The sequence below is a fragment of the Liolophura sinensis genome, chromosome 3 (assembly GCF_032854445.1).
Source record: "Liolophura sinensis isolate JHLJ2023 chromosome 3, CUHK_Ljap_v2, whole genome shotgun sequence".
Lineage (NCBI taxonomy): Eukaryota > Metazoa > Mollusca > Polyplacophora > Chitonida > Chitonidae > Liolophura > Liolophura sinensis.
In genome coordinates, this window is record NC_088297.1 from 5,304,905 (window position 1) to 5,369,066 (window position 64,162).

Consider the following 64,162-nt stretch of genomic DNA (forward strand, 5'->3'; position numbering starts at 1 on the left):
GTAAAGGCAATTCAGGTGGTCTTGCATATAGATTGTGGGATTCCTGCCTCCCACAAGTAGCAATATGCTAAAGGCAATTCAGGTGATCTTACATACAGATTGTGAGAGTACCCACCTCCCACAAGTAGCAATATGGTGAAGGCAATTCAAATGGTCTTGCATATAGATCGTGAAAGATACTCACATTCCACAAGTAGCAATATGGTAACGCACTTGAAATTTCGTCCATGATTTTAAAGTTACTTATTTTGTCAGATTCTGGAATTTGATTGCTCTTATGAGGTTTGTATGGAATGAATGAATGAAGATGACCATACACAACATATGATTTATTTATTTATTTATTCGATTGGTGTTTTACGTTGCACTCAAGAATATTTCACTTATACGATGGTGGCCAGCATTATGGTGGGAGAATACCTGGCACAGCCTGGGGGAAACCCACAATGATCCACAGGTTGCTGGCAGACCTTCCCACGTACGGTCAGAGAGGAAGCCAGCATGAGCTGGACTTGAACTCACAGCACCCGCATTGGTGAGAAGCTTCTGGGTCATTACGCTGCGCTAGAGCGCTAACCAACTGAGCCCACCACCTCATTTGAAGGTAAGATGATATCCTGCTGGAAAAAAAATGCAAGTTTAGGCACCAAAAAACAATATTTAATAACCTCTATTTGCATCTAAAAATTAACTTTTCAGACGAAATTTCAGGTCATTTGCCATACTATTTTAACAGACATACCTTTAGCTTTCAAAGGCAGGTGGTTTTACCTTAACTTGGGAAGACCTGTCTCCTCCACTCTTAACAATGACCTACATCATACAAGTGAAATAGGTCTTCCAGCAACCTGCGGATGGTCATGGGTTTCCCCCGGGCTGTGCCTGGTTTCCTCCCACCATAATGCTGGCCGCCTTCGTATAAGTGAAATATTCTTGAGTACGGCGTAAAACACCAATCAAATAAATAAATAAATACAAGTGAAATATGTCCGAATATAGCAGTAAACGACAATCTATGATTCAATTTACGCACCAAAAAAACAAAACAAGAACAAAAAACCCCAACAATGTATGTGTTATATAATGTCTGATTTTTACTTTACACAATGAAACAATTACAAATCTTACAAATGATGGGTAAGACATTTGTCTCTGGTTTAAATACCAAATATACATACAACACATTACATTAATTAGTCCTATACCACTAATGAACAAATAATTGAATGAAAATCAGCTGGTATTGTGTAATGACAGACCCAAGCTGAGAATCTATCGAATTGTTTCTGTTTTTTGTTTTTATTCAAAAATATTTGGCTTAATTATACAAGGGAAACCATAAATTTTGCGATGACAAACTTGACCATTTTGAGAGTCTGAGAGTTCTATTGATTTTAGAAAGGTGTTTTCAGGCTTGCTTCGAACATGGGATGGTATTCTACTGGAAAGTTTCGGCACCCAAAAACAATACTTTGTGACATTTATTTGTCTCTAAAAATGAACTTTTGTGGGCAAAATTTTAGGGTCATTAAAGGTATATCTAACGGCAAACTAGAACCAACTCGCAGGAGTGAGTGAGTGCTTGGGGTTTAACGTCGTACTCAACAATTTTTCAGTCATATGACGATGAAACTCGCAGGGGTGAGAGATGGATTCGCGCCAAGACATCATTAGTCAAGGGCTAGCTGGCCACTCAGCCCACTCGTAACTCTAGGCAACCAAGTTGCTGTTCTATCATCTGCTCCCTCCTCCCCCCACTCTCCAGCAGAACTTCACATCATCCTCAGCTAATTAGGCTGACCAGTCTCATCGTCGAACCACCCACCCTAGCCATGTGTTCCCCCAGGGAGGCATTAGCTTGACCAGAGCTACCTGTTGGACATGTTATATGCAATAATTTGCCAAAAAGTTTATGGAAGTGGAAATGCAAATGTTTCCAGGTACCGGTAATAGTGGAAATGCAAATGTCTCCAGATACCAGTAATAGTGGAAATGCAAATGTCCCAAGCCCACTGTAGAAATGCAAATGTCCCAAGCCCACAGTAGAAAGGCAAATGTCCCAAAAGCACAGTAGAAATGCAAATGTCCCAAGCCCACAGTAGAAATGCAAATGTCTCAAGAGCACAGTAGAAATGCAAATGTCCCAAGCCCACTGTAGAAATGCAAATGTCCCAAGCCCACAGTAGAAATGCAAATGTCCCAAAAGCACAGTAGAAATGCAAATGTTTTCGGATAGCTATGGAAATGCAAATCTAGCGCTCTTCGTGGGCATACCTGTCTAAATGCAGCCATATTTATACTGTTGCTCTTGCACCAATTGTAAGTTCTTTTGTGTTTATCCTGTTGTGGGAACATCTACATTGACTGGGCTCAAAATAAAACTTTCTGTGGCCAATTTTGACACATCTCTGCTGTGTGTTATTCTATACATTTCGTCATTTAAATGTCCAACCCATGTGTATTGCCCCAGGAAAGACACATTTTGACAGCAATTCTTCTCCCCTATCTGTTAATATTCCTGCCATATGGGAGTATAATAGTTGTAGCAGACCGCTAAGCTTGAGATTCTGGTCTAGCTTTAAGACGGAAAACATCCTATTTTAACTGTGAGAAAAAAAAAGTTTGGTTAGTCTGGCGAAAGTCATGTTCAATACATAAACTTCTCCACAATCAGTAATTTAAAAATTATAAGATGCGTAACCATGACAACACTGTAATGTCACAGAAAACATCCTATTTTAGCTGTGAGGAGAAAAAAAAGTTTGGTGTAGTCTGGCGAAAGTCATGTTCAATACATAAACTTCTCCACAATCAGTAATTTAAAAATTATAAGATGCGTAACCATGACAACACTGTATAGTCACAGAAAACATCCTATTTTAGCTGTGAAGAAAAAAAAAGTTTGGTGTAGTCTGGCAACAGTTCAATACATAAACTTCTCCACAATCAGTAATTAATAATTATTACAGGCGTAACCATGACAACACTGTAAAATCTACAGCTTATTAAACCCGTCACTACTAAAAGCACCATTATGTTTACATGCGTCTGTTACCATGGTTACTGGCTTATGTTTGGTGTAGTGTAGTCTTGCAAAAGTGAAGTTCAATACATAAAAATCTCAACAATCAGTAATTAATAATTACTACAAGGGTAACCATGACAACACTGTAAAATCTACAGCTAATTAAACCTGTCACTACTAAAAGCACCATTATGTTTAAATGCGTCTGTTACCTTGGTTACTGGCTTATTACATGTAAAAAAAAAAAAAACATCTTGCAGGCTTTAATTAACAACGTGGGGCGTACATAACCCTCTACAAAGGGAAGTAAACCTTGTTAACCATGGATATAGCAGTGCCTTTTTGCCTACTTGAATGCACATCTAAACTGCAATCGACCCATACCAACTGGAAAGAGACTGGTTACCAATTGGTAAAAGGCTGATTACCAATTGGTAAAAGAATGGTCACCAATTGGTAAGAGGCTGGCTACCAATTGGCAAGAGGCTGGTAACCAATTGGCAAGAGGCTGGTTACCAATTGGTAAGAGGTTGATTACCAATTGGTAAGAGGTTGGCTACCAATTGGTAAGATGCTGGTTACCAATTGGTAAGAGGCTGGTTACCAATTGGTATGAGGCTGGTTACCAATTGGTAAGAGAATGGTTACCAATTGGTAAAAGAATGGTTACCAATTGGTAAGAGGCTGGTTACCAATTGGTAAAAGGCTGATTACCAATTGGTAAAAGAATGGTTACCAATTGATAAGAGGCTGGCTACCAATTGGTAAAAGAATGGTTACCAATTGGTAAGAGGCTGGTTACCAATTGGTAAAAGAAGGGTTACCAATTGGTAAGAGGCTGGCTACCAATTGGTAAGACTGGTTACCAATTGGTAAGAGGCTGGTAACCAATTGGTAAGAGACTGGTTACCAATTGGTAAGAGGCTGGTAACCAATTGGCAAGAGGCTGGTTACCAATTGGTAAGAGGCTGGTAACCAAATGGCAAGAGGCTGGTTACCAATTGGTAAGAGGTGTATTAAACACCATCAGTTATGGTGATTCAAGTCAGTGTTCTTATTGAAATCAATATTAGTGCTATACAAGTAACAAGTAGGCAGAGGGAATATTTGTTCCATGGGTTCATTCGTTTTTCTGCAGAGGGCCAGTACGCCTCAGTTCATCAAATGCGGTCATCTACTCTACTGTAGTATTTCCATATGTTCACATATATACATGTATGTCATCTGATGCGGATGTAAACACAAATTTGAAAATAATGCCCCAAAAGCACCACAAGTATAACAACAATAAATGAATTTGAATAGTTCACCTAAAGTTTAGCATTTTTCAAAAAGCACATCTTGTTTAATTTAGACTGATTCATCCATCTTATAGTAAATGTCAAGAGCGTTTAATTTCATATTAGAAAAAAGTTTAGTTTTCTTACCAAAATAACATTTTCGCTTGCTTCTGAAAGTGCATTTTTATCGGCCAAACTTTAGGTGAAGTGCAGCAATTAATTTATATCATCAGCGTTCGTTACGCCCTTGCCGAAGCCTAACGCTGGGTTTTTCACAAATGCTGGAATAACAGTCAAAAAGTCCTAACTACAAAAAAACATTATATATGCCAAAAGCTACATCAGCTTATCAGGGAGACATAATAAAAGTTTAAATTAATATTCATTTCTCTGCTGATATCAACCCTCCCAATAATTATTTGAACCTACCCTAAAATAAAGTAAGAACTTGCTCCAAAACTTAATATCAATCTACCTCAAAAATAATTGATTTCCTGCTCGTGATCAAACAGTTTTAGGAGTTGAATGAAATTTGGTCTGAAAATATTTTTTTAGAGTGGTTAGAAATTCTACAACATCCAAAAAAAAAAAAAGAAAAAAAAGATATGATAAAAACAAAATCTACATCTCCCTATAAAAGAGTCTTTCATGACTGGCATGTATGAATTTTAATAACTTTAATAAAACTTAATTTTACTGTTAAGACCCCAAAAAAAACTACAGTATCAAGTATTACAAACACTGCACATTGCAAATTGAAGTTAGCCAATGCTGATATCGCAAATCTTTCACGTTTACACGAATAAGTGTATACATTACTTAGGTATGGAATGAATACTACAGACAGTACAGGTATGTCATTTACAGGTATGTCATTTACAGGTATGTCATTTACAGCATGTGGCAGATGTGAACTGGTTTCAATTGGCACTGTACTAATAATTTAAAATTTTCATGTCCCGTGAAAGCCATGGTAAGAATTAGCTGCTAGTAATGACTGAATATGGTTGGCCCATGGTAGGCCTATTCACTCCATTGTAGACAATGAATGTACATGTGATGACTTCTGCTTGCTGCCATGTTGGATCAAGAATTTCATGGTCTGCTGCACACAGCTGAAGGTTCGCTCCAGAAAAGACCATGACATTCCTTTTTCTCAAAGATCCAACATGGCAGAGAGTGGAAGTCATCATACACCATGAGTTGTATTGCACAATCTTTCCTCTAACAATTTATCTTCTTTGCTGTCTTTCAAAAGGCATATTCTAACAATCTCAAACATATCTTTCCCCAGTGTCCACTACATTTTTATCTCAAATCCTTACACAGCATGGTAGATTTTACCTGTCTTTTGTTAAAACAAGTTATGTCCCTTGCAGGACTGAGTTATCTCCCTTTATGATTTGCTGCTACCAGGGTTGAGATTCTCTAAGATCTTCTCAATGGTCTCTAAAGATTTTGTCTCTGTAATCTGCTCTCGGGACTGCTGAGTCTGAAAATGACAAACAAGTTTTTGCACATAAAATTCTGTTCAAAGTTTGGGATTTCTAAAGTACTATTTGATTATACTGAATGTTAATAAATCACTTCATTCTTCCTACAAACACAAACAACTTCCCTTACCTGACAAAATGAGCCATAACAACCAATGCTTCCCTTACCTGACAAAATAATCCATAACAACCAATGCTCCCTTACCTGACAAAATGAGACATAACAACCAATGCTCCCTTACCTGACAAAATAAGCCATAAAAATCAATGCTTCCCTTACCTGACAAAATGAGCCATAACAACCAATCCTTCCTTTACCTGACAAAAGGAGCCATAACAACCAATGCTCCCCTTACCTGACAAATAAGCCATAACAACCAATGCTTCCCTTACCTGACAAAAGGAGCCATAACAACCAATGCTTCCCTTACCTGACAAAATAAGCCATAACAACCAATACTTCCCTCACCAGACAAAATGAGACATAACAACCAATGCTTCCCTTACCTGACAAAATAATCCATAACAACCAATGCTCCCCTCACCTGACAAATAAGCCATAACAACCAATGCTTCCCTTACCTGATAAAATGAGCCATAACAACCAATGCTTCTCTTACCTGACAAAATGAGCCATAACAACCAATCCTTCCCTTACCTGACAAAATGAGCCATAACAGCCACTGCTTCCTTTACCTAACAAAATGAGACATAACAACCAATGCTTCCCTTACCAGACAAAATGAGACATAACAACCAATGCTTCCCTTACCTGACAAAAGGAGCCATAACAACCAATGCTCCCCTTACCTGACAAATAAGCCATAACAACCAATACTTCCCTCACCAGACAAAATGAGACATAACAACCAATGCTTCCCTTACCTGACAAAAGGAGCCATAACAACCAATGCTCCCCTTACCTGACAAATAAGCCATAACAACCAATGCTTCCCTTACCTGATAAAATGAGCCATAACAACCAATGCTTCTCTTACCGTACAAAATGAGCCATAACAACCAATCCTTCCCTTAGCTGACAAAATGAGCTATAACAACCACTGCTTCCCTTACCTGACAAAATGAGACATAACAACCAATGCTTCGCTTACCTGACAAAAGGAGCCATAACAACCAATGCTTCCCTTACCTGACAAAATGAGCCATAACAAGCAATGCTTCCCTTACCTGACAAAATAAGACATAACAACTAATGCTCTCTTTACCTGACAAAATAAGCCATAACAACCAATGCTTCGCTTACCTGACAAAAGGAGCCATAACAACCAATGCTTCCCTTACCTGACAAAATGAGCCATAACAAGCAATGCTTCCCTTACCTGACAAAATAAGACATAACAACTAATGCTCTCTTTACCTGACAAAATAAGCCATAACAACCAATGCTTCCCTTACCTGATATTTTTCTTTCAGTTGTTTTGCTGCCCAGGCAGCATACTTCGTGTTTGACTGTCTTTCTGAGGCATTTTTGGAATTCATGGAAGCTAGAGTACTGGCAGACTGAAATGAAAAAGATCTATGTATTTATCAGATTGATATCTATTTATTTGATTGGTGTTTTACGTTGCACTCAAGAATATTTCACTTATATGATGACCAGCATTATGGAGGGAAAAAAATGGGCAGAGAATAAAGCCTGAGAATAAGTTGGACTTGAACTCACAGCAACCGCACTGATGACCCCCCCCACCATCCCCAGCCCCACCCCCCAAATGGTATATGGTATACCAGCTCGAACATCACACATGAAAAAACTCTAGTAACTTGCCAAAGGTTAGTGGTTTACCCCGCAGTTCACCCCAGCCATAAAACTGACCCTTTTTAGAGGACATTTATCTCTCACCAATACGGTATACCAGCTCGAACATCACACATGAAAAAACTCCAATAACTTGCCAAAGGTTAGTGGGTTACCCCGCAGTTCACCCTTGCCATAAAACTGACCGTCATTCTCTAAATACTACCACTACTGCTCCACTGAACAAGAATCAGTGCCCTTCACATCACTTACCAATAACAGACCATACAGAGCTCTCATGTTGTTGGGGTTCAGTTTGATAGACTGAGAGTAATATGCCCGAGCTATCTCCAGGTTTTCTGTTCCCCCTTGCGTGTAACGGATCTGAAAAGCAAGAAACAAGACACTATTCGTTTAAACAGAGTCTTGTGAAAGCAATCCATCAAACTTCCTTTTATATATGACCAGGAGAATATCTAAGAGACAACCACAGCACCAAGAGAAAGTAAACGATCTACACCAAAGCTGCTGACAAAGTTGCCACGGAAACAGCCAGAGAATGATTCCAGCACATGACCTGATTGGGTAAGTGTCTGATAAATTGCAGTGAGGAAGCACTTCAACCTTGGGAGCCAACGAGGGGTCCCCCTCCCCTTGTTCAATTCCTCAGTTTACCATTCACAGATTAGTTAAAAAAAAAGTTCGAAATAAATAAGGTTAAATAAGATCACTAAAACAGTAAGAGCTAGATACTAGCGCATGACCTGAATTGCAAAGAAGCACTTTAGTCTTGTGAGCTGGTAAGGGCCCCACTAGTTCAATTCCTCGGTTTACCAATCAAAGATTAGTTGAAAGGAAAGAAGACACCAGACGAAATGATTATACTCATATATAAAATATCCCACTTAGAATTTGAAAAGCAAATCTCTTTCCTGTTGCAATGGTGCGTATCTGAAATATCCAACTTCAAAGTGTTAAGCAAAATCGAAAGCGCTGTCATGTTATTACTTTGAATCTGTTAGGCGCAAGTTACTTCTATAACCTGAGTACGCACCAGTTTCCGCTGATGTCACCCAAACCGTTTTTTTTCCTTTCAGCCATATCAGCGTGGGGTAGGGGTGACCCAACACTGTATTTCCAGATAAAATTTATTTATTTTATTTATTTGATTGGTGTTTTGCGCCGTACTCAAGAATATTTCACTCATACAACGGCGGCCAGCATTATGGTCGGAGGAAACCAAGCAGGGCCCGGGGGAACCCACGACCATCCGCAGGTTGCTGGCAGACCTTCCCACTTACGGCCGGAGAGGAAGCCAGCATGAGCTGGACTTGAACTCACAGCGACCACACTGGTGAGAGGCTTCTGGGTCAATACGCTGCGCTAGCGCGTTAACCAACTGAGCCACAAGGCCCCTCCAGATTAAAAGGTGAGTTACTACCTTCCTAGCTGTTTATGTCTATCTCCTCATCTGTTCTGAAATAACTACGTAAAGTTAAATCTTTTCTGTTGTCTTTACTCTGAAGCGAGTCATCTACTCACGTCAGCGTATCTCTGCTGGTACAGGTGATTGTTTGGGCTGGACATGATTAGCTCCTCCACACAGAATGCTGCTTTCTCATAATCCTGCTCCTGAGTGTACATGTCACACAGCTCTAACCACGCGTCAAAGTCAGCCACAAACCTAAAGCAGAAGAGATGAACAGATACAGTCAAGACTGAGGCATTTAAAACTGGGCTTAGATCAGTCTTGCGACCGGGAGCTGGGGCTAGTAGATCGAAAAAAAGGCTTGCAATCACCAACATGTTCTACTTTTCTGTAACTCGAAGCATCCAGTTCAACTACTCTATGTTTGCTTGAGTCCAATTGGTCACCATTGGTCACAATCACAAGGTTTTTTCAAACTTAAGGTTGACTTTGTGAAGTTGGACACAATTGCTTAGAACTGCTGGCTTTAAGGTGAGCTGCTAAAGTTTTTGATCCTAAACTAAAAGTTATCAGAGAGCACACATGTGTATATTACATGTCTGTAAAATGCTAAAAGAGGCAATTTTTTTTATTTTTGTTGAAGTGAAAGTACTCACTCCTCTAAATACTCATTTAGCTTTTTGATGGCTTCTGGCATCTTGTGTTCAGCTCTCAATATGGCCACTTCTCGTTTCTTGGCAAACTGAAAGGAAAAGAAAAGGAAAAAGAATTTGTTTCATGCAAAACCATTTTTTTTCTTTTTTTTTTTTTTATCGGAAATGCCAACTTAAAGTGAAAGCAATGAAATTTATGACTGTTGAAACATACATTAGCTAAGTCACAGGATTTACATCAGAAAAGGTTAGCTGATGACAGACAGATAGCCACATCACATGATTTACATCACAGAAGACTAGCTGATGACAGACAGATAGCTAAGTCACACGATTTACATCACAGAAGGTTAGCTGATGACAGACACACAGCTACATCACAGGATTTACATCACAGAAGGTTAGCTGATGACAGACAGATAGCTAAGTCACAGGATTTACATCACAGAAGGTTAGCTGATGACAGACAGAGAGCTAAGTCACAGGATTTACATCACAGAAAACTGACGACAGAAAGATAGCTAAGTCACAGGATTTACATCACAGAAGATTAGCTGATGAAAGACAAATAGCTAAGTCACATTATTCACATACCAACACACGAACAATCGCAAGAGGCCTCAAGAAGAATTACTGATGTGATAGATAAAGGATTTACTCTCAACAAGATTTGAACATGGATCTTCACATCCACAGTCCAGCACTGCCAATGGAGCTAAAGGGAAATTCACACTACCCACTGGTTGTGTACACACTGGAAAGCTGCTCCAAGTATACCTATGTAGAACATTTTAACCCTTGCAAAGAGAATATTTATGACGCTGACAACAATTGTTCTTATAGGAGAAGAAAATCTCAATATCAATCAAATACCACTGAAAAAAGTATGCATTTCCTCGCAGGTGCATGCAATAAAAAAATTCTAATATGTAACTGAAGTTGATAAATTATAAATAAAGTCAGCGCCAAAATCAGCTGTGGGCGACTCCATTTTGCCTAAGAACTAGTCCCGAGATCTTCTGTGTTAGGAGGAGAATTGCCGTCTCATTGGCTGAGAGGCACCACACCCGCAGCATAAACTACAAGGTGTTAAAGATGGAGGACGCCATGGACTCAGGGATTTATGCCAGCTTTGCCATTTTCACGCTTTACGTGTATGGCGAGGAAAAATCGCAAAATTATGCAGCAGGCACCAGCAGATAGAAAAAAATGTGCTTTTTCAGCCTTTAGTGTCATGTTTTTACGTTTTCTTTTCCTTTAAATGTGTTGAGAGTCTGAACTAAAAATCAATTTACATTATGATGATACTGCTAGGAAGATTTATAATGACATCTTTCAGACAGGATCGCCTCCCTTGACAATCTTTCAGACAGGATTGCCTCCCTTGACACTCAGCTCCTCCTTCCCACAAAGCACTAACCAGAGACAACACCACCTCTAGTAAGCTGTAGGGCCAAATCAACTTAAGTTTGTTGATTTAAGGGCAGAATAAAACTTAATCCCAATGTCAGGGGAGGGTATAAATGTAAAACTCGATGAATCTGTGGGAAAAAGACTTTCCGGGTAAGATCAAGGTCGATTTCAGTTTTACTTTATTACATGTTTGGATTTTTCACTGTCGGTTTGTTCACAAAACAATAAAATTGGTGTCGCCCAGTAGAAATTTGTGATCTGGCAGCGCCTTCTAGTTAAGATTTAGGTTGACATGCAAGAGACAGAATTATCCTCCCACAAAGAGACACAAACAATGCACCCCCCGACATACACACACACACCCTCCCCAACACACCCCCTCACCCCCCCCCCCCCCCCATCAGTTTACCATGTTAGCAGGATCTTCCTCTCTGATGGACGCATACACTTGCTGAGCTTCACTGTAGCTGTGAAGTAAACAAAAAGAAAAGTGTTACAAATCATCCGATGTGATAACCCTGCACTAAGTGCAACCTGGGAAACATTTTGCAGTAGTGATTTATTGTCGCTATAGCATATTTTTTTTTCTTCCTTCTTTCCTTTTTCTTTTTTTTTTTGTTTTAATTTGATGGTCTCAGGAAAGAACAGTTTTAATTAATGATTGGTTTATTCATTTAACTAAAGACAAAGATGTCTATATTCAAAAGGTGCAAGTACAGCCAATTCAGATAGTTCTAAAACAAACCCTGATCACCTCAGCCTAGCTAAATCCTGCAAGCTGTACAGCTCCCCCTACAAAAGTACTTGACCACAGTTTTCGCTTGACAGATTTTATCGCTTATACAGAGGAACTTAATCGCCGACAAAATACGCTGACAATAACCGCAGCATAAATGTAGTTGCAGATACACTAGGCTGGTTTATCCGTTGATTGTGGTCAGTAGGTTATGTTATGTGACCTAGTAAATCATGAGACACAAACAAACAGTCACAGATCAACGCAATTCTGTGTTGTTTGATTGGTCAGCTCTGTCGTCTTGATTCCCGAAATTCGATAGGGGCGGACACGATACGCAGACAGAGTGAAATCGCCGGCGTATTTCTTCACTAGTATCTGACATGTTTGATACAAGCGAATTTCGAAGCAGACAAGACAAGATCACCTGCAAAATACGCCATCGCCTGCGTAGACACACTAGGCGGATTTTTAAAAATTCACAAACTACACCTGCACAAGCGAAAAAATCTGCCTGGTGTGTTCCCAGCTTTATATATAAAGTTACTGGCTACACGCATTCCACCTTTAGTTGCGGATACCGTGATAACAATAAAAACTGAAAAGGAAAAAATACTCCTCAAAAATAGAGCCAACCTTTCTTGTGCCTCAAGGAAGAGTCCATGTAACCGTCGCACTCTCAGACTGTGGGGAAATTTGGCTGTTAGGGCTTCTATACATGCCTGGGAAACATCAAAAGACATTGAAATTTATTCCAGATAAAAAAAAGTAGATAAAACAGTCAAACAGATACACGTTTGCATGACTTGAGTCAGGTTTTCTTCATGCTATTTATCAAACACCAACCAAGTTTTTTTTTGTGATCAAAATCTTAGCCCTTGCTAAATTGTTTTCCTGACAATGAAATCTTTCTGCTGACAAAATCTTGCATGTACTTTAAACTAGACATAGCATCAAAACATGAAAATTTTCACTCAATTTATTACAGAGATACAAAATCGTTCACAATTGGTGGGTGTAAGTCCAGTCTAAGTTGAATTTTAGGTATGGTAGAGTTTAAACCTTGAAATCTTATCTCTACTGTCAGCCAATCAGCATCAAGTCTGTGTACTTTTAATTGCCTGATTTGTAAGTTTTGTGGTTAGTTTAGCAGTTGAAGAACCACAGCGCATAAAAGCATCCCAAGTAGTCAGGTACCTGACATAGCTCCTGACCACTGAAACCTGCGGGAAGCTGGATTTAAATCTCTGCATTGACCTTCAAATGCTGCATGTCTTCTTATTAAACCTGGCTACGTTCATTTAAAGAAATGGTTGGAAATTTCTTTTATGTACCAAAGGTTTCAATATCAAACACAAATACGTGTACTTACGTCTGCTAAGTCAAATCTGCGACAGTCCAGGGAGGCTATACACACTTGTTCATACACCACCCATACTGCAAACACAACAAGACACAGTTGTTTGTGAATTCAACGTTTATGCAAATTGGACCGGGGCCAACCTGTCAAATGCCCGTCAAATTTTGCTTACCCGGCTCATCATGATAACGACAGTACAACGTTACCGTAGAAACTGATACATTGTAACGGTGTAGACGTTACGCTACAACCTGTTCTTGACGTAACAATGGCTCAAGGTCCCGCTTCACACTAGCGCGACCTCCAAGGGATTAAAAAATATACCGCCTCCCCATTTGTCAACACTGACAGTAAAATCAGATGAGGACTCCAGAGTTTTTAAAAGTAAAATGTGTAACTTATTTTCTAAATCTTTCTGCAACATTAAATGTAATTTTTGCAATGAAATTAATTTTTTGCTTTATGCATGGACAAGATGGGGACAAAAACAACTGAAAATTAGTCCCTGTTTTGCACATTCGAATTTGCAAATGATTGTCACATTTGACATACAATTTCAATAAGGAAAACAACCCTTCATCATAGGAGCATGTTGATTCTTGATTCTTACGTTCATCTCCCAGTTTGTGGCTGTAGTCCTGTAGAATCTCCTCCCATATCCTCACCACCATGTCTCCTTCACGAACCTGATCCTCTCGCATCTTCCGTAAATAATCTCGCCCTTCTGAAGACAAACCAGAAAGTAAAAAAAAAATATAAAAAAATTGTAGTAATGCACACTGCATAGGTCTCCTAAAGTATGGTTCCCACAAAGATGTGCACTAAACAATGTGCCTAAGGTATGGTTCCCACAAAGATGTACACTAAACAATGGCCCTAAGGTATGGTTCCCACAAAGATGTACACTAAACAATGTGCCTAAGGTATGGTTCCCACAAAGATGTGCACTAAACAATGTGCCTAACGTATGGTTCCCACAAAGATGTACACTAAACAATGTGCCTAAGGTATGGCTCCCACAAAGATGTACACTAGACAATGTGCCTAAGGTATGGTTCCCACAAAGATGTACACTAAACAATGGCCCAAGGTATGGTTCCCACAAAGATGTACACTAAACAATGTGCCTAAGGTATGGTCCCCACAAAGATGCACACTAAACAATGGCCCTAAGGTATGGTTCCCACAAAGATGTACACTAAACAATGTGCCTAAGGCATGGTTCCCACAAAGATGTACACTAAATGAAGCATAACACATGTGATACTGGTCACGGAGTCATTATTTACACTTTCAATATACATGTTATGTACATTCAAAGTTTTCATGAAAGTTTATAACTGTATTTTTCTGTACTCTATATTTCAGTTTAATAGATGTTCTGACAATAATTTAAAAATTACACAATGTAATGTGCGTTAAAATAGTTATAAATTAAAGAACAGGATTTCATCAGTTTTCAACCGGGCAGATACAGTAAAATTTCGCATGCGATTTCAATGAACAACAAATGGCCACCGTGGCTGCAATATTCCAGCCATATTCATCGTGAGGGCTTGTTTGGAAGGCAGGATGATATCTTACCAAAAAAAATTTAAACTTCAGCAAGTGATATTTTACCTCATTTATTTGTGAAATTTTAGGTCATTTACCATAATAAGCTTGGCATTACATTTAACAGGTGATTTCACATTTAACAGGTGATTTCACATTTAACCATTAAATAGGTGATTTCACATTTAACCAATAAATAGGTGATTTCACATTTAACCAATAAATAGGTGATTTCACATTTAACAGGTGATTTCACATTTAACCATTAAATAGGTGATTTCACATTTAACCAATAAATAGGTGATTTCACATTTAACCAATAAATAGGTGATTTCACATTTAACAGGTGATTTCACATTCTGAACATAACTTACAACTACATGTATAATAGCAAAGTTATGAAAGGCATCAAATAAAGGCCATACATAATTATTTAATTCCTTCATGACTCAAATTAAAACCAGCATCAGAACTATCCTGAATTCTAACGTAGTACAATTTTTCTTTACAACAAACTTCACAATCATACTCTTCGGTACGGCTATATGACCGGTACCATTGCTGGCATCTGGGCCGTTATCCTTTGGGATGAAGAGAGGGGCCCGTCAGAGCTAGCAGAGCTGACATTGTTTTACAAAGCCTAACTTCAGAGAAATCTTGCACTATAAAATATTGGGTGGTGCCTGTGTGTATGGTTTACCCGCTCCACAGTTTTTTACTGTGTAAAGGAGGCTCTTCAATGCGATTCTTCAAATTTCCCCGAGAGTGTCGATTTCTGGGCTCATTATGATACCAAAGCATGATATTAGTGAACATTAGAATTGTGCCTTGTTTGTAAATCAATTTAAAGCAACTGGGTGGTGTTCCCATGAGCGAGTATGTTGTTGTCAACGTCCTGATATCAAATATTAACTTATTACATAAAACAAAAGGACAAAAAACTAAATTTACCTTGCCATGTTGAACTTGAGGCCATGTTTCTTGTTCGGTAATCTCCGGTGGTTTTCGGAAGACAGGTAACGACGGAAGTTGCGCTAGCTATGTGCGCCTGTAGGTGTTGTTATGGTAACGACACGCCAAAGCACAGAGATAAACTTCGGAGGGCAGGCCGTGTTGATCTCAGTTTTACGCTCGTGTCGCAAAGATACCACACCAGAAATTAGCCAAGATGATTCCACCAAATGCTTCCCTCGTTAAATATGACAACCCAGTGTTGGTTAGCAGAAATACGGACAAGAAAACACCACGGGTAAGTTTGATATTTCATACTGAAAGCGCAAATCGTGCATTCGCTCTAGCAGATCCCGCTCGAGTATAGTAATCAAATTCTATAACGCTGACCTCCAATGTTGATTATTTTTCCGAAACCAAACGAAAAATTTATGTGTGCTCATGTATTTGCTCCACAGAGAGTTCTACCAGTTTCATCATTCAGTGTTCAGTTGTTCAGTTAAATAAAATTGCGGTGAAAATTCCAGAAAATTAAGAATTGAAAGGCTGCAACTGTGCTTGTCACTTTCCCCTGGAAAATTTTCGGTTGATCACTTGCAATTTATTCATTCAGAAAGGTCTGCTGGATAGGCCATGTCTACTATTGTACATGCAGCCTACATCGTTTGTGTATGTGATCTTATTTTATTGAAGTAAATCTCTGAATGGGAGTTTCAGTGATTATTTATATTACAGGCTCGAGCCCTAAGGGTCAGCCCAACACCGCCAACAGGGGCGGGTCCAGTACCCAACCCTCCCGCCAAACAGAAACTCCCCCCAATGGATTCCAAAAATGTACAGCAGACAGATGAAATCCTCAATTCAATCTTACCTCCCAAGTAAGTTTTTATACAGACACAGATAAAACAATTTCATACACTGCTGGTGTGGATTAAAAACATACTCCCATTTCCTAACTTAAAAATTGCCAAGACTGTGGTATACCCAGGTGGGGCTCTGTTGTGGGTCAGCTCTGTCTAGCCAGCAACTGAAATACAGATTCTGGAGCTTACTTTAATTAGTCTGACAGCTTGCAGAATTTCACTTAATTTCACAAGTAGGTACATTATGTGTAATGTGTTTCAACTTCCTGCGTATGTTCTCTTTTTCTTCTTATATTTGCAGTACATTTCGCTTGTTGCAAAGTAACTAGAAAAAATGTTTTATTACTACAGTAAAAAAAACAGACCCACCTTAGTGATACTAAATAGAAATGAGCCACTTATGACCCAGAGCCTAATGTAGACTGATCACTGTGGCAGACTGTACCATTAAGAAGAGTTTGTTATCATATGTTTGAGTGTAACATACCCCGCAAGGTAAATGCTTTTGTTACTTTTAAAGTTTAACATTATGTAAGCCTAAATATGACTGTTGTAGCTGGAACCTTGCTTGTAAAGCTGACCTGGAAAGTGTAGGAATTGCATGTATTCCTTTATTACATCACAATTATCGCTATACCTGTGCTCATGAAACATATATAAAGTCCACACCCATTGCAATGTTACAGAAGAAAGTGATGTGTTCTGCTGTCATTTGGACCATTTTTGTAGCTTGTCCTCGAGTCTCACATTGCTAATGTGTTGCCTTCCTTGCAGAGAATGGACAGAGAATGGTCAGTTGTGGGTACAGCAGGTGTCCAGCACTCCGGCAACCCGACTGGATGTGGTCAACCTTCAGGAGGAGCTGGACAGAAGGTTACAACAGAGACAGGCCCGGGAGACTGGCATCTGTCCTGTCCGCAGGGAACTCTACTCACAGTGCTTCGGTAACTCCCCTATTATCATCATTATTATACATGTATATAAGAAACTATGCTGCAAGCCTTGTACTGGCGAGTCCCTCACATCAAGGTTTGCAGACCCAAACCAAGTGGGGAAGGACGAATTCCAAAAGGCCATTTCTGATTAAAATAAAAAATTGAAATATGGTTGAAGAGCTCACTTCTGGGCCGTATAAATGAAAATTTTCACCATCTCATAAATGTTATTCTAAGATAAAAGTTTCAGATTTTCTAGTCCCAGAATTGAAATGTAAGCATTGTGACGAGAGTTTAAATTTTGACTTACATGCACATCAGAAATGGCTTTGTGGAATCGGCCTCTGCTTTTAAAGCATGACTGCCATGGTAGTTACATACAAGTAATGCTACTCCATCTGTTACATACAAGTAATGCTACTCCATCTGTTACAAGTAATGCTACTCCATCTGCTACATACAAGTAATGCTACTCCATCTGTTACATACAAGTAATGCTACTCCATCTGTTACATGCAAGTAATGCTACTCCATCTGTTACATACAAGTAATGCTACTCCATCTGTTACATACAAGTAATGCTACTCCATCTGTTACAAACAAGTAATGCTACTCCATATGCAAGGGTTTCCGAGGGTTCCATCATTTCATCATTTTAATTAGACAAAATAATATATCGTATTTGCCCCTTAACTAATTCCCCAAAATTTTATTTTTAGAGGCAAATATTTCTCATAAATTATATTACTTTTGGTGTTGATATGCACATTTTTCCAGTTGTATATCATCTTATCTTCCAAACAAACTTTTTTTGAATCGTTAGAACAAGCAAAATAAGTGACTTCATCATGGACAAAATTTTATGGTCAAACACAGAATCAGTATTGGCATTTGTCTTTCCAGATGAGTTGATTCGCCAGGTAACCATAAACTGTGCTGAGCGTGGTCTCCTATTACTGAGGGTGAGAGACGAGATCAGAATGACAATTGCTGCCTACCAGACACTGTATGAGAGCAGCGTGGCATTCGGCATGAGGAAGGCTCTTATGGCAGAGCAAGGTAAAGCTGACATGGAGAAAAAGGTGAGTACTCAAGTTTGTATTGGTCATATCCGCAAACCAGGAAATGAAGGGGCAGTGGCCTAAGTCATAAGTGTGTACAGCTCCACTAATATTTTTTGCTGATTTTGAATATACTCATGAATCTTCACAGAGAGAATAATTGTTAATGACCATAAAGGTATTATTCTTCAAATTTTGAAAGTAAAATTTAATGCTGTTTAAAATGCTGTAATTTCTGCATCCTTATAGCACTTTTTTCCTGTATTTTTATTTATTGCATAAGAATTATTCTGTTATTCAGTATATATGACAATTTATTTTAACTTTATTTAGACTTTATGTACTTTTTTAAGAAAGAATAAACTTCAGATGTTTTTAATTTCAAATGTGTAAGACTTAATGTTAAGTTAAGAATGCAATGCGTAAAAAGTGGTAAGTCAGGAGGTATATCAGATAACTGCCAAAGGTCAGTGGTTTACACTTGGCACTCTGATTTCTTCCACCCATACTAAAACCTGACTCCCTCTCCGGACGTACGTGGGAAGGTCTGCCAGAAACCTGCGGATGGTCGTGGGTTACCCCGGGCTCTGCCTGGTTTCCTCCCACTAATGCTGGCTGCCGTCGTGTAAGTGAAATATTCTTGAGTACGGCGTAAAACACCAATCAAATAAATAAATAAATAAATAAAACCTGACCGCCATCATATATGTAAAAAATCATTCAGCAGCCAAATAAACAAACAAAATAATCTGTATGTTTCTGATTGATCTCATCGCTTCAGATTGGAGACTTGGAGCAAGAAAAGCGTGAGCTTGAGAAGAACGTGAACGAGCTGAAAGCAAAGTGTGAACAGATTGAGAAGAGAGCAGCTGAACAGAGACAGGTAGAGGAGAAGAAACACACTGAGGAGATCCAGTTCTTAAAGAGAACAAACCAGCAGCTCAAGGTAAGGCTTTAATGAACTCACCAGGCAACACTGTTGTGCTCCAACCCACAGACGCTTTGGATATCCACTTTAAATGCAGTTTTAACATCGCCATGCGCTTAGGCTAAAATTAAAAGTTTTCTGTTTCGGGTAACAGGCTCAGTTTGTCAATTGTCTTTATCAAGTGTACTAAAACTAAGTGAATTAAACACAGCATATCATGATATATCTCATGTGTAGATCGCCATACATTTACAATGGCATGCCAACCCTAGCAGCCTCAGTTAAAGTGGACGCTAAATTCATGGAATAACACAGCCGTTTGCCTAGAAAAAACACTACCAAAAACATGAAACAAGGGTATTCTGCCTTATCATCTGGCTCTAGATCGGGGGGGGGGGGGGGGGGGGGGGGGGGGCTCTGCTGTTTTATAGGATACACTGAGTTGCTCCCCTTGTCTTTCGCAGTGTAGTGATTCGCTTGATTGTTCAGAGCAAGCAAAGTTTTTTCACGAATGTCTTATAAAAAGGCTGCTGAACTCCACGTGTTTCCACTCATGTGGTAAATGTTGAGTTGCTTTGTTGTGACTTTCACTCTTTTACTGTTTTCTTCACAGACTCAGCTGGAAGGTATAATTGCACCCAAGAAGTAATCACATTGGCTAATAAACTGCCGACACTGCTTGAAATTTGTCATCGAAGGAAATTGGAGTCACTGGGGATCACCTGCACATTTGGGACAGTCTAAACCGTTTTCACAGACATTGAGATACATTGAGATATGGAGATGAAAACTGTTTCTACTGATTCAACAGAAAGAGTTGTGCAGAGAAACTGTTATTACATATGTATAAATTTGTAAATAATAATTATTATTACATTACTTAATAAATCCGCTGATTGGCAAATGCTGCTGGTCAAAATAGCTGTTATAAAAAATGGTAAACTATTTTTATGTCAGTTTACATGAATGACTCTTGTTTTAATCCAAATTTTAAGTAGATTGAACTATTTAACTTCATTCTGTGGAGACAAAAATGTTTCTGTGAATTTTGGTGTTTCATTATCATTTGTTATCATTTTTCTACAGAATAAAGTGAAAACGTGTTAGAAATCTTATGCAAAAGCCCTATCTTTTCTGTCTGGAGTTTAATATGTCTGAACATGCATTCTGTAGATTGTGAGTGTCCTCTGAGCTCGGACCGGTTTCCTGCCACCATATAATGCTGGCTGCTGTCATAAAAGTGAAATATATTCTTGAGTACAGCAAAAATCACCTGTCAAATAAATAATAGGTCAGAAAAGTGTTAATCTCTTACATAGTCTCAATGTACATGTAGGAGTTTTCTTTGCCTTTTTAGGGCGAGTTCTGGAAAGTTTATTAAATCTTGAACTGAATTTTTTAAACTCTCTTCATCACACGTGTGGAATAAGTAACAATTACCTCCAGCATTGGATGAATAATATATTTGATACAGAAGAAATTTGTTTTATCTATTTATATGATTGGAACTCTGAGCCATACTCGAGAACATCTCACTTATACGACCGCGGTCAGCATTATGGTGGGAGGAAACCGAGCAGAGCCCAGGGGAAACCCATGACTAGAAGCAATCTGTGACTTGTGTAGTTGTCAGATGAAGTTGTCAAAGGTTTTTTTTTTTTTGTTTTTTGTTAAAACACAATGAAAGTATATGTAAAAGGTTTATAGCGCGGAGAAAAGGTTTATTTATTTATTTATTTGATTTGTGTTTTACGCCGTACTCAAGAATATTTCACTTATACGACGGCGGCCAGCATAATGGTGGGTGGAAACCGGGCAGAGCCCGGGGGAAACCCACGACCATCCGCAGGTTAATGGCAGACCTTCCCACTTACGGCCGGAGAGGAAGCCAGCATGAGCTGGACTTGAACTCACAGCGACCGCATTGGTGAGAGGCTCCTGGGTCATTACGCTGCGCTAGCGCGCTAACCGACTGAGCCACGGAGGAGAAAAGGTTTACACCACGGAGAAAAGCGTTACACCAATCGAGGAGAAAAACATTTCCACCACGGAGAGAAGATTTATGCATCGGTGGAAACATATTTGTTTAATTATTTATTTATTTATTTTTTGTTTACGAAGTTTTAAGGCTGTATGTATTGTTTTTGTGTGTTTTGTTTCTGTGTCTGCGTTTGTTCATTTTTGCTTTAAATCTTTCGAAATGTTGTTTACATTTTCTACTAATTTGTAATAATTCCTAAGTTTTTCTATTAAAAATTATCATTAAGAAAAAAAATAATGAAAAGTACATACAAAAACGAACTAACGCAGGCACAGAAACAAAGTAGACAGACCAGATAAACAGTCATAAACTTTAAAAAAAAAAAAAAAGAGGGGTCTCCGTGGCTCAGTCGGTTAGCGCGCTAGCACAGCGTAATGACCCAGGAGTCTCTCACCGATGCGGTCGCTGTGAGTTCAAGTCCAGCTCATGCTGGCTTCCTCTCCGGCCGTACGTGGGAAGGTCTGCCAACAACCTGCGGATGGTCGTGGGTTTCCCCTGGGCTCTGCCCGGTTTCCACCCACCATAATGCTGGCCGCCGTCGTATAAGTGAAATATTCTTGAGTACGGCGTAAAACACCAATCAAATAAATAAAAATAAATAAATAAAAAAAAGAATGTACGGATGGTCACGGGTTTCTCCCGAGCTCTGTTCGGTTTCCTCCCATCATAATGCTGACCGCCGTTGTATAAGTGAAATATTCCTGAGTGCGGCGTAAAACACCAATTAAATAAATAAAAAAAACAATGAAAAACGTTTTTTCCGCGTTGTAAACCTTTTCTCCGCCGTGTAAAGGCGCAAAGGTTTTCACTGTGCATGGCGCAAAGGTTTTATATTTTTTTCTCCACGTGTATACATAAAGGTATACGTAAACTTGTTTTCCGCACGGTAGAAAGGGGGTATTTTTTCGCGGTCTAAACTTTTTTTCCGCGGGAGAAAGGCTTTCTCCGCTGTGGAAACTTTTGCAAAAAAGGTTTACACCGCGGAGAAAGCTTTTCTCCCGCGGAAAAAAAGTTTAGACCGCGAAAAAAAAACGTTTTTCAATTTATAGCTGATTTTATCAACTTTCCTTAAAATGATTTGCATATACTTTAATTTCTTTGTTCTTAATGGTGTAAATCAGTTGAAAATATTCAAACTTTAGAATGGCGGTATAATGGGCGACCTTATATCGGCCAGCACTACAGTGGAAAGGGAACCGGCCAGATCCCGGAGGAATGCTACAGACGACAATCTGTAGACTGCTGGTATATCTTCCCACATACGACCGGAGAGGAAGCCAGCATAAGCTGAACTTGAACTCCCGGTGATCGCAATGTTGAGAGGCTCCTGGGTCATTGTGCTGCGCTAGCACGATATTAACAACCATAATGGTCACGGGGCCCCCTCCAAAGTATTTAACTATCTGGTTGAGTTTTTTTTCAGACCATTCAAAAAGAAATGTAAAAAAAAAATAGCAAGTTTGAATATAGGCCATTCCACTGATTCGTAATTCTGTTCTTTTCAATTTAATAATGAAAGGTTATATAAATGTAAGTTAAGGTTATAACTATAATTAAATTAAAGGCATGTATAGAGTGACCTTGCTTTCGTATAATAAAAGCACACACACACACACACACACACACACATATAATGTGTCCTATAAGGGCATTCCTGTGCAGTGGTGAAAATCACCGATTTACCGAAGTAGTTCCGGGTTTAGAGTGTACTGTCGTGGTGTGTTTTGACATCTCCGTAAGGTTTTCTTCTATTAAGGAATGTAAACTCGCCTAGAGCATCGTTATTGTGAAGCACAATAGGCCTACTTTTAGTTCATCAAATACAGGTTAAAGTTTGTTTTGTTTTTTTGTTTTGTTTTTTTTTTTTAACAATAAAATTTTAGTGTTGTCGGTTCGTACATTTTAGCTGTTGTTTGTTGCGGGTAACATGGCCGAGTCGCTAGATTCCTGCCAAGTATTTTTTTTTTTTTTTTTTTTTGCGGAAATGTGAGAACTTCTTTCTTCGGGAGACAAACATTACCGAGCACAAATCACCGCACTGCTCCCGACTTACCTACATTTGGTTCAGTGTTACAGGTTTGCTCTCGTCGGGGTCATTTCATCCACTATGCCAACATATTCATCTTCACATTATTAATGTATAGGTCCTAAAACTCTAACCATGGTATCGTTTAAAACCTAATATTTTGCAGCCAATAGTCGCAGATCCCTTGGACCTACAGTTTAATACATGTATCACTAATCAGTGTGGCTCAGTACTGTGCGTTACGAGAGTGCATCGTCGGATCACTTGACCCACATTCGTGCCGCTTATTTTCGAGTACGAACTCTTTTTCCGTTGAAGATAAAAACAGCCCTCCTGTATCATGTGACTTATCAAAAATGTTAAGCAACCTGTTGTAGACATTAATTTACCGATCACTAGTTGTCTCGCTGTGTTGCACAAATGACACCCCTTTCCTTTAGAAACTTCCCATGTTCGCAAACGCTCAGCTCCTCTCTTTTCTCCAGAGTTTGACTACGCTAAATAACTTTTTGCGAAATTTTTTTCAGACGCGCATGTTATGGTAAATGTTATTCCGCTAGGCCTATAGATGGCTACAATTTTTGACAGGTCACGTGATACAGTATGACCTTTTTCATCTTTAGCGGTAAAAAGAGTTCGAACTCGAAACTCGCCTATTGCACAACATTAGCGCAGCGTAAAGACCCAGGAGCCTCTCGGTGTGAGTTCAAGTCCAGCCCATGCTGGCTTTCTCTCCGGCCGTACCGTACGTGGGAAGGTCTGCCAGCAACCTGCGGATGGTCGTGGGTTTCCCCCCGGGCAGTGCCCTCTTTCCTCCCACCATATGCCGTCGTCGTGTAAGTGAAATATTCTTGAGTACGGCGTAAAAAATCAATAAAATCAATAAATAAATAAATGCATGTACAATGTTACAGATTCTTGAGGAATGAAATTAGTAAGTACGTCATACTGGTTATTTTCCAGGACTGGCTCAAACAGACCGAGGACTACATCGCAAAGGGAAAACATCTACCCCTCGGGGAGCACGATTAGACAGAGAGGGGTCAGTCTTCCCATACATCACACATACAACAGCCAACGGAATACTTCTAGGTATATACCTGACCAGCACTCACCGCCGTCTTGGATCTGAAACGCTAGGATGTCATGGTTCAGTGCAAGCATAGTGGAAATAAGGCATACATATTCTGTATGTTTACAGGAGAAGATTTGTTTAATCAACAATGGGAAATTTTGTTTAACCGACACTGGAAAATTTTGTTTAACTGACACTATTATGTATACGTGTGTATTAGCCCAAAGCTAAGCTGGACGTTCCTACCTTAACGCCCAGCTTCGGTCATATACATTTCCACGCGGACAATTTCACTAAAAAAAACCTGCTCGAACTCTACCTTATTTTTGCTATCCAACGATTCCCTTAAACGCCTGACCTGTAATATGTGAAAGCCAGCATTGGTAAAGCATCTTTCAACAGTAATCCAGCCGTTTAAACTTTCGAATCGGACAACTCAAATCCACGTCTGCCATGTTTGGATTTTTTTTTTTTTTTTCATCTTCGGTCAGGGTGATGAGCCGCGAAAATTTGTTCCCACCTAACATTCTGTTTATACACGGCATGCAATTCTTAAAGAGAATGTTGGGTAAGATCAAATTTTCTACAGACCATTATTATTGTGGGAAAATTAATTTTACCTTTGTCTACTGTTTGTGATGTTATCACTGCATTGTAAGTGGGGCCCAATGACCGGCCTACGAGACTCTAAATAAATGCAACACAGTATAATCACCAGAGGATGTTGTTTCTCGAACTATGGGCGAGTATGTAAACCTACATATAAGTATATCCAGAAAGGAATAAAGTGATGTAGAAAATAAGAGAAGCTTGCTTGTTCTTTTTTTCATACCTGTTCTCTACTTCGGAAAATTCAACAACCCCACCCCAACGCAACCCCGCCCCTCATCATGTATGGTTGTCCATACACACTGTTACACCCCATATAAACCAGACAGCCTCCATGTAAGTGTAACATTCTTCAACACGTCGCTAAACACCAATTGAGTAATCCATATGAATTATGTGTATCTGTGTGTATGAATAAAACACAAAGCATTTAGGTTAATAATGAATTATCGAACCTTACATCCAGTGAAAATAGAATAAATTCCAACAACAACAACAGCAACAACAACAAAAAAGAACATTTTCTTTTAAAGTCCCAATAAACCAACAAATCGTATTTTGCATCTTAACTATCACCTGAATGAAAATACTATTTAAAAAGGAACACACTAATTTTACATGCAATTCTGTATACACGAAGACTTCATTAACTACATGTAATTGTGATGCGAGTACAACTGCTTAAAACGAATCTAATATTCCTCAAAAAAAAAAAAAAAAACAAAGCATGTGTGAAAAATAACGGAATATGACCATCATAGTATAGAATTACATACCATTCAGGTTGTGGGACTGATCCGAGGAAAATAAATATGTAGAGAATTGGTAAACACATCTCAGATGTAGTTCACAACGTGTAAGACCACAGGCCCCTATAAGTATATACAAGAGATGGTTACAGTTACATTGGTTTACACGTAAGCTTAAATACTGTGTGCATGTATTGTCTTTTACAGACGCAAATATAAGGCTTAAAAATCTATACAGCTGACCAAATCCATTCTCAGGCTTACATGTTAATGACTTTAACAAAACTTGGGTAAGAAAATCTTCCTACCGTAAATGACAGGCATGAGATTATATACGATGGAATTATACAGACGTATTTTACGTAGAAATTTTTTTTGGAAAGTTTCATTATTTTTAGTTGTACTTAAACTGTGAACATACTTATGCACGTGCATGCAAGGACAAAAACAATATCCCTATAAATAGGGAACAATAACACATCCCTATAAACAGGAAACAATAACACATCCCTATAAATAGGGAACAATAAAACATCCCTATAAACAGGGAACAATAACACATCCCTATAAGTAGGGAACAACAAAAAAAATTGAAACAAGTTTACCTGTACAATGGATCAGTTTTTATGCTCAGTTGACTGAATATATGGGCGGTAATACAACATACATCTTGCACTAACTTGTGCATTAGAAAAAAAAAACATAAGCATTTTTTGTGAATTTTAAATGACACTTAACACGAGTTAATTTCCACCATAAACATGACATTTATTTATTTGATTGGTGTTTTACGCCGTACTCAAGAATATCTCATTTATACGACGGAGGCCAGCATTATGGTGAGTTGAATCCGGGCAGAGCCCGGGGATAACCCACGACCATCCGCAGGTTGGTGTCAAACCTTCCCACGTACGGCCGGAGAGGAAGCCAGCATGAGCTGGACTTGAACTCACAGCGACCGCATTGGTGGGAGACTCCTGGGTCATAACGCTGCGCTAGCGAGCTAACAAACTGAGCCACGGAGGCCCCCAGTAAACATGACATTATAGCTATGTGTATCATATTTATTTATTTATTTATTCATTTAATTGTTATTTTACGCCATACTAAAGAATATTTCACTTATACGACGGCGGTCAGTATTATGTTGGGAGGAGACCGGGTAGAACCCGATGGAAACACATGACCATGCGCAGGTTGCTGGCAGACCTTCCCACGTAGGGCATACAATTTTTGCATAGACTGATTGTTTGATATTGATACATAGGATTATATAGTGTGTTTATGAGGCGGGCGATGTTTTAATGCCCTTTTTTAACCCTGTTTTAATACCCGATTTATTGTTCCTCTAGAATTATCGACAATGACAACATCTTCTTAGTGTCGAACCTAATCATATTTGAGACTGAGGGACATGAGCTGATGCGCAGAAACACCATTTCGGTTAAAATAAAAGCAAGTTTCATTCCGCACGGTATCGGTGCTACTTTCATTTGCTCTCTGCGTAGAATATCCACTGAAGGCTTATATCTCTGATACATTATTTTAGCACTGTGGGTTACTTTGGAGACACTACTGACAATTTACACATTTAAATGAATAAAACATGTACTAGTCTTGCTTGGCACATGTAGCCAAATGTGTGGTAGCCACAAAACTTAAATACAGTTTACCTTTTCGATTTATATCAGCACAAACTGCGAAAGCCAACTGACCATCGTCATGTCGCCGATACGCCTAACGCCTCAAAACTCTCTACTGACAAGCATTTCATTCAATTAACTTCATTAGCGTGATTAGCATTGCCATATATCCAGCACAAGCTGAATGGTGATTTTGTTGACAGATTGGTAATTCATCTTTAATTATAGCCGGAAAATTTAATTTTATGTTTAGTCATGATTTGATTTTTTTGGAGATAAGCCTGGATGAATTTAATACTTGTTGCATGTGATCATCTGGTTGTTTGCTGATTATTATATTGTATTACATGTACTCGACTGTAGATTCATGTACGCCAGTTTTAGGGTGATACTGTAGTTTGGGATCCACCTGCACGATGCTTAAGGCTTTAGTCATTATTTGCTTAGGTCGTTAATTCAATCTTGATTGAAGAATTGATTAAATGCGTGATTGAGTGATCGGCTGACACAGTGAAAAAAAAAATAATAAAGCATTTCTTGATTTGTTTTTTTTGTGTCATTTGCACAATAGAAAGTGATTGAGTGATTGACTGAGTTTCCGCGTTTATCCATAGTGATGTATGTTTAACCTACTCAATTATGTAGTCAGACTTATCATTTTCGTGTTCACCAAACTTTGGTAAAATATCTCCGTTACCTTAAGCTGCAAGGGATCCCCTGTCCAACAGTAAGAGATGTTGATGTTGACCAGGATTAACGTGGGGTGCCTTCGAGGCAGAGGTGATAAGCATGTCAGCGAGGCGCACTACCCCTGGACGTTCTCACCAATGCGGCTGTTATGAGTTCAAGTCCAGCTCAGATCATGTTGGCTTCCTTTCCGGCCGTACGTGGGGAGGTCTGCGAGCCATGTGGTCGTTGATTTCCACCGGGCCGTGTTCGGTTTCCTCTAAATGTATTGCTGGCCGCCGTGGTATAAGTGAAATATTCTTGAGTACAGCGTAAAAAATGATGAAGTAAATAAATAAATTAATACGTTGAGACTTCATACAAAAAATGTGGTGTCACGATGTGACACGTATTTTGTATGTCTGTGTGTGATGTCGTGAAACAGTACTTTGTTAATTCTTTATTTATTTGATTATTTATTTATTTCTTTATTTGTGTTCATGAAGAAGAACAAAAAGATATATTTAAAGTTGGTTACGTACACGCGTATCTACATATGTATGATTCTAAAATCTAAAGATTCTAAAGACGTAGCTTGTCAGATGGTTATATGTTTTAGCCTGTATCAGTGCGTACATATTAAACACGTTTTTATTGCCAGTAGAATAAGGTCCAGTTAATTTTTGTTTTTGTGCTCATTTACACTGACTGCATCGCTCTCGTCTTCATTAATTAACCGGTAAAAGCTGCTGTCATGAGAGTTATCGCCCATAAGAGAAAAGCATGAAAAAACGTTTTATATATGCAAGTGGGCCTCGCTGACGGTTATGTTTATGCGCTGTTTTAGCGCGACAATTAGACCTTTGGCCACTGAGGCCGCGTGTTCGATTCCAGCATTCGCTGTTTCCGCTGCGGCTTTGTTTCAGATGTTTGTGAAGCGACTACCTAACGACGGTCAGTTGTTTACTCCGAACATACCCACGTTTCCACCATTTATAAACCTGACTGTGAACATATTTGTAAAAATTCTTGAGTATGGCATGAAACACAAATAAAAACTGCAAAGGTGATCAAAGCCTTTGCAGTTGTCATGGTAACGAGAACGCGCGCCATTTCCGATTTTACCGCGTTTGATAGTCTTTTTTCTCCTTCATGATTGGCTGCCTCAGTCACGTGATTATAACCAATGTTGGGACCAGCGTAACAACAGCGCTCGCCATTTCCGATGTTGCCTCCTTCAATTATCATATTTCTCCTTATATAATTGGTTACCTCAGTCACGTGATTATAGCCAACATAGGGACCAGCGTAACGCGCGGCGTTTCGCCGTGTCGGCGATTCACTGTCATTCGAAAAAATATATTCATTATGTTTCAAAATAATGAATGGTTTGAAAGCCTTTATTAAATCTTTAAACACGACGCTTTTGCTTGTCGAATGAAGACCCAGCTGTTAAAATGCTTGTCTTTGAACAGGACGCATTTGCTTGGCGGATGAAAACCGAGCTGTTAAGATGCTAGTCTTTGAACAGGACCCTTTCTCTTGGCGGATGAAGACCGATCCGTTAAGATGCTTGTCTTTGAAGAGGACGCATTTGCCTGGTAGATGAAGACCGAGCGGTTAAAATGCTTGTCTATGAACAGGGCGTATTTGCTTGTCGAATGAACACCGATCTGTTAAGATGCTTGTCTATGAACAGGACGCTTTCGCTTGGTGGGTGAAAATCGATCTGTTAAAATGCTTGTCTTTGAACAGGACGCTTTCGCTTGGTGGATGAAGACCTAGCGGTCGAAATTCTTGTCGTGAAGAGTTGGTTTTGTCCCAGCTTCATTCGGAGAAGATCGCCCAATTTCGGCCGTTTTCAGGATGGACTTGATGGTAATACATGTTTCATATGTAGGGAAATATTTTTGGCTTGATCGTAAGCATATGCGCTCAATCACTTCTTGTCTATAGAAAGATTCCTACAGCTCTTAGTTATGGGTATCTTGACCGCTTCTTTCTTTCTGTACAGGAGCTTCTATGGATAGGACGCCACTATGGCTCAGCTTGGACTTGAGCGTTTCCACGCTGACGCCTTCTGGGATGGTGTACTGACGTCGGTATTCCCGATACGACAATCTACCGTCGCTTTTTTCTTCATGCTTCGTCTCAACGGTCAGCACGTTGTTGGCAGTGGACAGGCTGATTTCTTCCGGCTTGAACTAATGCAGGTCGATCTCAAGGTGGAATTTCTTGTTTCCGTCTTTGTGGGATTGTCCATTTTAAACGCCTCATTTCAGCCGATGTCCAGTGGTTGGATTGTCACCAAACCACCATATCGGTCGTTTAGGCCTCGCATTTGCTGTTTCATTCGCTCCAAATCGGTCACCAATCTTCCCCACAGATCGTCTTGAAATACCAGCGGAAACAATCTGAACAGAGCCATTACTGTAATGTTCTGACTGAATTGCTATAATTATAGAACTGAAAAGCTCTTGTGTGCAGAGCTTGAGCACTACATAATGCCTATACTGGTCACACGATCAGCTCGCTTTGCGCTATATAGTTCACCAGTGAGGTCTAAAGTGGACGGGTTTCAGCACCGGCTTTTTACACCCATAGTCTGACGCCTGAAAATTTCTCGACGATAACACGCGGTACTTTCAACTAACTGCTACATGTTAGCTGCCTGAATATACATAAAACTGCATGCGCACAGCATCATAACATAGGGTTAGATCAGTTTCGAAATTTCTCTCGTTTTCCACAACTTCCCACGCATTTACAGCATGAACACTGTAAATTTTAGCACGAGAGGTTTTGAAATATAGCCCTTCCAAATAGACTAACCCACATGCTAACAATTAATAAAGTCATATTTACCGTTTTTTTTGTTTTTTTTTTGAGAACAACAAATGGCCCGTTTAGCATAAACCTATCGGAAATACAACAACGACAAAACAAACGCACGTGATTTTGTGTTTATTTCCGGAATTTTTGGAATTTGATGTCCTGTAATACTTTCCCGGAGGTGGAATTTTCATATCAGTTACATTTTATATTTTCTGACCGAAACACTGATACATACCCTGTGTAACAATCGATCATTCGATCAGTGGACAATAGCTAGGCCTAACTATAATCGATGAACTAGAACTCCTGAACTAGGTCATTTGCGCTACATGCATGGCTAGGCGTTACCACACTTCTTATAGAGGGCATACATTTAAGATAGCACAAAGAGTTTTCTAGATATGTGGAAATAACTGTGCACATTTATTTCACATAACTTGTAATCGTTTCCATTGAAATTGATTTCCAACAGGAAACATCCACAAAGTCGTTGATTGATTTATCATTATTCTCCACTACATCCCTAGGGCTGGCTTTGATCAAGTTAAAATGTCAAATTCGATTTAAAGGCTGTTTTTTGGACCCCAGAGGCCGGTTGTTCAAAAGTATATAAAAAGATAAGCAAGGCTTAATTCTTAATACGCCTCAGTCTAATACAAAACTAGGCTAATGTTTTCTTAGTCCAGACTAAAGTTCATACAGGGCTTAAACATTAATACACTTTTGAACAGCTGGGAGCTGAAGTTAAAATTTGGAACACCTAACAAATGTTAAGACATATTTATCGTAATCTGAACTTGGTCGGTAAACCACACGCACCGAACAGATTAAATCTTAAACTCTGGCAAGTCAAAAATGGCTTTGTGGAATTTAATCTGCCCTTCCACCCCTCCCCGCCTCCTCCTCGGAAGCATGTCAGTTGTTGGTTTAACTCGGTGTCGGTGAAATGTGGTGCCTGGTGTCCTAGGCATTGCATTTCAGTGATGCAGCACTATAAATATGAGACACCTTCCTCAAAAGAAAGCCCTCTCTAACTGTACATGGGGAAGCCTGCAAGCTCGTACATCTATATTCAGTCCTTGTTACTCACCCTGTACATCTATATACATATGTACGTCACCGTTAATCCATTAAGGAGATATGGTGTCATCAGTTGGCGTCAGCCGCTGCTTTAATCCATTAGCCCCGTCGCAGAGTTTTTTCATACTTAAATATTCACGTGCAGGGTTAATCCCTATATTGTGAACCTTTAATCCCATAATTGTGTAATTGGATTAAACGGAATAGATAGGAATTGCGATGAAAGATTTACCTTTTCGTTCATTGCGACTTGCATATGCATTTAAAGGATATGTATGCGTATGTGCGAGCTGTCTGCTCAACTCAATCTTACGGCGCAATGACCCAGCAGCCTCCCACCAATGCGGTCGCTGTGAGTTCAAGTCTAGCGCATGCTGGCTTCCTCTCCGGCCGTACGTGGGAAGGCCCGCAGCAACCTGCGGATGGCTCCACCCAGTCCGCTTTGCCTCCAACCATAACGTTGGCCGCCGTCGTAAAAGTGAAATACATGTCCTCTTGAGAACGGCATTAAACACCTATCAAATAAATAAATAAATCGAAAGAACGCGATAATATTGAAAGCGATGTAAAACCCCAAGCAAACAAACTAAATCGGAGAGACACCTTTGAGGTCACCTTCCCAGCCCCCTACTTCAAAACAGAAGTGGAAAGAGTGTTTGGATACCTGGGGGGGGGGGGGGGGGCAAGATTCCTTACAAACCCTTGTTAGCTGTCCAGATAATGAGCTCAATCTTTGATTACTTTGGATCAGTCTGGATGCATCTAATGTCCAAATTGGATCATTTGTGAAGAAAAAAACACAATAAGCAAGACATTAGCAAAATCAACTTTTTGCAGTTTTGCAGACTGGAAACACAAAGTATAGTAAAACATGCACTTTTCAATTTCCGACACAACATCCTCATGACGCACAGATTCCAATTAATTAAACTACATGTAATATTATCCATAACCTGTAACTTCTACAGGATTTGCAAGAAAGGTCTGGAACATCCTTTTTCATGGGTAATTTTCATTATTCTACACACCAACCCATGATGAAATACCGTGCCATCAAACGATGACTTCACGGCAAAAAGGGACGTCACCAGGATCTTCAAACGTCAAGATAATGAACTCTCGTATTGATTTGGTTTTGCAGCCGAATGAATCGTCCAACTGAGAGGAGTCCTGCAAAAATTTGTCTCCAAGCCAAAAGTAATCTAAAATGCTACCTTGAATTCTGAACTAACCTACATGAATCCCCACATTCCAAAATGATCAAGAAAAACCAAATAATATTTTTACATGTTTTTTTTTTTTTTTTTTTTTACAATCTTAAGTTTTATTCAAAGACTACAATTAAATAACTTGGGAAAACTTCTGTAAATGCAAAAAAACAACAACATGCGTTCCAGCAAAATGCGTGTTTTCGTCATACACAGATAAACCTGACAAAACCGAAAGAAGCAGTTTAACACAAAAGGACAAAATCAATTCTTTGGAAAATGTGCAAGTGTAGTTTTACAGCTTGCCTGTTCAATAAATCTGGGTGGAGTTACACAAAACTTCCATACACAAATCAAAAAACAAATTAATGTTTTCAGTATATTAAGTATTAAACATTTTGAATACTTAACAATATTCCAGCGAAAGATCACACAGATTTTTTTTTTTAGAGAAAAAAAAAAAAGCCAACATAAAATAAGTTTTATTTGGCAGTTGCACTGCTACATTCAGATGGATTCATAAACGATGATAGAAAATGAATGTGAATGACAAAAGTTAACTTTTTAATTATCCAGCCTTAACCAAGGCTGATCATCAAAGCAGATTAGAGACGAATTTGTCAAAAATATTCATAGCTATATGAATTCCACATCAACGGGAACAAGTAGTGCGCTAACTAAAATATCCCCTAGTTTCAAGAGCTACTGGCTACAAAATAAAATGACTAAAGTCTGCTCAACTACTGGACAATTTGCCAAATCTATTCCTTCCGAATTATTGTTTATTAATAGAATATTAATTATTAGATTAGTGCTTGCAATATATTTTACAATCTCCAAAAATTTAATAATGTTAACACAAGTGTCAATGTACCAACAAATGCACAAAATCTGTGCCAAAAAATATACCGTGAAATATATTTGGTATATGTTTATACACATACATATGGTATAATATACTAACAGTGTATTAACAGTCATTTGCCAATCTGCTACAGCAAACTAAATGATCTTCTACTTGTAACTAGCATCCAACACAACAACAACAACAAAAAATAAAATACTTAATAAATATTGCTTAAATCATAATATACTGAGGGAGTACGTACGTTCATATTATTTTTCAAATAATATTGGCACAACGTGACTTTAGATGAGTAAGATTAAGAACACAAATAAAACGAACGCAAGCCCTAGTGAACTTTGCACTTGGTGGTTTTACAGTAAGCAGTCAGAAAATGGCAAAGCTTTGTGTATAAAGATTTATCCCTGAAACCCAATCCAGGTTTCTGCTTAAGTATTATGTATTCAGATTGAACAACCACTCAGAGATTCATTCGAGCTACAAGTTTTACAGGGGTTATTTTTAGCGTTACTCAAGTTCAATATCTATACTTTTAAAATTTAAAACAATTCAAAGAAGAAAAGAAAAAAAAAAAAAACAAAAAAATGCACAAGCCAAGAATGTGTATTCTACTGGCCACAAAAGAGAACGGCTATATCTACATCACAATACTGCCAAAGACTTATGCAAAGATATTACAACTGGCCAGCTGTTTACAACATGTAGCCTCCAACCAAAAAGTTCAATCTTATATCTAGTGTAAGACGTTCGGAAACAGAAATGAAATTTATTCCCAGCAACTTAGGCAGCTCAGCAGAGAAATTTAAAGCGGCAAGTAAAATTATATCTGTCCTGCCAAAATTAAGAAGCTGTTTGCGTACAATGCCACCGTCAAGAAATTGGGGTATCAAAATGTCTGAAATTTTGTTCAGTCCGATTTCAAAACACTGACTCTCACAGTAATGACTAAAATTTGCTAATGCCATGTATTTATCTTTTGTTTTTGTGTTTAAAGATGAAAGCTGGCTTATTATACCATGAACTGATCTTATTCATTCGAAAATTTGGATTCAAGAAATTTTGGGAATGAAGCCATGAAGTATCAATGGACTGTGGAGTTCAAGAAATTAGCAGAACATGAACTGGCAATTTACTTAGATTAGTAATTTGACACGGTTTTCAAATGCCTTCAAGGCTGAAAAGGAAACTGTTTTTGACATGTTGCGATGATTTCCTTGACATTAGAAATCAATTCACATCCCCCCCCCCCACAATTCCACGGTGCACCCAACCCATAAACAAATCCTAAGAAAAAATTGGAAAAGTTTGAGAGTCGGACGGAATTTTCACACGCCATCCACCATTAGCAAAAACAACTTCTAATATTCATACTCTTATTTGAGAAGCAGAATTCCGTCTGATTTTTGCAAGCGACAACGCTAAATCAGCTTCAAATGCAAGAACATAAAGAGAGCAATGAGACAAAAATGGTACCAAAGAACCTTATCACATGCGGAAATATTTCCCATTCATGAGGAATTATATCTTGCAACCAGGCGAAATAAAGTGCACTTCAAGGAGACTGAAAGTGAAAGTGACTAGAGATTTTTTGCTAGTCCAGCAGATATTTCTTAAACCTGGCAGGACACTATTGATTAAAACTCACTCGACAAGAGCAAAGCAAGTATTCTGATGCCCTCAAATAATGTGGACAAGTATTAAGCTGTATCCAGACAAGCGACACCTAGGGCACGTAAAGTAAGGAAGAAAACCATTAAAACTTTCTAAAAAAATCTCGTAAATAATATAAAAATGAAGTTGACTAGAAATGACCCAACAAAAATAGTGCAGAAAATGGTCACAACAGCATCAGAGTGCCAAGACTGCATTATTTATTGCGAGGCATATCAAAGCACAAAAAAAAAAAAAAAAAAAAAAAAAAAATACCAGACAGAAACGAAGGCACTTTTCATGGTGTGAACAACTAGAAAGAATTTCTAACAAATCTTTCAGGCTTCTTTCACAAAACTGGGACAAGAAAAAAACAATAAAACTAAGCCAAATATAAGAAAGGTAGAAATTCTCCAGACATTTCTGACAGTTTGAAATATGTGAATTCTATTGCTTTATTGGTATCCGATTCAATAAAGCAGTCCGTTTTTCTGAACTAAAATCTCCAGGAGGAAACCAGAAGGTTTCACCCTGCCTTATTTGAAGTTACAGTTGCATTGTTGGCATCATCAATATCTCTACAAAGAGAGGGTCACTAGGTATACAATGAAACAGTACAATGTGGTGGAAGGAGGGCGCTATGTACAATGTAACATGAGGTGATAATATCAAATCTTCCAGTAAATCGATTAATAATAATAATAATAATAGTATAACCTTTCAAAATTTCTGATCAGGTCTCGACCATGCTGCTGTTGTAACATTTTACCTACTGAGAAAAATTAACCGAAAAATAGTGCGACTTGCTTGTCGTATGTAACATGGGTATATGTACACCGGCCTACAGTAACAATCAGATATGTAACATACATGTGCTAGTCCACATCCAAATCGTCCGCATCAGGGCCGGCATCGCCTTTAGCATTGGCCTCTCCATCGCTGTCAGTGCGGGCGTTTGCGCTCTCCTCCCCTTTATTCCTCTGGTCAGTTTCATGTGCCTCTCCCGAGGTGTTCATGTCGCCAGAGGGTTTGGATCGTCGCGAGTGCTCCACGCGCAGAGGCTTGCCGACGATCTCCAGATCCTTCAGGGCTTCAATGGCCTCGTCTGCGGCAGTCGCTTCCTGGAACTGCAGGAACGCATGTCCATTCTGCCCATGCCAGATCACTCTCAGTGGGTTCACCTCCTTCTCGCGGATCTTCGACTTCAGCTCACTGACACGGACGGAACCCGGGATGCCTCCAACGTACACCGACGGAATGTCGTCTTCATACTGTCTTCGTCCCGGCCCATCACGTGGGCCACCTCTCCCTCGCCCGCGTCGTCGGCCACCTCGACCTCTTCCGGAATAACCTTCCCCTGGTCCATTCCTGAACATGCGCTGGTTACCATAACCTCCTCGTCCTCCACGCCTTCCCCGACGACCTCTACCTGATCTTGGCCTGTTATCGGCATCATCATTCTCCTCTTCCGCACTGTCGACGGGTTCCACCTCTGTGGAATCTTTAATGGTGACGTCTTTACCGGCATCGCTCTCCATTTTCCGCAGCCGCTTGAGGACGGGGACTCGACTCAGCTTATCTTTGTCCAGCATGGACCAGATGATGCCAGCGGGCTTGGGCCGGCCGCTGTTGCACTCAATGATCTCCTCCTCGGTGACGATGTAATCCACGGTGAGGTCATGGTCACCTAGCAACTCCTCAGGGATATCCAGGATCTGTGACTCGTGCACCGTCGTCACGACGATGGTGTTCTCGTTCACAGCCCCCATTGTGGCCATCATGGCATACTCCAAGTCAGCAAACCCTTCTCCTTTACCAATACGGAAGCCTGCAACCAACAAAGAGACAGGACCATCCTCAAATACAAATTTCATCAAAAGAGGTGTGAGATTTCATGCTTAACTTATACATTGGTACTTAAGTCAGCCAAGCAAGTTTCATCAAAGTCTACTTAATTTAAACTATTAACCTTGCTTAGAAGTCTAAAGCAAATCTGGTTCCAGTAGCCTTTCATAAAACCAAGGACAGGCTTTACAGTGAAACAAGAGATTCTCGGATGTCACAAGAGTCTCAGAAAACCTCATACGACTGATAAATAAAACCCTTGGCTCGGAGGCTCATCAGAGGCTCATCACAAAAATTTATAGAAACACGCAAAAATAAAGTGGCTCAGCAGGTTTAGGGGACATCAGTGAATACATTTATTTATTTATTTGATTGGTGTTTTATGCCATACTCAAGAATATGTCATGACGGCGGTCAGCATTATGGTGGGAGGAAACTGAGCCAAACTCCGGGGAAACCCTTGACCATCCGCAGGTTGCTGGCATACCTTCCCAAATGCTTAGTGATTACATGCATGGCATTCAAAAGAGACAAAGAGCAAATATATCAAAAGCTACTTGCGCTGATTCAAATGAAACGCAGTCTTGGGAATCCTCTAGTGAGTTTATTATGTTGCAAACGTACCATTTCCACAACGGGGCATGCCAGCTCATCGCAGCATATATATTTACAGTAATAATTTAGTGACAAGCTTACACCAATTACTGATATTTCCACAATACTAGTAGGTGATACCATATGTAGTTTATTATAACACACAGTTGGCATACTATGGCATGCTGATATGTACTTCTTCCAGTGGCATTTAGAAGCTGGGTTGGATGAGATAAGATACATATGGATCACAACTTTCATAATTCCGTGACCGATGTTTCAGTTAGGGTACTAATACCATTATCAAGCAAAATAAATACTAATACCATTATCAACTAATAACGGTATTAGTATCTCTACTGAAATGTCGAGGACCTCTGTGGCCTTAGCACACCAGCGCAGCGCAATGCACCAAGAGACTCTCACCAATGCAGCCACTGTGAGTTCAAGTCCAGCTCATGCCGGCTTGTTCTCCAAACGAACTTCTGCCAGCAATCTGCAGATGGTCATGGGTTTCCCCGGGGCTCCCCTGTTTCCTCCCACCTTAATACTGGCTGCCGTCGTATAAGTGAAATATTCTTGAGTACGGCGTAGAGCATCAATTAAATAAGTAAATAACTGAAATGTCACTCACCAAATAAATAGAAGTTGAGATTCACATATATCTTCTGTTGTACAATAACCTACACGTTTTATGGAAATGTTACGGTATGCAATGATGATGAAGTTTATACCTTGTCTGGAGACAGCCACAGATCCCACAATGACCAGATCCACCTTGACTTTAGCGTCCAGGCCTAGAGGTGTACTGTATTCCTTCACGCCCTGGGGGAAATAACAACAGTCCTGTTTATAAACGGCTTCGTCATGGGGATTACCCCAAATCTCTGACTTCCTGGACCGAGGCAACGTTTACCCGAAAGAAAATCACAGCTCTTTTCCAACCCAAACTATTATACCACCAAGGCCCAAGAAAAGTACAGGTTGTGGTTTGATCGATTGTTGAATCATATACTCAAGAATTTTCCACATGTATCAGGTTGGATTAGTTTTATGGGTGAAATATATTGGAGTGCAAAACCTCAGTGATCAGTGATCTGACTGAATTACCTCCCTTTATACACCAATTTAATGATTAACTTTCCCACGTAAAAGAGAGCATGTTGAAGACAAGTGGTCTTCAATGAATGTTAAATGTTACTGACATCAGACCTCTCACTGTTAGCAAAACCCAACTGATATAAGCAGAGAATCAACAAGTTCCATGCCTAATGATTAAAAATCAAGCACCATAACAGCTTGACCAAGGTTTGCTCCTCACTCACTACAAGAGACTCCCAAGCTTAGCGTCATAGCCAGTGCACTCACCTGTGACGTTGCGCAGATACGTAACGTCTCCTTGTTACAGTCTTCAGGTGGGGTGATCTTATTGAAGAGGCCTGAGCGCAGGCGTGGGGTGGGCACCAACAGGGTCTTGTTGGCCTGTCACAAGTACATGTAAGGCAAGGATATTAACGCAGATATTAGTTAAATATTTAAATTTATTTATTTTATTGGTGTTTAACACCATACACAAGAATATTTCACTTACATGATAGTGATGAGCACTATGATGGGACGAACTGCCTGTCCACATCAAAGCCAGCATCAGCAGGATTTGAACTCTCAACAACTGTAGTGGTGATTAAAGAGCTTAAACTTGGTCAAAAGAGACATGTATATATCTTGGCTACCACAAAATGAACAGTTATTATCATGTGGGACTTTGTGTATAACATCAAGTCGCAGCCCAATATTTCTAGCTTCGTTCTATTTTCGTTCATGACTCTATTACTGCTGCCTCTAAACTGATCTATACATGAAACTGAAGAAAAAAGTCTGATCTGATTGAATTATCTCCCTTGATACATGAATTCAATACAATGAATTCAAGAAATAGGCAAACGGCTGGCAAAAACAAAAAATTTCATTGCACTTCTGCAAATTACTTCAACAAAACTTTTTTCTTTCTTTTTATTGCTTTCTAATACGAAACCCTACAGGAACTGACATTTTTCCCAATGCTGGTGACAAACCTGAACAAAACCTCAGGGAAGATAAACCTCATAGGCCACAGTCCAGGTTGATTTAAATTTTCAGCCTACACTGTTTGTCTGTTAGCTAAGAGTTCAGCGTCGTATCCCGCCATGTTCTGGGTACACCAAGCCAGTCTCCCCTCGCAACAAGATGGTGTCATTACTGGCATTTTAACAGTGCTGCCTCACTGGAGCACAGTGACACCAGTACTTGCCCTATCCCTTTATACAGCACACCGAGTACCAAAAATGCCAGTTATGAAGTCTTACGCCAACCAGGGATTGAATTTATGTATATCCTTGATTTGTTCGATGCCACACTTCACAATATTTCACTTACACGACAGCAGTCAGTTTAATGAGTGGAGGAAAGAGGCTTTTCGGAAACTAACAAACTTCACTCATGTGGGCCAAAAATATTCCTGACTGATCAGCAGGATGAGGTCCACACAACTTCATGTAAGGCCATGTTCACTGATTATTTGCACCCAAGCTAAAAAATTACCTCGAGAGTGAGGAAGCGACAGTTTTCCTGGGGTTTGTCAGGATTGATTTTTATCGTTTTCGCTGACTTGAAGACATCCAGGGTCGAAGCTCTCTCAGCAGCTGCAGCAGCACCCTGCCCAAAACAAAGAAAAGACCAATAATTATCCACATCAAACTTCAGCATGACATGAACATTAAAATAAATAGATGAAAGCAATGTAAGTTGGTAAATGAATGAAAAGTCAAATAACTACGTGTAAGGACTTAAAGGAGAAGAAAATGAAAATATCAAATACCATTGAAAAGAGTATGCAGCGCCAAAATCTGCTGTGGGCGACTCCATTTTGCCTAAGAACTAGTCATAAAGTTTTCTGTGTTACGAGGAGAATTGCCTTCAGAAACCGCTGTGCATGAACAAGCCGGCAGTTTTAACGACTCTCACTGGCTGAGAGGCAACACACCCCCAGCATAAATTACAGGGTGTTAAAGATGGAGAACACGATGGACTCCGCAATTTATACCAGCTTTGCTGTTTTCAGGCTTTACGTGTATGCGAGGAAAAATCGCCAAATTATGCCGCAGGCATCACCAGATAGAAAAAAATGTGCTCTTTTCAGCCTATAGTGTCATGTTTTTAAGTCTTCTTCTCCTTTAAACATAAAACATAAAAAATTCATCCAGTAAGCAGTGTGAATGATAGAATGAAAACAGCATTGCGTTAATGGCCCAAAAATGCACACTTTGTGTTTATACAGATGAAACACCTATACTGATGAAATACCTATACTGTTTTGCAGTGACATACTGATTGATTCATCCACCTTGTAGAGCTTTTTGTGAAGTCTGACTAATTTCTTCAATGCTGACATCATTTCAAGGCCTCTATTTGCTCCGGAAACAATATTTTTACCTTCCAAACTTAGGTGAAATACATCAGTAATATGTACCAGTATACATGCACCAAATACATGGACAGGGAAAGCTCCATTGAGCTTAATCCCTCTCTGTACTACTGTAGTTTTATGCTTCAGTGTGTGTTGTAAGTATGTATGTATGCTTCAGGTTTAACACTGTACTTAACAATTTTTCAGCCATATGGCGATGAGGAGTCATTGCATACACCGTGTCTTCTTGTGGCAGGGCGAGGTAAAGGTGCTGTCGCCACTGAAGTATCATGCCAAAACCACCAGATAGACACCGAACTTAGTCACACCATACTGACACCAGGTGAACCAGTCCATGTTTCCTTGCTCTAATCTCTGAGTGCTGAGCGCCAAGTTACACAGAATCAAGCACCATTTTAAAAGTCTTCAACCCGGTCATAAAAGTCATAACCCAACCGGATGTGATCCAAATATCTCCGAATGTTGAGGCAGATGCTCTAACAGTTACTGTGTGTGTTGTAGATGTACATCAGGTGAATAATAGATCTAACCAAATTAAATTAACGTCATCAACGTCTCTCAGAACAGACCTTGAAGTTTGGATTCTATGGTGAACAGGACGGGGAAGTTCACTAAATTATTCTTCTCCAGGTGGTTCCAAACCTTCTGACGAATCGACCACTTGCTGATCTCTGCAAACAGAATCATAAACAACATTTTAGATAAAGATAATGATATTCATTCCTGACACTTTTTAATCAGAAGACCAGGGTTTGACCAGTGTTACAGCTTTTGGTTCTGACAAGCGATGGGAGTGATATATGAAACTATCACATTTTGCACAGGGTCTACTTAGAAAGGGCTAATCCTTTGCTTCCTTCATTCCTAATTTTCATTCTTTTCTAAATTTTTTTTTTTGACTATTCATTTCAGCCAATACCTTCATTTCCAGAAACTCTAGAAGAAAGTACAACAAACAAAGTGCAGTGATATCACACATCTCTTGTCATGAATGTTAAGACTTCCTATTTATTTCATTATAATTCATTTATTTTTATTTTTCCTTGGGTGTGAACAATATGCATTACATGCTGAAAATCCTCAAGCTTCCCTTCATGTTTGCACACTGCATGTAATCCCACACGGTGATGTACGACGGAGATTACCTGAAGAAGCTGCAGCCTCTTCCATTTCTTTCTGCCTCTTCCGTTGACGAGCGTTGTTGTAGCCCCTCCTATCTCGTCTAGGTCGTCCCTTGGATTTACCCGCCCCATCGTCCGGGTCAGACTCGGGCTCCGGGCTGGCACTCTGGAAATCTTCAGATTCGCTCCTGGGATCGTTGTCAGGGCTCGACTCTCTTGGGGCATCCCCACGCCATCACTTACGCCATTTTTGGCTGCAACTTTTTCGCCTTCCGCAGCGCCCGTGTCATTTTGGGTTACTTCTGCTGGGCTCTGGGTTTGTTCCATCGTTTCTGATTTCGACACTGCTTATTTACAAAAAAAACTTATTTAAAGAGACAGAACAATTCATGAACATAAAGATTTGATACAGGTTTTGTGAAAATGAGGTCGTTTTCCAGCAATTTAACTCGAAAAATATTACAATACTTGCCACGAGCACAATTTCAGTTTCAGGACGCCGACATATTTTCACTCCGCATTTGAAAATATACGGAAAAAAAAATGAAAATACATTTATCATGGCGCAAAAATTCCTACATTCAGGTAAAATATTCTTAAATATTTTAAATCAGAATTACCCATCCGAACCCGGACCAATATTCAGTGCGGAGTCTGACAACATGACCCCGGCCGTCATGGCGGGTCTGCGAAATGCAAAGCCAATTTTTTCTCACTTGAGAAATTTGCTGCACAAGCAGCTGACGACTGTTGCTGTAAGATTGATCATGATACAGACATGCTTGTAGACCTGATGCGATTCAACCTTGTATTAACCTAAATTTGAGTTAGACTACATGTTTGTCGGATCAAGTTGTTGTTGTTTTAGAACACTTTTCCTGTTAAATGTGACCTGGACACAAACATAGTTACTTGGGGATGGAGTGAAGGGGGTGGGGGTCGGGGGTGGGGACATACATAAGTGTGACAGGAAAGAGTGTGGAATTGTAAATAAAAAGCAAATTCTTTTGGGCACGAACCTAATTTTCAACAATGATCAATAAATGGGAATTTTATAGCTGAGGATGCTGTCATGGGGTATTAAAGCCAGCATTGTCACTGAAACTCCAGAAACTCAAGCTGAGAGCAGAGAGCCTAGCTCAGTGAACTAGATGTTGTATGCTACAGCATTTAACATAGCCCCGAAAAAATTCCAACTGCTTTCCTTATGCTGACCTAGCGTTTTTGGAGTCTGGACACTACAATGTTAATTTCATGTTAACAAACATTCAGAACGATTGTCCTTGTTATCGATTAAGTCTCGCGCAAATGAAAGATACCAACCTAATGACTGCCTACCCAACCTACTGCACTGCCAGCATATGTCCCTTCCCACTGCTCCACTATGAAGCAGTACAGGTGCGTAGCTGCTCAACATGGCGGCCGTCACCAAGGAGCATATACTCATCGTTATAGGAAATCTGTATAAAAGAATGGAGTAGGGACTTATGGAGGCAGTGCAGTGGAAAGCAGGTCTTCAGGTTGGTGTCTTTTTTTTTTTTTTTTATTTGCGTGAGACGTATTCAATGACAAAGACAATCGGTCTAGACCTTTGTTGAGTTCGAAATTAATGTTATAAGCATTGAGACTCCAACAACACCTGGCCAGTTATAGTGTTTTTTACCAGACATTTTCTTAATCAGCAATCGATAACGGAGTGAATCGTCCTTTTATTGGACTACAGTCTGCTTCATTTAAGAACATATCAACCATTTCTAGTCCACAATCCAGCAAAACTTAATCTAAAAGTGAGGTAAATAAGCAAGTTTGGCTACCTGTTCGAAATTTCACTATTTTCCATCAACAAATGACCGATTTGAGCAGAACAGAAGCCGATTGAGGCCCCAACTCAAGTGCTATCTCCTCAGCTATGAATTGCTGATTGAGGAAACATTACTAGGTTCTGAGTGTAGATAGGAAAGTACCCTACATTTTTAAGAAGTCACCTCTGTTAAAAGTTATATTGTTAGCATTTCACATCAAATTCATTAGGCTACAGAGAGCCAAGAAAACAGATTTCACCCATGCAAACTGTTTATATACTCAAAACTTTCCTGTCCTGTCCGTCAGGACACTTAAAATGTCATCTTAACTTGTCTGTGAATTCAAACATTACAAAAGTTACAGGTTTGATCTGTAGAGGTACAATATGTATTAAGGAACATTTTTCTTGTGGAATTGAGTATGTCCAGTGGCTGGCAAGACCAGTGCCCAGTTGTATGTTGTGGAGGTTACCCAGCTTTGGCAAGGACATTCAGGATGGGACTAATAAAAGTTTTGTGGTTGACGGGGAAAGTTACCACATTAGTGACAATCACACTGAAAAAGCTTTCCGCATCTCCATTCATTCATGTCCCACATTCTTTTGTCAGACCAAAATGGCCCTTTTGCAGAACGGCTAAAGTATACTGTCGTTACTACGGAGATGTAACGTTTTTTTTGTTTCAGGTTGCAGGCTTGCCATCTTTTGTCAAAGTGGTTGAAGTGGGACCAAGAGATGGGCTCCAAAACGAAAAGGTATAGTGTCATCTTAAAAGAAAACACAAAACTAGTTGCAAGGATATGTGAGCATTGATAAAGCATCCCGGGGCCTCCATGGCTCAGTCGGTTGGCGCGCTAGCACAGCGTAATGACCCAGGAATCTCTCACCAATGCGGTCGCTGTGAGTTCAAGTCCAGCTCATACTGGCTTCCTCTCCGGCCGTACGTGGGAAGATGCGTCACCAACCTGCGGATGGTCGTGGGTTACTCCCGGGCTGTGCCCGGTTTCCTCCCACTATAATGCTAGCCGCTGTCGTATAAGTGAAATATTCTTGAGTACGGCGTAAAACACCAATCAAATAAATGAATAAATAAATAAATAAAGCATCCCATTTGAATGATACTTGGTTCAAGATACTCTCAGTTTGTTTCCTAAATTGTCACCCATCACCACAAATGAAGATACACATGTACTTCCTCATTACATCACTCCAGTATAACTGCCTTACTCAACATTATATCTGCCTTACAAGGAATATTATCACATCATATTAATAAAATGTTACAGCAACTCATGAAGATTTTAGTTTTCATCATTCTTCACTTATAGGGGTTAAATAGTGTAGTTCAATGTAAATCTTTTTGAATTAGGATGCTGGCTCTGTTCCATAGGGTCTCCTTCATATCATTTTATTATTTCCACCTGGTTTTTCTTGGGAATGAAGTAATGGTTTAGAATTACATTTCACTTACTTTTCCTCTTCCAGGAAATGGTTCCAACAAAAGTGAAAGTAGAATTTATCAACAAGCTGTCACAGGCTGGATTACCAGTGATTGAAGCAACTAGTTTTGTGTCCCCAAAGTGGGTGCCTCAGGTAATGTTTGTTTATTCCTCTGTCTAATATGTGTGCTAATATTTGAGGCACATGAGAGCAGTTTCACTTTCAATTTCAATTTCTATCTGCAGACCACTCTCAGCAACTCTAAAACAATTCTATATGTCACACTTGCGAAAGTTAGCCAGTAACTATTTAATTTTTATTCCAGGCACTCTAGTTCCCTTCACCAGTAAACCTGATCATATGAGTGTAAAATTGATGTGGATAGCATTAAGCATTGAAATACTACTGATCTTGAAATGGCGTTGTGAGCAGGCCATGATCTAGTGGTTAAAGGCATTTGCCATTCACTCATAAGGACACACTAGGTGCAGGTTCAAATCTAGACCTCGAATGAGAATTTGTAGAATTTCCCTCTCTCACTGTTTGTGGATCCGTGGTGACAACAACCTGTCAGTGACCCTTTGGGCACTCTAACCTATTTTGAATACGGTTTGTTTTCCCTGATGCCACACATGTGAAGGTGTTGTCTGTGGTTTAACACGTGCAAATTGGTTTTCTCCACCTATAAAATTGACTGACTGTGAAAGTGAGAAAATCTGAATTATGGTGTTAAACAACAGTGATATAAATAGATCAGTTTGGGATGATTGAAAGATTTGTGTGGAAGGTAGGATTATAGCCCTGTGGAAAAATGTATGTTTCAGCACCAAAAGTAATATATTTTAGTCTTCATTTGCCTCCAAAAAACTTTATTGGGGGGATTTTCTGCAACAAATACATTTATTTGATTCATATACCCAAGAATTCTTCACTAATACAATGGCAGTCAGCTTCATGGGTGGAGGAATCCAGAGGTCTCAGGGTAAAGCATGAATGTTTGACATGTACGGATAGCGCACACAATATTGCTGGAAAACCAGTGGTCCATAACAAATGTTGGATCTGTGTAAACAGCCATGTGATTATGGTCACCAAGATCCCACATGGGGTGAAAATGGGTGAATCTACTTAGTCCCGTCCAAGGCTAAGGTAAACACAATGAGGTAAAGGTAAAATGAAATGAAAGACTAAACCTGAAAGGAGTGTCTGCTGACGAAATGCTTTGGGTTCACTTTGCAGATGGCCGACCACACAGAAGTATTGGAGGCGATAGAGAGGCGTTCTGGAGTCACATACACGGTACTCACACCAAACCTCAAAGGCTTCCAGAGTGCTGTGAGTAGTTCACTTTTCTGATTTGATAAATAGTGATTTGAGCAAGGCTCTAACAAAGTTTACCCAGACTGTTCTGCCTGGAGAATTTCTGTGTCAAGAATTTTGTGTGTGTTCTATATACTATAAGCAGGTGCCCTCCGTGGCTCAGTTTGTTAGCGCGCTAGCACAGCGCAATGACGCAGGAGTCTCTCACCAATGCGGTCGCTGTGAGTTCAAGTCCATTTTATGCTGGCTTCCTCTCCAGGTTTGTCAGCAACCTGCGGATGGTCGTGGGTTTCCCCCGGGCTGTGCCTGGTTTCCACCCACCATAATGCTGGCCACCGCTGTATAAGTGAAATATTCATGAGTACGGCGTAAAACACCAATCAGATAAATAAATAAATATATACTATAAGTAGCTTTTGCATGCTTTAGACTTTAATGTCAGCATTTCAAGATGATTTAGGGAAGAAAACCACGTTTCTCTGCAGAAAATTCTGCACAGGGGCTTTCTAAATATATGAATAAATGCTCATTAACTTTCATGAATATATTAACATGGAACTACATGTAAACAAGACGAGTAAACGGGTAGAGAAACTGCTGTTCAATGAGATAGTTTTGATTCCCGGCCCATGCAGCAGTAGTGAATGGTGATTATATACAATGGACAGTAACTAGGGACTGGCTGGCTGTTACACACTCCTGTGCGTGATAACTAGACCCTCTACTTGCATAAGTGAGTGGGTCTGGATTGCATGTCTTGAAAATTCCCAGATTTCCCACACTAGCTCCGGCAATCCTCACTACTCCTCAGACCTTGCCTTCCCCGGGCAACTGCTTTTCACGGGCAACGACCTTTCTTTCCCTTGTCTCGGAAGCTCATACCATGCCCCAAGCGCTAAGTGCTTTCCCTAGAACAGGAGAGATCACCCATCCAGCCCAAGGCTTATTTCCGATGTGAGCTAACCGTACTCTAAGGCTGACCTTGGTACCCGGGGTTAAAATTGAAAATTGTATAAGAACAGAAAGTCTCAAAATACTGAGGAAGGCATTTTTAGGAAGTGCACTGTGAGAGGAATAATACAGAAACTTTGGATTGAATTGTGTAAACAGAAATTACGCATTTTCGGGTGTAACCTCTTTATTATATCAGGGAATGGAAATCCTGTTGTGGAAATCGGCCTCAGAGTGTTCATTCAGCAGAGGTAGTTCCAAATATTTCTTCTGTTTCAGGTGAAAGCTGGAGCAGACGAGGTTGCCATATTTGGGGCAGCTTCGGAAAGTTTTAGCAGGTTAGTGTCCCAGTTACCTCCCCTTGGAGAAGGTTCAATATGCAATGTTTACCTCCCTTTGCAGATACTCTGAATGATATTCTTGGGAACCTGAGATGATCTCAGCTAAGACTCGACTACATTGGAGCAAGTTCAGCTTTACATGTTGCTATAGTTTGTAAAACATTTTCTCACTTTTTACCGTAATTTTCTTACTCTTCATTACTCTCATATAAATCAATTTTCTGGACCTATTTCAGAACTTTTCATCTTGATCAATTGAGACTTGGTACCTAGCCTTACCATAACAAGTTACAGATAAAGTTCGCCTTTCTAGACGTTTTTAACATTTTCAAGAAAATTCTGACCATTTTGTCCTGTTTTTAGACTTTATACAGTATTCCAGACTTTTTGAAAACGGTTAGTCATATTGAATTGAAACTTGGCACATAGCTTTCAGGTCAGGTACAAGCATCAGACTTTTTTCCATTTTCAAGAGGTTCAAACCGAATTTTTGCATTACTTCTAAAATTTCTCTTTACTATGGCTTTTAGTATTTGTCAGATAGAGATGTTCATGCCCTTACTGCCATCATTAAGATTACGTTTCTAAAATACTAGGGCGCTTAGCTTTCTACCATAGATGTCGAAAGCAGGGAATATATGCCACCAAAGTCATTCTTTATAGGAACATCTTTTATCTATGTCAAAAATGCTATGTTACGCAATGATTGTTTTGGCCTCTGTTCTAAAACTGAAAATCCATGACATAAGATGATAAAGTAAGCTATTGCCCAGTACATGTGGGTAATTATATCATTAGATACACTGGGGGTTCCTCTCCGTGGGAAGGTCTTGCAGCAACCTGCGGATGGTCGTGGGTTTCCCCTAAGATCTGCCTGGCTTCCTCCCACTATAATGCTGGCCGCCGTCGTATAAGTGAAATATTCTTGAGTACGGCATAAAACACCAATCTAATAAATACATAAATAAATGACACTGGTGGTTCCACATACCTAATGAGATGGTGATCACATCACATGACCTTTGACTTACTTAATATCAAAGGTCAAAAGTTTATACCTGGCTCTTAAATTTAGCTCTTGATGACTCAGTGTATCGTAAGCTGCGTGCTGCACAACAAAAATGTGTCTGGCATTTTGACATAGCTGAAAGGGGGGACATGTTATAATGAACTGCACAGTTGAGGGGTTTTCATGTTCACCATGCAAACTGTTTTTCTCTCCACAGGAAAAATATCAACTGTAGCATAGATGAGAGTTTAAAAAGATTCGAAGAGGTAACAAGAGCAGCTAAAGATTCTGGTGTCAAAGTCAGAGGGTAGGTCCACAAAAGTTTGTCCAAATGTGATCTGTGATTCTTGATTGCCATTGGTTGACTGGATGGGATAATATGTTGACATACTCTTGTCAGCTGGCTGATGATTATATTTTTGTTCTCTGTATATTTAAGCATAACTTTGATTTACAGAGTTTAGTGAATGTAGCCTTTAAAATGGTAAGTACCAAGAACATGTACTTCACGTCTGTACCTGTCAGGAGTTTATTTGTTTGTCTTAATCATTTCAGGTATGTGTCCTGTGTGTTGGGCTGCCCGTATGAAGGTGACATCAAGCCTGATAAAGTGGCTCAGGTAAGATTCGGCCATTTGGTGAGTGATAAAGTGTTTACCCATTGCGGAGTCTCCGCAATGACCCAGGTCCTCTCACCAATGCGGTCGCTATGAGTTCATGTCCAGCTCATGCTGGCTTCCTCTCCAGCCGTATGTGGGGAAGGTCTGTCTGCAACCTGTGCATGGTTGTGTGTTTCCCCCAGGTCCTGCTCGGTTTCCTCCCATCATAATTCTGGCCACTGTCAAATAAGTGAAATATTTTTGAGTATGGTGTAAAACACGAGACTAATAAATAAATAAATGCTTGGATCATTGATACAAAGGAGATAAAATCCTTGTCAAAGAGTTTGTGTTAAGTTTCCAAAGCAAATGTATGCACTGCAGTGGTTGGGTAGAGTTTTCCCAGCGTAGCATAGAGGAGATCCGCTGTCCTGCAGGATGGGTGATTTTAGAGTTTTCCCCGTTTAGCATAGAGGAGATCGGCTGTATTGCAGGATGGGTTATTTTAGAGTTTTCCCCATGTAACATAGAGGAGATCCGCTGTCCTGCAGGATGGGTGATTTTAGAGTTTTCCCCGTGTAGCGTAGAGGACATCCGCTGTATTGCAGGATGGGTTATTTTAGAGTTTTCCCCATGTAACATAGAGGAGATCCGCTGTCCTGCAGGATGGGTTATTTTAGAGTTTTCCCCATGTAACATAGAGGAGATTCGCTGACCTGCAGGATGGGTGATTTTAGAGTTTTCCCCGTGTAGCATAGAGGAGATCCGCTATATTGCAGGATGGGTTATTTTAGAGTTTTCCCCATGTAACATAGAGGAGATCCTCTGTCCTGCAGGTTGGGTGATTTTAGAGTTTTCCCCAAAGTTTCACCATGATTTTCTTAGCCCAGAAACCTGCCCACAATGTCACTGAACTATTGTTGACTTTTACATGAAATTATAACTACAATAAATTACCATTGATCATGGAAATTTTCGCCAATTAATCACTCTGCTGTACTAAATTTGAGATGGTTAACAGTAGTGTAATTATTCAACGTTTTCGCTTGTTCACAAGGTGTTTATTCAAGCATATTCTGAAGGCACTATTGTGTTTTGACTTGTAAAGTTATACATTTTGTGAATCCCTTGAATTAACCTATCCAACCAGTGTAGTTTTGTCTCCAAAATCAAATCAAAATTCTCGATTGCCATTGGCTGATCAGGCGGGTTAAAATGTTGACGTACACTTGTCAGAGCTGCAGGCCACGCCCACATGGGGTATATGACTTTTAAACCCTGTGCAGCTGAATTCCTGCACAAGGTGACGTTATTTTTCTCTGTGACGTTGAATTTATACCCTGCGCACCTAAATTACTTAAATTAAATTTTTCTTTGTGATGCTGCTTTCCACCCTGCAACCTGCCTGTCAGCACTGTTCGCAGTCGGCATAGCTAGCACAATTTTTCGTTACTCAGCTTTACATATACGCAAGACTGACTTTCTATTTTATAAATATTGTAGGGACAAAACCGTTACCCGTGTGCTGAGAAGAAGGGTTAATGGAGATTTAAACCCCTATATACCCTTCTCAACATGCGGATAACTTATATTATCTTCACACGACTTTTCACCGACCAATCATCCGTCTGTGCTATCACTTTGTAAAGCAGGGCCATTTGTTGTTGAACATATTAGAGGTGATTTACTGTGAATACAGTGTTCGAAAGTAAGAATGCATGAGTGTTCATATATCATATACGGCCACATTTCACCCACATCTTACCCAGATTGCCCCAAAAAGTTGTCAAATCGTACCACTGTTTCTTTCCAATTTAATACTTGTTATATAGTATTGTGTTGTATGTATGTCCTGAAGTCTTACTAAAGATGGCTTCCTCTCTAGATGTGTGTTGAAAGGTTTGCCTGCAAAATGTAGATGGTCAGAGGGTTTCCCCTGGGCTCTACCGAGTTACCTGTCAACATAAGGCTGGTCGCTGTCGTGATAAGTGAAATATATTTGAATATGGTGTTAAACATCAATCAAATAAATACAGGTAAATAAATCCTGCAGCTTGCGTGACAGTCGTATGGCTTGACTACTCTGCATTTCTGTCCTATGTCCATATATTACATACTGTATATAACTGAATAAAACATCTTGTGTCAATTCCTTCCCTGCAGGTTGCACGACAGCTGTACGACATGGGGTGTTACGAGGTGTCCCTGGGGGACACGGTGGGGGTTGGCACCCCCGGGGCCATGAGGGAGATGTTGTCTGTAGTATCTAAGCAAGTCCCCGTGGAGCACCTGGCTGTACATTGTCATGATACCTACGGCCAGGCATTAGCTAACATCTTTGCCGCTCTACAGGTAAATAGCGCACATTTTCAAGATGTGTCAAGCTCTTTTCTATATACTTCAGGGCTATATACTTCAGGGCTATTTTCTTCAGGGCTATATACTTCAGGAGCCAGTTGTTCAAAAGTGTATTCGCAATTAAGCATGGTACTGAGTTCAAACAGGAATAAAGTCCCATTAACTCTGTATTAGTCTATGGTTGATAATAAAATTTAAGCCTGGCTTAAGTTTAATACAATTTTGAACAACTGGCATCAGGGCCCGTTGTTGTTCAAAACTGGTTTAAGACTTAATACCAAATTTAAGTTTAAGCCAAGCCTTCAAGTTTGTACTTAGCCTAAAAACAATTGTGAAACATTATAACAAATAGGAACTAAAACTGCTGCTGTCATACTTTGACTTCGGAGAACAGCATTGGCTGCTGAGTTTAGCTAAAAATTTAAGTATGAAATATGACTTAATACCAGTATTAGCTAATACACTTTGGATCAACCGGGCCAAGGGCCGTCACTGACTTACTTGGCCAAGATGCCCACTTTTAATATCATAGTTCTTCATCGCCCTTTGACCAACGGGATCAGAGGCTCAAATCCAGCATTTGCTGGTTTGTTTGCAGTTAGAGAATTAGTCAGGCACTGTACTCTAACCTGCAATTCTTCGACGTATTCGCATGTTTCCAACATGTTTGTTCAAGCATGTTCTTGGAACATTATTCTGTGCACACTGATAAAATTATACTTTTTGTCATGCTTTTTGTGAAATTTGCCACCGCAACCAATGTAGATTTGTCTTCAAAATGAAATTAAAATAGTGCATAAATGATAATCAATCATTTCTCATTGATGAGTGCTGTTGTATCAGTACAAAAATTCCCAAGTAGCATTATACAGAAATAAAGAACATAAATAAACCAACATGCTGATAGGAACAAATGCCATTATTGATCTACAAATTTGACCATTGAGTGAGTGAGTGAGTGCTTGGGGTTTAACGTCGTACTCAACAATTTTTCAGTCATATGACGACGAAGGAATTATTAGGGTGCATGTACGTGTAATGTGCCTCCTTGTTGCAGGACGGATTTCCACCGCTCTTTTATTTAGTGCTGCATCACTGAGACGACTTACCGAAGGCAAGTGAGCCGCCCCGCCCGAGCCATTATACTGATACGGGTCAACCAGTCGTTGCACTATCCCCTTCATGCTGAACGCCAAGCGAGGAAGTTACAACTTCCTCTTTTAAAGTCTTAGGTGTGACTCGACCAAGGATTGATCCTGGATCTACCGGTCCCGAAGCGGACGCTCTACCAACTGTGCTATCCGGGCCGGTAAAAACCTGTTTGAAGCTTTACCTCTGAGTGTCTGGAAGCTTAAAGGAGGAGAAAACATAAAACCAGATGAAAGAGTGTCAAAACTTATTTGCAAATATGCTCTTTAATATTTTTTGGGATTTTTGTTTTTTATGTATATAATATTTTTGTGTTTTGGGTATTTGGGACCAACTTTTGGTATTTATCGTTGTTGCATAATAATGTTCTAAATAAGGATGTGATGCTTGTGTAATAAATTTATTTCAATGCAAATTTGGTGTTTATATCGAAACATATGCATTTAACCTAATTATGATAATACTTATGAACATATTAAAAATATAAATATGATCCAAATTGAGGTTTAATACATTTGTTAGCTGAAAAGAACAAATTCTAGTGCAAAAATATTTATTGAACCTGTGTTGCATCCTCATTTATGACATTATTAAACAAAGACTATAAATACCAAACGGTGGTCCCAAATACCCACCCTACAAAAATTATTTCCAAGTATCCTTTTCTCCTTAAGAAAAAACTGGAAAAATATTGAAGACCACATTTAGGAATACCTTTTCGCACTCTTTCATCTGAACTTTATGTTTTTTTTTATGTTTTCTCCACCTTTAAGTGCAAATTTAGGGCATCCAGTTCATTTCATTGGACAACATTTATAACTAAATAATACATTTGCATGTTGTAGATGGGTGTAAGTGTGGTGGATAGCTCAGTGTCGGGGCTAGGCGGGTGCCCATATGCCAAGGGCGCCAGCGGGAACGTGGCCACGGAAGATGTAGTGTACATGTTACATGGACTTGCGATTAAAACAGTGAGTATCCTTGATGTAAGGAACATGGATTGTACTGTAATCAAAAAACTGAATTCTTGAAATCAAAAGTAAATAAAGAATACATGATGCTGTAGTAATCATTATAAGAAGTGAATTATTATATATTTCTTCTTCTTTATTTCATTTGTGGGGCACATGACATTTTTTGCTGTTGTTTTGTGTGTGTGTGTGTGTGTGTGTGTGTGTGTGTTATTGTATTTGTGTGCTGAACAGCAAAACAAGCTCCAAAACAATTACTGTCATTTTTCTGATTTTTTAGGACAAAATTATATTTCTCTACCAGTTTTTGTTTTTTTTGCTAAAGTAAGGATATAAAAATGTAGTGCATTAGATGGACTAGCCATGAGAAAAAAAAAATGAACTAAATATTCCTGAGGGGCCTCTGTGGCTCAGTCGGTTAGCGCGCTAGCACAGCGTAATGACCCAGGAGCCTCTCACCAATGTGGTCGCTGTGAGTTCAAGTCCAGCTCATGCTGGCTTCCTCTCCGGCCGTACGTGGGAAGGTCTCTCAGCAACCTGCAGATGGTCGTGGGTTTCCCCCGGGCTCTGCCCGGTTTCCACCCACCATAATGCTAGCCGCCGTCATATAAGTGAAATATTCTTGAGTACGGCGTAAAACACCAATCAAAAAAAAAAAAAAAAAAAAAAAATATTCCTGCTACAATTATTATATATATTGGCTAAAAAGAGCAGATCAGGGGTCAAGAATTAGGGTGTATCAATACTGTAATATTATAGCAGTAACTGTGTACTTTGTGGTAGTTTCCATCTTATTTGTTTTCCAGGGTATCAATATTCAGAAGCTAATAGACGCTGGGAATTTTATCTCACACGCTCTTGGCAGGAACACGAATTCCAAAGTGGCACAAGCGACCAAATCTGTTTTATGAGACCCAGTCTAGATTACTATTAATTTTGAACAGTTAATTACATGTAGGGCTTCATTGCTCACAGACTGTTCCTAATTTTGAGCATCTAGGTTTACAGATTCAAAAATATATTCTCTTGTGGAAATACATTTATGTTAAGGCCGTCATTAAAAAAATGTTTGTTGGGCGTATCTGATCATTCCTCAGAAAAAGTGGGCCTTACCCTATGTTTTTAGTGGGATTTTGCTATTTTTTTTTCTCTTAAAATTGATGTCTTTACAATCTCAGCCCATATTTTTCATTAGCTAGAATAAAAAATATTTTTTTTTTATCAGTTTGTGCTCAACAAAGACCCTTTTACTGATGGCCCAGTCTAGCTATCCGACTAAACTATGGCCCAGTAACCACTCTGTAAAGCTATATTAACTCGTCACATTCCAGATCAGAAATGACACAACATTCAAGTCCACGTGATGAACCGTGTGTTGTTGGAGAGGTCATACGTTTAATAGCACCAGTCTGAATCGTTGTTTCAATGCACAGATGTGCCCAGGCGTAAGTGGGAAGGTCTGCCAGCAACCTGCGGATGGTTGTGGGTTTTCCCCGGGCTCTGCCCAGTTTCCTTCCAACATAATGATGGCTGCCGTCGTATAAGTGAAATATTCTTGAGTGCGGCGTAAAACACCAATCAAATAAATAAATAAACAAACAAATGGGCCAATCATGAAGCTGCCTTAGCTAAGTTTGTCTTAACTACCATGACAACGTACAACGTAGGTTGTGCAGATATAAAGTGCACTTAGCTAAGGGTGACTGACCACTAAGTAAGAGTCGTGAAACCGGTCCCTGTTCTCACTTTCCAACATACGGAAGCAAGGATTTGGTTGCATAGTCAGGGCCCGATGTGAGACTGCGCAGTACAGATATTATCCTTTCAAGTAACTTGTTTATCTCCCCTTGGCCGTGGACAGTCATCTGGATAATTGACGTTCAAAGGCTTTCTGAGGTCAGCTGGTATGATTTCTCTTCCTTTATCAACAATGATGCACCAAAGATGTAGGCTAGAAGCAGACCTGTGATTATCCCTGTAACAGAATAATAAAAAGTTATCCGAACCAAGCAGAGGCTGACGAACACGTTAGTATTGTAATGACTAACAGAATGGCTGTGATAATGGTTGTTTATTTTAAAAATGAGCATAAAGCAAATTTTTAATTTTAGAATTTCATGCTGAGAATCGCAAAAAAGATTTGACATCTTTTGTACATTGTTAGTGTACTGGATACAAGGGTACGTATTGATGATGTGTCATTAGAAAATCTACATGTCGAGAAAGTGTTACATACTCACTAGCCTTGTTTATGAAGTACCTTTACATGTACTGTAATTCACCGAAAGTTTAGCCTTTTTTTTTCAGGTGACACATTTTTCTTGATTGCTGAATTATTAGTCCACCTCACAGGACCACGTGGGAGACTTTTTGTGTAGATTTATTCATTTCATTTCAGAAAGAGGCAAATGTTGGCATCAAACGTATCATTTTAAGACTTTAATATGCGACCGAAAGTGAATTTTGACATACCAGACAAAGTTAAATACAGAATTTGTCAGAGACTTTGTTTCTAAGATGATTTGAACCGTTGGAACATTCTCCTTTGTATCATTTTCCACCATAAGAAGACTCAAATTTATATCGATACATTTGGGTCAAGTGATCGAGCATTATGAAAAATACCCTGGTGATTTTGCGTTCTTGATTGGGAAATTAAAAGAGCTGTAAGAGAGTTTATTAATCATTACACTGTACTTGAAGATTATTAGTGCCCAAAAGCTAGTGTTTGTATATCTTAATAGTGGCAAATATTTGAAGATTTCATTTATAGTAATTTACTTCAGCAGACAAAGTGCAGTGAGTTATCGTCTACATATTCATTGTAAGAACGTGTATTTTTTTTTTCGTAAACCGAGAAGCAAGTGTTTGCTGTAATTTGTACAGCTAATTATTGTTTGTTTTGTTTTCTACTAATTATTGGTATATATTATAATTTGAAGAGAGAAAACAATAATTCTGTACGTTCAGAACAAGGACTTTGGTGAGTATTTTGATTTGAATATTTGTAGATCTGTTTTGTACTACTGAGATTACGTGTATCAGTGCGGTTCGCTGTAGATGAAAAATGTGTTCAAAGTGTGTTAGGTTTAATGGTGATTGTAATGTAATGGCAAATCTTGCCATGTATGTATTTAAACATGTTGCATGTATGTATTTAAAAAAGCTCATCGGTAATTATTGAATATGTAGTTGTTAAAATACTGGGTCCACTTTCACAAAACGCCGTAAATCAGTTTTTAGTAACTGTTCTCGTAAATGACGCCGCTTTTTGGCATATAGCCTAGACAGCGTCTTTTACGGAAAATGTTACGGGAATTGTAACTGACGATGTTTTGTGAAAGAGGCCCCTGGTTTTAGTGCCACTTTCCTTACGGAAATTGTGACCCAACATATTAAGGATGTATTATCATTTGCGTAGTTGATATTCATGTTCAAACTTGATTTCCACCTTTGAGATAACTGAAAGTTGTCTCGTTCTGGATGAGGCCTAAGATTAAGTCTTAGTCTCTGTTTATTCCATCTATTGCCCATGTACTTGTAAACGTAACTTTCTTGAGTATGGCGTTAAACCTTAATGAAATAAATAAACTCGAAGGCACTCTGAGACCAGAGATCTGCGAAATTCCCACACTATATGCGAAGGGAGACTACTCTGCATTTTTGTCGTATGTTTTGTCAATGATGAAGAATGGTCTATTCTTGTGCCCTTGACCCAAATCAAATCTGGGCTCAATATTTCATGCAGATCTCTGCGTACCTTTTAGCAGAAAGTTTGCTGACGGGTGACAAGCAAATAACACCAAAACATAACCTCCTCGTCAGAGGTGATTAATACACAGAGTTGATGTTTCAAAGTCCATAGAATAAATACCGCAACATTTATCCAGGTTTTGATTTTTTTGATTTTATTGTTGCCATGGTAACCATTAATCTCGACCATCCCCAACAGTCTATTTAGTGCTATTCATAATTTTAACAAATGTCGAATAAGCTTCTTTATTGCATTTTTTGAGAATAAGAAATTTATTTGTACTTAATTTATTACTGATTGTTTTTACCACACGATATATTTTTCAGGTGGAGATTATTATTTTTGCAGCCTGAAAGCTACCCATTTTCTCTGCTTTTAGGATTCTCTTCGTATTAGGTGTTTTGAATGTAGATATTTGGACGGTAGGATGATGTACTGGGGAAATGTAAGTTTGAGCACGGAAAATACTGGTTTGTGACTTTTATTTGCCTCTAAAATACACTTTTTCTGGCGAATTTTTAGGACAAATACGGTATTTTTGCAAATTTTTTGTACCGGTACCAGTTTGTTTTTAATCTTATGCTACGCATCATCTTTGAAATGATTATTGTAGGGATTTGTGTTTCTTGTTAGTTGAAGCTTAGTTAAATCATGGTGTTTTTGTTTATTAGTCTGTCAGCTAAAGGGCATCCCATATTTCGTGTACATTTTCAGCGGGTAGATCTTATACGACAGTTGTGTAGACCATAGAGGCTTTTATATACTTTGTCATCTGGGTAGATTTATTGTCAGATTTGTGGGTTGCAGAAATAGTTTAATCATCAAAATAAATTTTCTCTTGTCATGGTGACGTTGGCATCCGTGTTTTTATTTTGTCATTCCATGTGTGATACAGATCGTAGGGATAATTCGTACTGCTCTGGTCGCATTTGCAAGGAAATATCCGCAAATTCTGAGAACAAAATGACTCGCTTTTGTTCATACTGCTGCTGTTATGTGATGGCTTTCTTATCTCTAGGACCGGCCCGGATAGCACAGTTGGTAGAGCGTCCGCCTCGGGACCGCTAGATCCAGGATCAATCCTTGATCGAGTCACACCTAAGACTTTAAAAGAGGAAGTTGTAACTTCCTCACTCGGCGTTCAGCGTGAAGGGGATAGTGCAACGACTGGTTGACCCGTATCAGTATAATGGCTCGGGCGGGGCGGCTTACTGGCCTTCGGTAAGTCGTCTCAGTGAAGCAGCACTAGATAAAAGAGCGGTGGAAATCTGTCCTGCTACAAGGAGGCACATTACACGTACATGCACCCTAAGGATTCCTTCGTCGTCATATGACTGAAAAATTGTTGAGTACGACGTTAAACCCCAAGCACTCACTCACTCTTATCTCTATTTTTGCGAGGTGCTGGCTCAACCCCAGTCACAGACATGGAATTTCGGATTGTTACGTGTCTTCATTGTTTTCGATGCTTTGTTGGCATCCATCGGTTCTCGTAGGCTTGTAGGGCTGTTCAGGTGGTCATACGTGAAGTTTATGGGAGGTCGCGTGCCGTCCAAGGAATGAATGAATGCTTTGGGTTTAATGTGCCGCCTACCTTCCACCAAATTGGCAGGTACACATTGGAGCCAATTTTACGGGTGATCAGAGATGTGCGCCATCGTATGGATGGGGAGAGGGGGGCAGGGGAAGCTGTCAGTTACTTCAGTGTAAAATTTACAACGGGCACTCCGGTTTTCTCCGTTTATTTCAGTGTAAAATTTACGACGGGCACTCCAGTTTCCTCCGCTTACTTCAGTGTAAAATTTACAACGGGCACTCCGGTTTCCTCCGCTTACTTCAGTGTAAATTTTACAACGTGCACTCCGGTTTTCTCCGCATACTTCAGCGTAAAATTTACTAGGGGCATTCCGATTTTCTCCACTTACTTCAGTGTAAAACTTACACCGGGCATTCCGGTTTTCTCCGCTTACTTCAGTGTAAAATTTACAACGGACACTCGGTCACTCCGGTTTTCTTTGCTTACATCAGTGTAAAATTTACTAGGGGCATTCCGGTTTCCTCCACTTACTTCAGTGTAAAATTTACAACGGGCACTCCGGTTTCCGCCGCTTACTTCAGTGTAAAATTTACAAGGGGCATTCCGGGGCCTCCGTGGCTCAGTCGGTTAAAGCGCTAGCACAGCGTAATGACCCAGGAGTCTCTCACCAATGCGGTCGCTGTGAGTTCAAGTCCAGCTCATGCTGGCTTCCTCTCCGGCCGTACGTGAGAAGGTCTGCCAGCAACCTGCGGATGGTCGTGGGTTTCCCCCGGGCTCTGCCCGGTTTCCACCCACCATAATGCTGGCCGCCGTCGTATAAGTGAAATATTCTTGAGTACGGCGTAAAACACCAATCAAAAAAAAAAAAAAAAAAAAAAACAAGGGGCATTCCCGTTTCCTCCGCTTACTTCAGTGTAAAATTTACTACGGGCACCCCGGTTTCCTCAACTTACTTCTGTGTAAACTTCACAACGGGCACTCCGGTTTTCTCCACAATTAATCGTGATCGCCATCATGTATTTGAAAACTTCTTTAGCACGACTTGTAACCCTAATCAAACAAGTTGCAAGTGGCATAATCTGCCCTTTTCTGTAATTTACATTACTAGTACACAGCTTGGACCTGGTTTGTTAAGGCGGGAAAAAGTCCTCACGAAAACACCTATATCTATAAAATTACTGTAAGTTTTTAGATGTAATGAACTGTTTTAATTGTTATCTATGTCCGAAAAGCGATTCTTCGACTTCCATGGGTTTTTCTAGGCCTAACTAAGCCAGCTCTTAATGTTTGACCTGATGCTGTATTTACTGGAGTCAAAGCCCAATTGACCTTACCGATACACAGGACGCCCATTCTAAAATAGAGATGTACCTACTACCTCCGTTGAGATTACCTTGTCTTGGTACCATAGGATCGCGCAGAAAGGCGCGTGATCTCGAATGACAGCACGCCGTGTCTTTCTTTATCACCTTATGCTGTTGTACGAATCCACTTCCCGACATGCACCTGGCCACAACTTGACCGAGATCCGAAATCTTTGATCTGATAAGAGAGATTAACAGGTATGACTTGATCCCAAGAAACATTTGGCCTGGGAATGACAAAACTGCCCACACTGAGTCTTATTTGTTCTCGTCTGTATTAACCCTGGCACACACAGACAGTGGCTTCATATCTCGTAGAGCTAAATTCGTAAGGCTTGTCGCTCCTTTTCCAGGAGGCGAAGTGATTTCATATTATGTCAAGGGTCAAGGGTCAAGGGTCTGGCCTCGTAGTTAGCGTGTCAGCTCAGTGCAACGATACATTAGCCTGTCACCTGAAGATTCGAAAGCACCGGAAACTGCTTACTGGCACTTTCTTCTGTTAAAAGAAAAGTGTACACTAGACCAAGTGCATATATAGGCACCGATAAAGCATTCACAGTTTAAAAAACATGACCATTTATTTTTGTGGTGTAGCTCAACCGGGATATCGCTGTTCAAAGTAAATAAACTCATATAAAAGGAATACCGGGATATTAGATTTGCCGGAGAGAGAATCTGAGTGATTTCGAAGTGTTTCGAATGCAGATTTGGCCAATACATTCATTTTCACATTTAAAAAAAAAAAAAAAACAAAAAAAAAAAAATCCAAAAACAACTCAAGTTCAGCTTTGGTGGGGTTTAAAACAGGCTTTCTCTGAATATATAGTATTTATTGTCATGGGTTCCAGTGTTACAAACAGTACAAGTAAAACTGCGGCATCTGTCTCGTCCACCAGACGGAAGTGGCTACTGCTGCCTGCGCGGTACGATTCAAGAGAGGTAATTCTGTAAAATACGTCGTCTTCCACCGGAAACAGTATGGAATGGTTCACATAACAGGTCTAAATAGGTCTATATACTATTTAGTTAATTGGTGCGAAACTGAAATATTGGTCTTTATAGGCTACAGCAAATATCTGTGCAATGACTCGTACAAAGATCAGCCCTGTAATACTCGTACAAAGATCAGCCCTGTAATGCTCATACAAAGATCAGTACTGTAATACTCATACAAAGATCAGTACTGTAATACTGATATACAGATCAGCCCTGTAATACTCGTACAAAGATCAGCCCTGTAATACTCGTACAAAGATCAGCCCTGTAATACTCATACAAAGATCAGTACTGTAATACTCGTACAAAGATCAGCCCTGTAATACTCATACAAAGATCAGTACTGTAATACTCATACAAAGATCAGTACTGTAATACTGATATACAGATCAGCCCTGTAATACTCGTACAAAGATCAGCCCTGTAATACTTATACAAAGATCAGTACTGTAATACTCATACAAAGATCAGTACTGTAATACTGATATACAGATCAGCCCTGTAATACTCGTACAAAGATCAGCCCTGTAATACTTATACAAAGATCAGTGCTGTAATACTCATACAAAGATCAGCCCTGTAATACTGATACACAGATCAGCCCTGAAATACTCGTACAAAAATCAGCCCTGTAATACTCATACAAAGATCAGTGCTGTAATACTCTTACAAAGATCAGCCCTGTAATACTCGTACAAAGATCAGCCCTGAAATACTCGTACAAAGATCAGTAATGTAATCCTCATACCAAGATCAGCCCTGTAATACTCATACAATGATCAGTCCTGTAATACTCGTACAAAGATCAGCCCTGTAATGCACATACAAAGATCAGCCCTGTAATACTCGTACAAAGATCAGCCCTGTAATGCACATACAAAGATCAGCCCTGTAATACTCATACAAAGATCAGCCCTGTAATACTCATACAAAGATCAGCCCTGTAATACTCATACAAAGATCAGCCCTTTAATACTCGTACAAAGATCAGCCCTGTAATACACATACGAAGATCAGCCCTGTAATACTCATACAAAGATCAGCCCTGTAATGCACATACAAAGATCAGCCCTGTAATACTCATAGAAAGACCAGTGCTGTAATACTCGTACAAAGATCAGCCCTGTAATGCACATACAAAGATCAGCCCTGTAATACTCATACAAAGATCAGTGCTGTAATACTCGTACAAAGATCAGCCCTGTAATACTCATACAAAGATCAGCCCTGTAATACTCGTACAAAGATCAGCCCTGTAATGCACATACGAAGATCAGCCCTGTAATACTCATACAAAGATCAGCCCTGTAATACTCGTACAAAGATCAGCCCTGTAATACTCATAGATAGACCAGTGCTGTAATACTCATACAAAGATCAGCCCTACAATACTCGTACAAAGATCAGCCCTGTAATACTCGTACAAAGATCAGCCCTGTAATGCACATACAAAGATCAGCCCTGTAATACTCATACAAAGATCAGTGCTGTAATACTCGTACAAAGATCAGCCCTGTAATACTCATACAAAGATCAGCCCTGTAATACTCGTACAAAGATCAGCCCTGTAATGCACATACGAAGATCAGCCCTGTAATACTCATACAAAGATCAGTCCTGTAATGCACATACAAAGATCAGCCCTGTAATACTCATAGAA

At 39.6% G+C, this 64,162-nt stretch overlaps 4 protein-coding genes across 5 annotated transcripts; 2 read left to right on the plus strand and 2 right to left on the minus strand.

Annotated features, from left to right (window-relative positions):
- Positions 1-5,265: 5,265 nt before the first annotated feature.
- Positions 5,266-15,687, minus strand: LOC135464081 (ER membrane protein complex subunit 2-like). Its single transcript, XM_064741568.1, has 10 exons — positions 15,654-15,687; positions 13,759-13,872; positions 13,161-13,225; positions 12,425-12,510; positions 11,462-11,519; positions 9,643-9,728; positions 9,100-9,241; positions 7,831-7,941; positions 7,215-7,319; positions 5,266-5,797 (listed from the first exon to the last, which is right to left on the minus strand). The coding sequence occupies exons 1-10, from the start codon at positions 15,676-15,678 to the stop codon at positions 5,702-5,704; spliced, it is 888 nt and encodes a 295-aa protein (XP_064597638.1). The 5' UTR covers positions 15,679-15,687; the 3' UTR covers positions 5,266-5,701.
- Positions 15,688-15,782: 95 nt separating this feature from the next.
- LOC135464092 (33 kDa inner dynein arm light chain, axonemal) lies at positions 15,783-20,526 on the plus strand. The gene is made up of 6 exons (XM_064741583.1): positions 15,783-15,951; positions 16,389-16,531; positions 17,291-17,460; positions 18,355-18,533; positions 19,294-19,458; positions 20,054-20,526. The coding sequence occupies exons 1-6, from the start codon at positions 15,871-15,873 to the stop codon at positions 20,087-20,089; spliced, it is 774 nt and encodes a 257-aa protein (XP_064597653.1). The 5' UTR covers positions 15,783-15,870; the 3' UTR covers positions 20,090-20,526.
- A 15,629-nt stretch (positions 20,527-36,155) lies between these two features.
- LOC135463592 (methenyltetrahydrofolate synthase domain-containing protein-like) lies at positions 36,156-42,479 on the minus strand. The gene is given in 7 exon segments (XM_064740908.1): positions 36,156-37,715; positions 39,061-39,151; positions 39,695-39,808; positions 40,907-41,020; positions 42,362-42,375; positions 42,378-42,404; positions 42,407-42,479. Coding segments are annotated over 7 exon segments (1,386 nt in total). The 3' UTR covers positions 36,156-36,762.
- A 1,098-nt stretch (positions 42,480-43,577) lies between these two features.
- On the plus strand, positions 43,578-56,051 carry LOC135463547 (hydroxymethylglutaryl-CoA lyase, mitochondrial-like). 2 transcript variants are annotated; one of them, XM_064740807.1, is made up of 10 exons: positions 43,578-43,668; positions 45,401-45,469; positions 46,200-46,307; positions 47,394-47,489; positions 48,705-48,763; positions 49,993-50,082; positions 50,331-50,394; positions 52,537-52,725; positions 54,726-54,851; positions 55,658-56,051. In XM_064740807.1, the coding sequence occupies exons 1-10, from the start codon at positions 43,591-43,593 to the stop codon at positions 55,760-55,762; spliced, it is 984 nt and encodes a 327-aa protein (XP_064596877.1). In that variant the 5' UTR covers positions 43,578-43,590; the 3' UTR covers positions 55,763-56,051. The 2 variants fall into 2 exon arrangements, with proteins under 2 accessions (XP_064596877.1, XP_064596876.1); XM_064740806.1 differs by lacking the exon at positions 43,578-43,668 and having other exon boundaries at positions 44,721-45,469.
- The last annotated feature ends 8,111 nt before the right edge of the window (positions 56,052-64,162 follow it).

What these genes read in the sequence shown, in the direction of transcription:
- LOC135464081 (XM_064741568.1), bottom strand. Translation starts at nt 15,678, where the DNA reads ATGGCCTCAAGTTCAACATGGCAAG. An exon ending in CTAAATGAGTATTTAGAGGA is followed by an intron (nt 9,242 to 9,642) that starts GTGAGTACTTTC and finishes CTTCTGCTTTAG; the next exon opens with GTTTGTGGCTGACTTTGACG. An exon ending in ACCAGCAGAGATACGCTGAC is followed by an intron (nt 7,942 to 9,099) that starts GTGAGTAGATGA and finishes CTTGCTTTTCAG; the next exon opens with ATCCGTTACACGCAAGGGGG.
- LOC135464092 (XM_064741583.1), top strand. Translation starts at nt 15,871, where the DNA reads ATGATTCCACCAAATGCTTCCCTCGTTAAATATGACAACCCAGTGTTG. An exon ending in AAGCTGACATGGAGAAAAAG is followed by an intron (nt 18,534 to 19,293) that starts GTGAGTACTCAA and finishes TCATCGCTTCAG; the next exon opens with ATTGGAGACTTGGAGCAAGA. An exon ending in GAACAAACCAGCAGCTCAAG is followed by an intron (nt 19,459 to 20,053) that starts GTAAGGCTTTAA and finishes TTTTCTTCACAG; the next exon opens with ACTCAGCTGGAAGGTATAAT.
- LOC135463547 (XM_064740806.1), top strand. Translation starts at nt 45,137, where the DNA reads ATGTCCAGTGGCTGGCAAGACCAGTGCCCAGTTGTATGTTGTGGAGGT. An exon ending in ATGGGCTCCAAAACGAAAAG is followed by an intron (nt 45,470 to 46,199) that starts GTATAGTGTCAT and finishes TTCCTCTTCCAG; the next exon opens with GAAATGGTTCCAACAAAAGT. An exon ending in ATGGACTTGCGATTAAAACA is followed by an intron (nt 54,852 to 55,657) that starts GTGAGTATCCTT and finishes TTTGTTTTCCAG; the next exon opens with GGTATCAATATTCAGAAGCT.